The sequence below is a fragment of the Durio zibethinus genome, chromosome 15, assembly GCF_047325235.1.
Source record: "Durio zibethinus cultivar Kanyao isolate XHJ-2024 chromosome 15, ASM4732523v1, whole genome shotgun sequence".
Classification (NCBI taxonomy): domain Eukaryota; kingdom Viridiplantae; phylum Streptophyta; class Magnoliopsida; order Malvales; family Malvaceae; genus Durio; species Durio zibethinus.
The window spans coordinates 25161781-25233869 of record NC_143176.1 but is presented as its reverse complement, the minus strand read 5'-3'; the positions used below and the strand labels follow the sequence as shown (position 1 = coordinate 25233869).

General features: G+C 40.0%; 3 non-coding genes and 5 pseudogenes across 3 annotated transcripts; all 8 read left to right on the top strand.

Annotated features, from left to right (window-relative positions):
• LOC149514913 (25S ribosomal RNA) overlaps positions 1–800 on the top strand; it is a 1044-nt pseudogene extending 244 nt beyond the window's left edge.
• Positions 801–7124: 6324 nt separating this feature from the next.
• LOC149514912 (18S ribosomal RNA) lies at positions 7125–8723 on the top strand (annotated as a pseudogene).
• Positions 8724–9026: 303 nt separating this feature from the next.
• Positions 9027–9182, top strand: LOC149514911 (5.8S ribosomal RNA). The gene has a single exon (XR_016328416.1). It is a non-coding gene; the product is annotated as a 5.8S ribosomal RNA (ribosomal RNA).
• Positions 9183–43483: 34301 nt separating this feature from the next.
• On the top strand, positions 43484–43639 carry LOC149514910 (5.8S ribosomal RNA). Its single transcript, XR_016328414.1, has one exon. It is a non-coding gene; the product is annotated as a 5.8S ribosomal RNA (ribosomal RNA).
• Positions 43640–43867: 228 nt separating this feature from the next.
• On the top strand, positions 43868–47199 carry LOC149514909 (25S ribosomal RNA; annotated as a pseudogene).
• Positions 47200–54707: 7508 nt separating this feature from the next.
• On the top strand, positions 54708–56537 carry LOC149514908 (18S ribosomal RNA; annotated as a pseudogene).
• A 290-nt stretch (positions 56538–56827) lies between these two features.
• On the top strand, positions 56828–56982 carry LOC149514907 (5.8S ribosomal RNA; annotated as a pseudogene).
• Positions 56983–57210: 228 nt separating this feature from the next.
• On the top strand, positions 57211–60572 carry LOC149514906 (25S ribosomal RNA). The gene has a single exon (XR_016328428.1). It is a non-coding gene; the product is annotated as a 25S ribosomal RNA (ribosomal RNA).
• Positions 60573–72089: the final 11517 nt, after the last annotated feature.

The following is a 72089-nucleotide window of genomic DNA, read 5'->3' as shown; positions in this document are numbered from 1 at the left end:
AACATTGTTAGGTGGGGAGTTTGGCCGGGAAGGCAAATTTGTTAAAAGATAATGTAGGTGTCCTAAGATAAGCTCAATGAGAATAGAAAACATATGTGGAACAAAAGGGTAAACACTCATTTGATTCTGATTTCCAGTACGAATATGAATTATGAAAGCATGGCCTATCAATCCTTTATACCTTTGGAATTTGAAGCTAGGGGTGTCAAAAAAGTTACCATAGGGATAACTAGCTAGTGGTAGCTAAGCATGCATAGCAACATTGCTTTTTGATCCTTCGATGCCAACTTTTCCTATCATTGAGAAGCTGAATTCACCAAGTGTTGGATTGTTCACCCACTAATAGAAAACATGAGCTGGGTTTAGACCATCGTGAGATAGGTTAGTCTTACCTTATTGATGGCAATGTCACAATAGTAATTCAACCTAGTAGAGAGGAACTATTGATTCACACAATCGGTCATCATGTTTGGTTCAAAGGTCAATGGTGCAAAGCTACCACACGCTAGATTTTGACTAAACACCTCTAAGTTACAATCTAGGCTAGAAGTGACGCATGCGCTTGTGACCCGATTGTCAACCCACAGTAAAAACCTATGGCCCCCAAAGGTACATGTTATAGTTGCAGCCTCTAAGGTGAACAAATTATGCGGGCCTCCTTAGAGCTTAATTCCCACAAAATGATAAGTAGAATCCTTTGCAGATGACTTAATTATGTGATGGAGTACTATAAGTGGTAGAGTAGCTTGTGGCCACTTTGCCATGATCCACTAAGATTTAGCCCTTTGTTGCTTCGATTCGTCCTTTCCCTTTACACTAATTGAAGTCTATTCACTTTATTTTTTTACATCGTACCTCTTTGGGGTAGGGGATGAATGGTGTTCTCCATTGCAATCGATTAGGCTGGTGGATGACATCCCTACCTTAAGCATCCAAGTAAATGACAACCAAATGCCTTTGGTATTTATTATAGGAATAGGCTCACCCTTGGTGCGGCTAGCCCTTGGATTAGTTCTACCTGTACACCATTGACAGCACTTGGCCCTTGGGTGGGCAATCATATCCAACACTATTGGCAGATGTTGGCCTATTGTTTCCTTGAATACCATCAGCAAATACTGGCCCCTTAGTTCAGGATGCTACATCAGACACCATCGCTAGATGCTGGCACTTGTCAAAAATTGTCAACCAACGAAACTCAAGTGCTTAGCATAATTCTAGCTTGTCAAAGATTATGCTATAGTATTAGGCATTCTAGAAGCCCACAAATCTGATCATCCTAGGACTATGTTTAGGCAATCCCGTACATGGGTTTGATCATGCGCTCGCACCTTGATCATCAGTGCTTGCACCTGGGTCTGACTGTGTGACTGCACATTACTCACAAGTGAATGCACGTGGACCTAGCTCAATTTTACCAAACTTGAAAACCTTTCTTGTGTCTCTGGAGTCTTGATTACTGCCCATACCACTATTTTGGGTTAGTTCCCTATGACCTAGGACTTTAGTAAGCCTTATGGCTTGGTTTGCTTGGTAGTCGAACCTTGTCATACTAGAATTGAGACTGTTCCTCAACTTAGAGAGAACCCTTGGGCTTGGACTAGCTTGCAGACTGTGACACATACACATGCCTTAATTCATCTAAGTGCTCACCAACACCTACACTTGAGCCTGGCTCAATTCTATAAAACTTAAACACTGTGCCTAAGCTTCTAGAGTTTTGATCACTGCCATACCACTATTCTAGGCTAGTGCCCCATAACCTGGGCCTCCAGTAGGCTTTAAGGCTTGGTCCCCTTGGCAATCAGACCCTTTCCTATTAGAATTGGAATTACTCATCAACTCGGAGAGAACATTTGGGCCTGGACTAGCTTTTAGACCATGACACATGCACTTGCCTCGACCACTATTAAGACCTGTTGGCCCTTAGTCTTTTCACATGTTTTAACCTTTATCGACAATGCTAGCCTTTTGTATAAGTAGTTCCCTTGAACACTATTGGCATATGCTAGGCCACACACCGAGCATGGTATCCTAGGCCTAGATCACATACCATGCACACTACTATCAAGCAGTTGGTGGGTTTAAGCACATCTTCATAATTTTGCCATGCAAATGCCATTTTAATGGCTTGTTAATTCATCTAAGCGCTCACTAGCGCCTGCACCTAGGGCTGGCTCAATTTCATGGAACCCAAACACCGTGCTTGAGCCTTTAGAGTTTTGATCACTGCCCATACCACTATTCTTCTCTAGTGCTTCACAACCTGGGCCTCTAGTAGGTCTCAAGGCCTAGTCCCCTTAGTAGTCAGACCCTTTTCTGCTAGAATTGGAACCGTTCCTCAACTTAGAGAAAACCCTTGGGCCTGGACTAGCTTACAAACCATGACACAAGTACATGTCTCGACCACCATCAGGATATGTTGGCCCTTGGTCTTGGCACATACTTCGACCACCAATAGCACATGTTGGCCCTTTGTGCGAGCAATTCCCTTGAACACCATCGACATATGCTAGGTCGTACATCACACATGAGTATCTTGGGCACGAGCCTCACACAATGCATACCATGATTGGCCAGTCGGTGGGTTCTAGCACATCTTCACACTTCTGCCATGCCAATGCCATTTTTATAGCCTATAAACTCACATAAGCATTCACTAGTGCCTGCACTTAGGGCTGGCTCAATTTTGCCAAACTTGAACACTATGTTTAAGCCTCTAGAGTCTTGATCACTACTTTTACCATTATTTTAGGCTAGTTCCTTATGACCTGGGCCTCTAATAGGCTTCAAGGCCTAGTCCCCCTCGTAATCGAACCCTTTCCTATTAGAACTAGAATTGCTTCTTGACTCAAAAAGAACCCTAGGCTTAGATTGACTTATGAATTATGACACATGCATATGCCTTGTCCACCATTAAAAGATGTTGGCCCTTGGCCCTCGTGCATCTTTCAACCACTATTGGCACATGCTGGCCTTTTGTGCAAGCAGTTCCCTTGAACACCAATGACATATGCTAGGCCACACATCAAGCATAAGTATCCTGGGCTTAGGTCACATACTATGTGCACCACAATAGAGTAGTAGATGGGTTCAAGCACATCTTCATATTTTGCCTATGGTAATGCCATTGTCATGGCTTATAAATTCATATAATGCTTACTAGCTCCTGCACCTTGGCTTGGCTCATTTCCATTAAACTTGAACATCGTGCTTGAGCCGTTGGAGTTTTGATCACTGCCCTTACCACTATTTTGGGCTAGTTCCCTATGACCTAAACTTCTAGTATGCCTCAAGGCTTGGTCCCCCTGGCTATCAGACTTTATCTCGCTAGAATTAGAATTGTTGCTCAACTAAAAAAAATCCTCTAAGCCTGGACTAGCTTGCAAACCATGGCACATGCACATGCCTCGACTGCCATTGGGAAATGTTGGCCCTTGGTCTTAGCACATGCTTCAACCATCATTGGCACATACTGACCCTTTGTGCGAGCAGTTCCTTCGTACACTATCAGTACATTCTAGGCCGTGCGCCATGTGCACGACAACCAAGCAGTAGGTGGGTTCAAGTGTCATGGTTCATAAGCTAGTACAAGCCAAAGGGTTCTCTTCAAGTTGAATAGTAGTTCAAGTTCTAGTGAGATAAAGTTTGACATTTAAGAGGACCAGGCCCTAAGGTTCACTAGATGTCTAGGTCATGGGGAGCTAGCCTAAAATAATAGGACAGGTAGTGATAAAGACTCTAAAGGCCTAGGAAAGGTGTTTAGGTTTCGTAAGATTGAGCTAGGCCTAGGGGTAGGTGTTGGTGAGCATTGCACAAGCATCTAATCAAACCTAGGTGAAAACATTGATGGTTAAAGAGTAGGTACACAATCGAGCCCGGGTGTGGGCACACCTAAACACAATCTTAGGAGGATCAGTTTTTAGGGCTTCTAAAAGGCCCGATAATTAGCATAATTTTAGCAAGTCAAAGATTGTGCAGCAATACCAATCCTTTAAAATCAAGAATTGTATCTTATCTCCTAAAATCATAAGATTCAAGCCAGCGTAATCCCCAAAGTTTAGAAATGTATCTTGGTACTAATTGTAAGGGGGATTCAATTATAAATAGAGAGATTCTCACCCTCATTGTACACACACTAGAACCATTAAGTAATAACATCCTTATTTTTGCCTTAAACTTTATTTTATTCTTTTGTTAACCTTTTTGCAAGCATTTGTTATGGCTTTATTTCGTAACATACTAGGTGGCCAAGCCTTGTAGTCTAAAGTGTCTATGCACCATTTCTTATGTTAGGCTAATTTGGGATGTGAAAGAGTCCATTCTTGTGTCTTGAAGTTGTCCGAGCCTGAAGCTTGAGTCTCGACTAGTGACATAGGAACATCTTCATATTTTTACCATGCAAATGCCATTTTTATGGCTTGTAAATTCATAAAATGCTAACCAACACCCGCACCTAGGCTTGGCTCAATTCTGCCAAACTTGAACATCGAGCCTAATCCTCTAGAGTCTTGATCACTGCCTGTAAATTCATAAAATGCTAACCAACACACACACACACCCCTAGGCCTAGCTCAATTCTGTCAAACCCAAACACTAGGCCCAAGCCTTTAGAGTCTTGATCACTACCTATTCCTTTGTTCTAGGCTAGTTCCCCATGACTTGGACCTCTAGTACACCTCAAGGCTTGGTCCCTCTAGCTTTTAGACCTTGTCTTACTAGAATTGGAACTGTTTCTCTATTCGAAAAGAACTCTTAGGCTTGGATCAGCTTATAGATTGTGGCATATGCACATGCCTTAACTGCCATCGAGACATGTAGGCTCTTGGTCTTGGCACATGCTTTGATTAACATCGAAACATGCTGGCCCTTAGTGTAGTAGTTCCCCTAAATATTATTGGCACATGCTGGGCCATGCATCATGTAGACCATGACTGGGCAATAGTTGGGTTCAAGCACATTTTTATATTTTTGCCATGCCAATACCATTTTTATGGCTTGTAAATTCATATAACAGTCTCCTATGCCTCCATGTGAAGTTTCATGGCAAGATGACTCATTTTCTATTTTTCATAATTTTAAAAATTTTTCATGGTTTGGGATTTTTTAAAATTCATTTAAAAAGAGTTTTGGCCCTAAATTTAGTATACGTGATCCTTGTATTTTTATAGGCATCCGTAATAAAATTCAACTATGAACTCAAAGTGTAGAAGATCTTATGGCCATTCAAAAAAAGCATCACATTTTATACACTTGAATGGCTACTGATTGTAAACTTGTAAAAGCTCTTATGCTTTTTTAAGGGGTTGTTAGTTGTTTAGGTTCTTTGAGGGATAAGGGGCCAATATAAGGGCTAAGGACTAGCACCCATTATACATCATGTGCACACACCCTCTGCCCCATTCCCCAATCATTGAAACCCTCAATACCATTGACTAGGTTCTCCAACAATCTTTCGGTGATGGTGCCCTAGGTAAAAAATGCGACAGCAATACATGCCCAATCTTGGCATGTGCATCAGGGCCCAGAATCAAACTTTAGCCAAGGCCTCGACCATCATTAGCACATGCTGGCACATGGTGTGGGCATATGTCTTGACTATCATCAACATAAGCTGGCCTTTGGTAAAGACACCTACCTCGACCACCACTGGCACTAGTTGGCTTTGGTATGGGCAATTGCCTTGACCACCATTGGTACATGCTGGCCCTTGGTGAAGGCACATGCCTCGATTAGTATTGGTAGAAAATGACCTTTGGTGTAAGTAGTTACTTCAAACACTGTGACATATGCTAGCCTTTGCTACGGGCACTTACCTTGAACACCATCAGCACATGCTGGGCCTTGGTGCAGGCACATGCCTTAACAACCATCAACACCTACAAACCCTCATGCAAGATATGCCTATTTGAAAGAAGTTCCCCATTATAGACACTTTAATGTCTACTACTAACATATCTATAAAATCTATCATGCCTTTTAGGGGTAGTTGTCTGGTCCCCCTTTTTCCCCCATGAAAGAGTAGGTGTGCATGATAGGCTTGTTATTGTAAACATCCATGGCAATGTCCCTAGAGCAAGATTTAGGCCATGCATGCCTTCTGGTCATGTTGTCAAGCAACTAGTTGCTTTGGTGACTTGTAGGAGCTTATGGCCTTTACTGGTTGGTTAGTTGTGTCGAGCTCAAGCCCATGCCTATGATTGATGCTGCCCTAAACCCCAGACCAAGTGCCTAAATCGGCCAACAACTCCTTAAAATGGTGTAAGCAGAAGCTGCAATCACTAGCTTAGTCTAGCCAATTCTCTTGAGTATTTGTTAGTCCTATGGTCCTTTATCATTGACCATAAAAATAACTTGGATTGGCCAAGCCTATTAATATAGCCCATGCTACCAAAGACCCTAGGAACAAATCCTTAAATCAAGCAATATCCCCTTAGGGTGGTGGCTACGGAGGTTTCGTGTGTAGTCTCAGCCAGACCAAGCATTGGTGGTGTCATGCCATTTTTGCCTATTGGATGGCAAGGGTAGTTTTGTGGCCCTTGCTTGTGTTTTTCCCATGTCAAACGATTGTGGCATGGCCTCGTACATCATTTCTTTTTCTCGGTCATCGAGTAATTGATTGGGTGGGTTGTAGACTAATGTGCATGGATGCTACCACTTGTATGCAATAGGCATATTAGTGATGTTATGATTATGTATGTTGGTAGGCTCCATACTCAATGCATCAAATTGTCAACCCATCATCCTCTTCAATCTCTCCTTATGTGGTCATCGTACCTTAGAGGTGCAATCAGGATCCTATGCTACATACCTAAATTGATGGTAGCTAGATGTCTTGCAATCCATCATTCTTCTTATATCCTTAAGGGCTATGGGTCAAACCTCAATCATGTGTTGTGTCCTAAGTGTGCCACCCAAACCTCTATAGCCACATTGGTGCACTAGTGTTTGATCATGCTATTGGATGTGGAATGTTTTGTGGGTACAGGCTCTCGACCCTTGCATATCTGTTGCTATGTATTTTATAAGCTTGACATGTATGATGCTTGTGCTTCGTGTTGGCTATCTCTATCGCTAAGTCAGTGCATTGAGGCCCATACGATGTCAAAATTCTGAAAGAATGCTACTTGGTTGATCTTGCCAAGTAGTTATATACTTGTCTCAAAGATTAAGCCATGCTTAGGTAAGTTTGAACTAATTTAGACAGTGAAACTATGAATGGCTTATTAAATCAATTATAGGTTATTTGATGGTATCTACTACTCAGATAACTATAGTAATTCTAGAGCTAATATGTGTAACACCAAAGAGGGAGCCTAAAAAACATCTACCACTTTCAAGAAAGGTAGCAAGTGCATAAATTACCCAATCCTAACATAAGGAGGTAGTGAAAATAAATAATAATACCAAGCTTTATGAGTCTGGTAATTGGAATAAGTACAATCTAAATCCCTTAATGGGGATTCATTGGAAGGTAAATCTAGTGCTAGCAGTTGTGGCAATTCCAGCTCTAATAGCATATATTTAAGTTGTTGCAGTTAAAAAGCTTATAGTTGAAACTAGGATTAGGTCATCCGATCCACCTCATAGTGAGCACCAAGCTACTTTTCCCTACTACTAGTGAGGCACTCGTAGCCTTAATTGGCCAAGTCGTTCCTCTAACATTGTTACTTTGAAGAAATTAGAGTGCTCAAAGTAGGCTTGTGCTTGTATACATTAGCATGGGATAACATCATAAGATTTCAATCTTAATGTGTTGGCCTTCGAGATAGGAGTAATGATTAACAGGGACAATTAGGGGCATTCAAATTTCATAGATAGAGGTGAAATTTTTGGATTTATGAAAGATGAACAACTGTAAAAGCATTTACCAAGAATGTTTTCATTAATCAATAATGAAAGTTAGGGCTCAAAGATGATCAAATACCATCCTAGTCTCAACCATAAATGATGTTAACCAAGGATCAATGGATATTACTTTTAGAACTCCACCAGCACCTTATGAGAAATAAAAGTTTTTGGGTTTCGGGGGAGTATGGTCGTAAGGTTGAAACTTCAAAGAGTTGACAAAAGGGCATCACCAAGAATAGAGCCTATGGCTTAATTTAACTTAAGAAAGGGAAACTTACTAGGTCTAGACATAGTAAGGATTGACAGATTGAGAGCTCCTTTTTGATTCTATGGGTGGTGGTGCATGGTCGTTCTTAGTTGGTGAAGTGATTTGTCTAGTTAACTTTGTTAAAGAACAAGACCTTAGCCTACTAACTAGGTACGCGGAGGTGATCCTTCGTGGCTAGTTTCTTAGAGGGACTATGGCCATTTAGGCCAAAGAAGTTTGAGGTAATAATAGGTTTGTGATGCCCTTAGATGTTCTTGGCCACACACTTGCTACACTGATGTATTCAAAGAGTCTATAGCCTTGGCTGACAGGGTTAGGTAATCTTTGAAATTTCATTATGATAAGGATAGATCATTGTAATTGTTGGTCTTTAACAAGGAATTCCTAGTAAGCATAAGTCATCAACTCATGTTGAGTACGTCCCTACCCTTTGTACACCACCCATTACTCCTACCGATTGAATGGTTTGATAAAGTGTTTGAATCATGGTGACATGGACAATTCACTACTTATGACATTATGGGAAGTCTACTGAACCTTATCATTTAGAGGAAGGAGAAGTTGTAACAAGGTTTTAGTAGATGAACATACAGAAGGATTATTGTCCAAAAGATCATCATTAAAACCCACTTAATGAATGATTCATGAACACATTAATGAAACATTGCGAGGGTGAGGGTGTCTTCATGCCCTGAGCCCCTTTTAGCCTCAGGCGGGTGTGACATTTCATTCTACCTCTCGGAAGGGTGAAATGATTAGTATTACTGCCTATGGTTGAATAACAAAGCCATAGTGTGAATTGCGCCAAAGAACCAGAATGAAAAAGAATGCATGTGCCATCACCATCCTGTTTGCGATGTGCGCATAGTCGGCATTATGACTCTTTTTGTCATGAAAAACCAAAAATGACTCTCGACAATGGATATCTCAACTCTTACATTAAAGAAGAATGTAGTGAAATGCAATACTTGGAGTGAATTGCAAAATCTTGTGAACCATCGAGTCTTTGAATGCAAGTTATGCCCCAAGCCATTAGGCCGAGGGCATGCTTGCCTAGGTGTCATGCACTGTCACCCCCTCTAAACCCTCGCCCATTGAGCTATGGGTGAAAGGGGTGGAAGATGGCCTCCTATGATCTTATCGATCATGGTTGGCCCAAGAGTGAGTCCCTGACAATGATAGCGCTATGACAATCAGTGGTAAAGCTAGTAATGTGCCTCATCTTTGATGACATGTACTTATTGTCCAACTAGACCCTATTAGATCCCTTACATCACTTAGTCGATGCTTGCATCATGACCTCAGGTCAAGCGAGATTACCCATTAAGTTTAAGCATATTAATAAGTAAAGGAAATGAAATTTACCAAGATTCCTCTAGTAGTGGTGAGCAAACTGAGAGTAGCCCAGCTTCAGAATTGGACACCTTCGATGTCCAAATTGTAGTATGAAAAAACGTCTTCAATGGTAGACTGAGCCCAAGTACCTTAAAAAGGGGTGCCAAGAGGGTGAGAGCCTTGTTGTGCCTAGACCTTTTCATAGCACTAGGCATTGTCTATGAGTTGGGTTGTTTGGGAATATAGCCCTAATTGAGGGGTCAATTCTATCCAAGGTTAAATATGGGTGAAAGACTGATAGTAAACAAGTACCATGAGGGAAAGATGAAAAAGACTTTGAAGAAAGAGTCAAAAAGTGCTTAAAATTATTTAAAGAGAAGCAAATAAGGGTTGACAATGCAACTTGATCATATGTGGAATGGTAAGAGCCGATTCGTTGATCAACTCAAGGCATGGATCGACATAGGTCATGATGGTGGCCTAAGCCTAGGCTTTCAATATGCTTATGAAGATGTTATCACCATGTTCATGGAATACAGCACATATCATCTCAGTGTGCCTCGACATCGACATGCTCTAGGCATTAGCCTGAGGTCTCACCATCTGACACATTTTGAAACACAGACCAAGGAGTCTAACATGTGTGCCAATCAATGAGCTAAAAAACCTATAAAGTTCAAAGAAATTGATTGATGGGATCTCTCACGGGTGAACCACCGACTGACCTTAAACTTTTTTGAGAAGGTTTTGAGTGTGAGCTACCTGTTAGGACCCAAAAGATGGTGAACTATGCCTAAACAAGGCAAAGCCAAATGAAACTCTAGTGGAGGCCTATGGTGATAATGATGTACAAATCATTTGTATGACTTGGGTATAGGGGTTAAAGACTAATCGAACCATCTATAGCTTCCCTCTTTAAGTCAATTTTATGAGTAACCAGGGATCATGAGATGGTGTTTGTGTAGAGGGCACCATTAATCCTATGAGATGAGTGGGCTAGTAGGTAGGCACACTACTAGACCCTTAAGGCTAATTGATAAATGTGTGATGCAACTAAGATAGCACACCAGATTCTCTTAAAGTGGGATAAGCATGACGTAAGGTGTCTATCATATGGGCAAGCAACCTAGAATGAGGTTAAGGGCTAAGGCCTTAAGTTATGAGTTTTATGGGATGAGATGAGCTTAGTGTGGCTTTGAGCTGGCTGCTAACAAGCATTTATGTTGTACCTTTAGGGTCAAGGTATGAGAGCTTGTGTTCGATATAGGTTGGCATGGTGTTGGGTTTTTACCAAGCCATAATGAGATAAAATCATAAGAACAGGGTTGTGTGCCCTTATGAGCAAGGTAGGTCACTGCTCTGGATCTTGATCCATATAGGCAAAGATAGGTGCATGGGGCCACCCTAAAATTCATGGACTAAGAATTGTGATGGGAGTTAGGTTCTTCCCTATTAAGTTTAGGAATGTGCATGTGATCTTATGGGGCTTAAGGCAAGAAAGGTTCATAAGTATACAACTTGAAGGATTAAAAAATGATTTGTCCATAGAGAAGGGACTCATAAGAGGTTAACCTCAACTAAGAGTAGTCTTGGTGCCATATAGACATGTGGTTTCCATCTAAAGAACACATGGCCCATGACACATTGTATCAGTGCCTAGTTTGGCTCAACTATGGGACTAAAGTGGCCCCAGGTGCGAGCATGTTAATGATATATTAAAATGGTACAAAGCTCAAATAAAGCTGTCAGGTTGAAAATGTGATATAGTGGCTATATGGGCTCAAGAAAAAGCCATCAATGTGTCCTATAGGAAAATTGGCCTTAGCGTAAGGCCATCGAATAGGCTTTTGGATGCTAAGTGAAAGAGATGAGAGTTTAACCTCACCTAGTGAACGACGTTGGCTCATGCAAGCATGCAATGCCCATTAAGTGGTGGCAAATAGATGAGACCAAAATGTGAAAGACATATAGACCATGGAATGGTGTTAAGCAAGGCCATGTTCGTCAAGATATGTCTGGTCTTGAGGGATTTGAGATGAGCTTATTAAGATTAATCAATAAAATAAGTGCACTTGTTGTGTGGTCCAAGTGTCTTAGTAAGGGTACAAGCTAAGTATTTAGGTCCAAGAATGGAGCCATTCTATAAAGGTAGAGGAATTTAAGTTGGTTGAGGATTGAAGCCTTGAGTTTGTGATGGTTAGTGCACCATGCTTATGTTGGCCAAGGGAGAAAACTTTATGGGTGTAGTGGACAGCAAACCATGATTGTGTTTAGTTTGTGAAGCAAACTAGCAGGAGTCAGCCAGTTGACAAGGTTTTACGACTTGTCTAGGTTAGAAAACCCAATCAAGTTGAGTAAACTGATGGTACTGGCAATCAAGTTGCATTCGATTAGTAGATTGGATGAGTTTAAGCAAGTCAAAGGACTTGGTGTTTAGAGTAGTAAAGCGAATCTTGGAGTTTTGTGTGGGCTTTAAGTTGGCCTTTTAAGGATGAGTTATGGAACCGTCATAGAGACATGGTTGCATGTAGAGTTGAGCTGAGTTCAAATAAAAGTTAGGAAGATATGTGATTTTCTGCGAAACTGAGACAAGGTGGTGAAGCCTATAAGATATATGAGCATCAGTTTGAGTTTAAGATAACGAGCATTAAGGTGCCACCACAAAGATGGTTGGCTAGAGGGCCACACCTAAAGGGGTGACCATGGAAGGGCCAAAATGACTTAAGTTACGAGATGACCAAATTGTTTAAATGCCACCATGTTAAGGTCTATCATAGGTGGTGCTGTATGAGTGTGGTTGACCTAAACACCACATCTAGAGGGGTGCATCAAAGAATTGGTGCCATAGATATACAGTTGGTTTGATGGGTCACATCCAATAGGGCACACCGATGTGTGGCAAAATAGGTGGTCATTTATTCTACTAAGGGTTATATTTGACAAAGGTGCCTAGAGGTTAGAAAATGATGTGATCATGGGTAAAGTAGTATAGTGGAACCAATGACATGAAACAATTATAGGCTAGAGGTGGAATCAATACAAAGATGCATTGAAGCTATGATGATCCCTTTACAACGGCAATGGATGAGTACAGTAAGTGGTGCCTCATGTGATCTTAAACCAATCCTTAAGGGCATAAAGGAGGGACATGTGAGAAAATGTCAACTGTGTGCAACAAGAGAGTTAGGTATGGTTTTACCATCGATGAAGGCATCTATATAGTAAATGAGGGAGAGCATCATGGTCAAACCCTATTGTGGCTTGGTCCTACCATGATTAACCTTGAGTTGAGTAAAAGATGAAGCCTTATGGTCAGAGCAGTGGTCCTGGAGCTATGTGCAGGTAGTGTAAGCCTTAGAACATGTTGTGGATAGTGTGTGCAGGTAGTGTGAGCCCCAAGCCCTAAAATGCACGGGCAAGTGTGAGCCAATGGGCGGATGCCTTGGAGTTGGGTAGCCAATAGAATGCTATAGGTTGAAGCCATGCACGAGCACCCTCGAGTGGGTTGATGGAGCAACGAGTGGAATGCTAGAATTATGATGGCCAAGAGATAGGTTATTGGGCCCTGAATTGGTTGAAAAAAGGTCTTAAGGTGGCTAAGGAGAAAAGTGTCCCTAATTTAGACAGTCTTACAATTTTTAGTATGATGGCTAGGAAATCTCTTACGCTCTTAATAGGTAAGCGAGGGCCTAGCTAGTCTGAAATGAGCTATTCCTAGGCATATATGGTGTCTAGGTGGATGGGTATCATTGAGTCACGAGTACGGCATGATGTCTCTTTGAGTCATGGTAAAACTAGGGATGGTCAGGGCTGGCAGGCTTTGTATTGTGCCATTGCAATAAACTATAGGGATAGATGTTAGCATTCATTATTCCCTTTGATTTCCCCTCATTAAGGTGGTTTGATGAGCAACCAAGGATCATAAGATGGCGTTTATGTAAGAAAGGCACCATCAAGCTTGAGGGATGAGCAGGCTAGCAGGTAGGCACCCTACTAGACCCTTTTGGGGTAGCACACCTAAGTCCCTTGAGGTAGGATGGGCATAATGTAAGGGGTCCATCATGCATGCAGGTAGCCTAGAATGAGGCTAAGGGCTAAGGCCCAAAAATATGAGTTTCATAAGATAAGAGCCTAGTGTAGCTCTAGGCTCATTGCTAACCAACATTTGTGTTGTGCCTTTGGGTTCAAGGCACGAGAGCTTGCATACATATAGGCAAGCATGTATTGGGTTCTCACCATGCTAGAATGAGATAAAATCATAAGAACGGGGGCTATTCACTCTTATGAGCAATGAAGGTCACTGCTTGGGATCTTGATGCCTACAGGCAAAAATGGGTGCTTGGGGCCATCTTGAGATTCATGGACTAAGAATTATGATGGGAGTTGGGTTACTCCCTATAGAGTTTAGGAATGTGTATCTGACCCTGTAGGTTCAAGCCATGAAAGGCTCATGAGCATGTATCTTAAAAGAGTAGAAAATGATCTATCCATGGAGAATAAGACTTGCAAAAAGGCTAACCTAGACTAAGAGTAGTCTTGGTGCCACATAGACATATGGTTTCAGACTAAGGAATGTGCAATGTGTGACACCTCACCTGTGTCTGGTTATGTGCTTGCACATCACTCACTAGTGCCAATACGTGGGCTTGGTTCAATTATACCGAACCTAAACACCTTGCTTAAGCCTTTGGAGTCTTAATCACTGCCTATAACACTATTTTATGCTAGTTCCCCATGACCTAAGCCTCAAGTAGGCCTCAAGGCCTAGTTTTGTTGGCTATCAGCCCCGTCTCGCTAGAACTAAAATTGCTCCTTAACTCAGAGAGAACCCCTAGGCCAGGAGTAGTTTGTGGATCATGACACATGTACATGCCTTGACCACAATCGACACCAAATGACCCTCGATGCCTACACATGCCTTTACCACCATCAAAACATGTTGGCCTTTTGTCTTGGCACATGTTTCAACCAGTATTAGGACATGTTGACCCTTGGTATAGACAATTCCCTTGAACACCATAGGCACATGTTGGGCCATGCACCACAAACGGGTATTTTAGGCTTGAGCTGTACACCAAGCATTCTATGATCGAGCAGTAAGTGGGTTTAGGCACATCTTCATATTTTTGCCATGCCAATGCCATTTTTATCACTTGTAAATTCATATATTAGTCCCCAAAGCCTTTATGGAAAGTTTCATGGCAAGATGACTTGTTTTTTATTTTTCACAATTTTCATAATTTTTAGTAGTTAGGGATTTTTTGAATTTTTTTTAAAAGGTGTTTTGGCCTTAAATTTAGTATATGTGATCCTTGTATTTTTGTTGGCATCCATAAGAAAATTTAACTAAAAAAATTAAAGTGTAGAAGATTTTATAGCCATTTGAAAAAGGCATCCCTACTTTAAGCACTTAAATGGCTACTGGCTGCAAACTTGTAAAAGCTCTTATGCTCTTTAAAGGGATGCCAGTCATCGAGGTTCCTTGGAGGATAAAGGGCCACTATAAGGGCCAACGATGAACACCTATCACACATCATGTGCACACTGCCCCTGGCCCCCCACTTCCAATCATCGAAACCCTTAATGCCACCGGTCAGGTTCTTTATTAATGCTCCAACGATGGTACCCTAGGCAAAAAAATGTGACACCAGCACATGCTTGAGCCTAGCATGTCCACCATGGCCTAAAATCAAACTTTGATTGGCATGTCCACATACCTCAATCAGCAATAATAGAAGATGACCCTTGGTGTGGGAAGTTGCCTTGAACACCATCGGCACATGTTAGGCCTTGGTGTGGGCACATACCTCAACCACCATTAGCACTTGCAGACCCTTGATGCAGGATATGCCTGTTTGAAAAAAGTGTTCCCATTTTACATATTTTAATGTCTACTACTAGCATATCATAAACTGTTTCATGCTCTTTAGTGGGTGTTGTTCAAGCGCCCTTTTCACCCCTACTAGGGGAATAGGTGTGCGTGGTGGCCTGCCATTGTGTACATCCATGACAATGTACATAAAGCAAAATCCAGGCCGTGTATTCCTTTTGGCCATGTTATCTAGCGATTGGTTTCTTCGGTGACCCATAAGCACCCATGGCCTCAACTGATTGGCATGCATATGGAAAAGGGCTCAATTGTGCTGAGCTCTAACCCATGCAGATGGCTGATGTTGCCCCAAACCATAAACCAAATCCCTATGTCATAGGCCAAGACTCAAGCACCAAGCTTGTATGACTCCAATACATGGGGAATGGACTCTTCGACATCCCAGATTAGCCTAAGACAAGAAATAGTGCATAAACACTCTCGACTATAGGGCTTGGCTATCTAGTATACTGCAAAATGAAAGGACACAACAAGTGCCAGAAGAACGGCTAACAAAAAAACAAGAAAAAAGTTTAAGATAAGAGTGTACAATGAGGGTAGGGCACTTCTATTTATAACTGAATCCCCCTTACAATCCCTTGATTCTAGGAGCTAAGATACAATCCTTGATTCAAGGGGATTCAATGCTACTACACAATCCTTGACTTGTTAAAATCTTGCTGGGCACCAAGCTTTATAAAAGCCTTTAAATTTGATCCTCTCAAGATTGTGTTCAGGCTTACCTGCACTTGTACCCGATCTTGCACCCACACCTCGATCATTAGCACCCGTTGCTAAGCTTGGCTCAATTTTGCTAAACCTAAACACCTTTTTGGAGCTTTTAGAGTCTTGAACATTGCCTGCCCCATTATTCTTGGCTAGTTCCCTGTGACTTGGACCTCTAGTGCACTTTAAAGCTTGCTTCACTTGGCTGTCAAACTTTGTCCTATTAGAACTTGAACTGTCACTCGACTTGGTGAAAACGCCTAGGCTTAGACCATCTTGCAGACCATGACATTCTCTCCCACTCATTCCAACAATGCCCTTATTGTTAGGGGATGATGCACCCACCTTGCATGTCGATTTCGACTCTTACCCTGTGAACTAGTTTTCCAACATTTTGATCCCATACTCAAACATGTACTCTGCTAGCTTTCACTATTCTCAATCTTTTGTTCCTCAACACTCTACTATAATGGTCTTTTTCACATGCACTACCAATGTTTTTAGAGCTTACTCTAAGTTACTATGGCACACTCTTCTGTAAGGAATCAGGCTGCACTATAGCATTCATGCTATGGCACTCAACTACCACTGGTTTCCCTTTATCAACTTCTCTAGAGGTCCCAACCCCTCAGTAGTCTTGACTAGCACTTGGTCGCTCCTCCTTAGGCTCCTTCTAATGCTATTTACCATTACCACTCTTGCCTTTGGATAGCCTCTTTGCCCAATTGATTGTTGAAAGCTTCGGGCACTCATTGACCTAATGTGGACTAGCACAAAAATAGCAACTCAAGGGCCTCTTGCTCTTGCTGGTGGCTCTATTGGTCTTGAGAAATTTAGGCTTCGTTGTAGCCTTTTCCTCCCTTTAGGGACAAACATCGGTGTCTACCCCACTTTGGTCTTTTCCCTTCAGCCTTGGAGACTTGGTGCACTTAACCAAAGTAATCAATTTTGTAGCAATTCTAGCCTGACTCGACTCATGCACACCTTTTCATTGTAGCTTGGCCTTTACCCATGGCTTTACTCTATCAATAAAATCCTTAGACACCTCCACTCTAGGTCCTAAGCCCATATAAGCAACCATAGTAGCTCATAATACAGCATGGTCAACCTTAAGCTTGGCTAGCTCCTCTTGCAAGGTTGTCACCATAGACTCCAATGCCTTATTATGCTGCATAAGCTTCTTCATTACTTTATTTGAGGATCCCTTAATGGCCTTGAACCAATTTGTTTTTTGAAGAATGGCCTCTTCACACTTCACTAATTGAGTGCTTATCAGCACATATCTTGCTAACGCTTTCCTCCACTTGTCTGTAGGTGGGTGCTCTTTGAGCACCTTGCTTTGGCCTTTTGTTTGGCTTTCTCTAGCCATGCCATAGCCCAAAACACACAAACTATTAGACTATAAATGACAAACCAAAAGATTACCTTAACTCTAGTAGACACTCAAGCAATTTGGTTTTGGTTTTCATAAACTAGCACAGTAATCTATCAGCATGGTACATTAGCATAACACGCCTAGCACACCCACTGCAAATAGGAACAATTTATCGAGCACCTATCCTACACTCTAGCATGCATACACCTACCACACTAAAAGTGTTTTACTAGTACATGAGCATAATAACCCTTCTAGAATGCCTGCAGCAAGCAGTAAACTACCTAAACCACATAGTTAAATGTCCATACACACATTAGGATGCCTACACAACTCACCATAATGCCCACACACCATACCAGGATGCCCTCATACAAGTCCCCTAACAAGCACCGACACCAACTCTAGCTCCCCACACTCTAAACCAAGGCACTAGTCACCACATTTGGTTTGATCTAGGCTCTGATACACCCTAGTATTTGGTTCTACTACCTATTCTAAAAGCTCCCTCAAACTAGCCTTTAATACCACTTATCGTAGGCAAAGACCCAAGCTCTTGGCTCATGAGGCTCTAAGACATTGGAATAGACTATTTCACATCCCAAATTAGCCTAACACAAGAAACCATGCATGGACACTCTAGACTACGGGGCTTGGTTGCCCAATACATTGCATAACAAAAGGGCACAGCAAGTTCCAAAAGAAAGGCTAACAAAAGAACAATAAAAAGGTTTAAAGTAAAAGAAAAATGTTATTACTTAATGGTTCTAGTGTGTGTACAATGAAGGTAAATGACTCCATTTACATGAGTCCTTCTTACAATCAGTGCTTGAGATTTATTCATAAACTCTAAAGATTACAATGGTTTGAATCCCTTGATTTTGAAAGCTAAGTTACAATATTTGATTCTAAAAGATTTGGTGTTGCTACTTAATCTTTGACTTGCTAAAATCATGCTAAGCATCAAGCCTTCTAGAAGCCTCCAAATCAAATCCTCTTAGGATTGTGTTCAAGTGTGCCCACACCTAGGGCCAACCATGCACCGCACCTTGATCATCAATGCTTTTTTAAGTCTGATTGGGTGGCCATGCATTGCTCACCAGTGCTGCCCATGTGCCTGGCTCAATCTTGTCAAACTTTAACACTATCCCTAAGCCTCTGGAGTCTTGATCACTATCCGTCCTACTATTTTGGGCTAGTTCTCCATGACCTAGACCTCCAATGCACCTTATGGCCTAGTCACCTTAGCTGTTAGACTTTATCCCATTAGAACTTGAATTGTCACTTGACTTGGAAAGAACCTCTAGGCTTGGACTAGTTTACAGATCACGATACTTAAAATGGGCAATGACTCTTTGAGATGGTGCAAGTAGAAGCTATAGTTATGGGCTAGGTCTAGCCAAGTCTCTTAATTACTTGGCAATCTCAAGGTCCCTTTTCATTGACCCCAAAAAATGCCTTAGCTTGGCCAAGCTCATTTACATGTCATGGGTCGGGTGCTTAAGCCTAGCACCCATGTAGCCTTAGGCTGGAAACTACTATCCATGTGCCTAAGTCATCATTTTTTCTCACTCTATGCTAAACACTTGTGCTGTGCACTCCATTGACTTCCTATGAGCTTGAGAGAAAGCTAGGAAAGAGAGTTAAAGTAATTGTAACTTTTATTTACTCGATGCTATATACAATTGCTCAATGCCTAAGTTTATGACTTGGTTCTTCTTACTTGTGGTTACAATGAATGTAAGTGTATAGCCATTAAAGGCCTTCTAGACAATTCTAGGGTGTCTAGGCTCTAACAAGGTTAACTAAGGCCTTTCTAGAGATATGCTAGTTTCAAGCTTCTTATCAAGCCCCTAGGTTTGAAAGAGTCTGGGCATTCCTACTAAGTGCCCATGTCTAGCAGGTTCCAGAGCCTTCTCCATCTAGGTACCCATAGCTAGGGTCTTTTAGAAGCTTTTTCATATGAGCACTACTATGCCTATCACTATGCCTATGTCACAAGCTCCGAACTTAAGCTTGAATCCATGCAGCCTTAGGGCTTGGAATTAACTTTGTATGCCTAGGTTTAGCCTTAGCAACTAATGTGCAGGCAAACAAGAACAAGAAAGGGTGGAATATACAAGTTAGATAACATAACAAAGTGCTAGAATATGCTCTGTGTATTACTGATATAATGTGAAGATGTGTGTACAATTAAGGGTAGGGTGACCTTCTATTTATAATTGAGGCCCCCAACTCTACTTGTAGCTATCTCCTAATTAAAGGGATTTACAAGATTCCTAAAAATTAGGGATTACATAGATTACATAGATTACATGAGCTTCATCCTAATTTTCAGGGTCAACTAGATCCTCCTACTAAATACTGTTGATCTTGGATGCCTCTGAAAGATTTTGGATTAGCATAGTTCTCTTAGGTTCACTTGGGTGAGGTGTGGGCATGTTGTCAGCACGATCCTAGCTGTGCAGGTAGGCCTGCATGCTATCAGGTAGTCTAGACACTTCTTCCATGCTTATTATGCCAACCTCCATAACTATCCTTGGTGCTCGAGCCTTGGTCCTTAGTGCTCGGGCCTGTGTGCCCGCTCAAGGCGTAACATTTTCCCCCACCTGATTGTGTAATATACTCATCGTATCCTCTTTGTGGAACTGCTCGATCTAGTCCTAGAACTGTCATAAGTCCTCTATTGGCTCCCAGCTCACCTTACTATCTGAAAGTCCCTTTTGGCACACCAAGCACTCCTATCTTGGCTGGTAGGTTTTTTGTCTTACCTCTCAGTCAGTAATGAAGCTATAGACCTCCATCTCATACGAGACCTTGGCTCTTAATGGTGCATGCTTCAACTCTACTTGTCTTAGATCTCCCTCTTCTTCGTGGAATGGCTTGAGCATGATAACATGGAACACCAGGTGTACCCTCAACTTGGATGGCATATCTAGCTTGTAAATAACCTTGCCTACCCTCTGAAGAACTCTGAAAGGTCTTTTGTACCATCAAACTAAGCCTTTGTGTAACCTTTTGTGGTGCATAATGGGGTGTAGCTGCACCAAAACCAATTTCTCTACTTGGAACTGCACGTCCTGCCTGTTCTGGTCTGCCCATTTCTTTAACCTCTTTATGGCTTCGTGTAAATAGACTTTGGCCAAGTTGGCTTGTTCCTGCCAAGCCTTGGCAAACTTGTATGTTGCTAGATTAGACCTTGTATAACCTGTAAAAATTGAATTAGGTGTTCACATTTGTTGACCTGTCACAATTTCAAATGGACTCTGGTTCATTGCTTCATTCCTTTGCAAGTTGTAAGAAAATTAGGTGACATTTAATAGCTTTGGCCAATCCTTTTACATGGCACTCACATAGTGCATGAGGTAAACCTCCAACAGTCTATTCACTTGCTTAATCTACACGTCGGTCTATAGATGCATGCTAGTGGAAAAGGTCAAGTTTGACCCCAAGAGCTTGAACAACGTAGTCTAGAACTACCCTGAAAAATGTCAGTCTCTATCACTAACAATGGTCCTTGGTACTCCCCAATACTTCACAACATTTTTCAAGAACAAATAGGCTGCCTCCTCAGTTGGGCACTCCTTGGTTGCTAGAATGAAAGTCCTATACTTGAAAAACCTATCCACCACTACCATGATGCTTTGAAACCCCTTTGCTTTTGGTAGACTGACTATGAAGTCTACAGTGATGCTCTCCCATGGTCACTTTGGTATCGACAATGGCTCTAAAAGATCACCTAGTTTTTTTAGCTCCACTTTGTCCTATTGGCACACAAGACAAGTCTTCACATAGGCCTCCACATCATCCTTCATGTGTGGCCAGTTGTATCAGCCCTCTAGCAAGGCTAAGGTGTAGCTCATTCCTAGGTGACCAGCCCACTTTGAATCATGGCACTCCTGTAAAGCCTCTCTATAAAGCTTACCATGTTATGACACAAACAACCTACTACCCTTGGTGTACAACAAATCATCTTGCAACCAAACCTACCTAGTCTTACCTTGCTAGGCATAATTAATGAGAGCCTTGGGCATAGGATCATGCACAAGCCCCTCTTTGATGCGTAACACCAAAGACCCCTCTGTTTGGTGAATGGCAACAAGGTTTGTTTTCTTACTTAGGGCATCAGCCACTATATTCACCTACCCTAGCTTGTACTCCAACTTGAAATCAAATTTTGCAAGAAAATCCTACCAATAGGCGTACTTAGGGGATAGCTTATTTTGCATCTGGAAGTAGCTAGTTGCCATGTTGTCTATTCTGACCATGAACCTTGACCCTAATAGGTAATGCCACCGAGTGTGCAAATAGTGCACCATTATTGTCATCTCTTTCTTCTGGACCATGTACTTATGCTCAGTTTTATTGAGCTTATGGCTTTCAAACATAAGTGAATGGTTCTCCTACATCAGCACTCCCCCTATCACAAAGTTTGATGAGTTCATATACACCTCATACGGCTTGGCATGGTCTAGCAAAGCCAACACTGGCTTCTTAGTCACTGTCCATTTCAACTTATCAAAGGCATCTTGGCACTCAGTGCTCTACTCCCATGCTCTTTTTCTTAAACAAATCTATCAATGATATGGCTATGGTTCATTGGCCTTTAATGAAGCATCTAGTTAACCAACCTAAGGAATGACCTCAATTTAGTAACCTTGGCTGGAGGCTCCCACCTTAAAATGGCACAAATTTTGCCTGCATCCATGTGTATCTTGCCACTTGCCATTATGTGGCCTAGAAACGGTACCTCTCACTAAGCAAATGAGCACTTCTCCTTCTTGACATATAGTTGATGCACTCATAACACCTTGAACACCTATCTCAATTAGTCTACATGCTCTCCCAATGTTTTGCAATAGATCACAATATCATTAAGATAAACCACAATAAAATGATCAAAGAACAATTGACGTACCTTGTTCATGAGTGTATAAAATGTTGTTGAGGCATTGGTGAGTCTGACCAAGAACTCATATAAACTATACCAAGTGACACACACTATCTTGGGCTCATCTGCCACTACGATGTTGACCTAGTAGTAACTTAACCTCAAATCCAACTTGGTGAACCACCTTGTGCTTCCAAGTTGGTTGAACAAGTCTGCAATGAGTGGGATAGGATACTTGTTCTTGATAGTCAGCTTGTTCAATGCCCTATAATCTTTACACAACTACAAGGGCCCATCATGGTTATGTTGGAACAACACTGGGGTACCATACGGGCTCTTTGAAGGCCTGATATAGCCCACATCAATCAACTCTCTAAGTTGCTTCCTTAGTTCCTTTAACTTTGGGGATGAAATACTGTAAAGGGCCTTGGCTGGTGGCTTGGCCTTGGGCACCAGCTTGATCTTGTGGTCCACCTCTCTTTTTAGTGCCAGCTTGTTTGGTAGTTGTGCAGGCATCACATCGCTAAAGGTCTCCAGCACCTCTAGCACTTCCAAAGGGGTGTTGGTCTCCTTTCCCCTTAATTTCTTATACTTTAGAGTAGCCAAGAACATGTCTTCATTCTTGCTCACTGCATTGGCAAATTAAATGGCTCACAACACCTTGGACCTAACCTGGACCCTTGCCTTAATGGTACAATGCATTGGCACCATGCATCCAAAATACATATATAATTGGCAAATGGCACAATGAGGGCATTAATTTAAACAGGGAAATCTAACCCAATCACAAACTCATAATCATCAAAGGGTATTACCTCAATGGTTACCTTGCCCTTTCAAGCTCCAAACTATATCTCCACTCCTCATGCTACTTCAAAGGTTGGAACCTCCTTGGAGTTCACTATCTTGATGGTACTAGTCCCCTTTTGCACCTTCAGGTTAAGTTCCTGGGCTCTATCACTTGAAATAAATAAAATGTGAGGCACTTGTGTCCACTAGTGCACTTAGTTTCTTGCCCACAACCATCAGATCTACAAACATCAAGCCCTTTGGCTTGCGGTTCCCTTTAATATGGACATCATTAAGCAATAGTGACCCAAGCTATGCTATCCCAACCTCTAGCTCTTCATCTGACTCCTTGTCTATGGTAGCCAGCTTGCCCTTCTAGAGGTAGTTTCATGCTATATGGCCTCTTCCATTTAGGTAGCTTAAGATCAACTCTTGGTCACTTTTAGCTTTTCATTTCTTTGTTAGTGGTTTACCTTGGATGCCCTTGTCCAAATGTTCTTAGTCTCCATCCTTGGACTACTGGTCATGGTCTTTTCCCTTAGACAATTTCTTCTGGTCCCTCTTGTCCCTACCTTTTCCATTGGTCTTGGTAGACTTTGACTTGCTCTACAGCTTGAAATCCACTAAGGACTCAACGATGGTCATGGCCTTAGCCAACTCACAAACTCCCTTCCTTTATAACTCGTGCTTCACCCATGGCTTGAGCCTATCCATGAAAGCAAACAAACCTTTGGTCTCACTCAGATTGAAATCTAAAGCATCAATTCAGAGAACTTCTAGACATACTCCTTTATGTCCCTTTACTGAGTAAGTCAGCTTAACTTCGCTCACATCTCATCATTACGGTACTCCACGTAAAACTGCTCTTTAAACTCTTTTTGGAATGCATCTTAGGTTCCAATCATGGTGCCCCAATGCCTTACATCATCACACCTATGCCTCTACCACAATAAGGCAACATCAGTAAGATACATGAAAGTAGTGTTTACCTTACAAGCATCATCCTACATGCCTGTGGCTCAAAATTACTACTCCATCCCCTATAAAAAGTTATCCACTTCCTTTATAGCTCTAGTCCCCTTGAATTCTTTGGGCTTAGGGATCTCCATATAAGACTTAGACATTTTAATGAACATGCCATTCCTAATGGCAGTCTTGTAAGCAATGAACTGCTATTCAAACTCTTTGCACATGGTCTCTATCGTGGCCTCCAAGGTTTTATTTCTCTAGGTGAGCATGTCAATTATCTCAATTAAGGTAGCCTGTATCTCACCTTTGAGCTCCTTCTCCTTGGAGTCCATATCCTTAAAGCGAGCCTCTATCACTTTAAACTTGTCCCTCACATCAACTACTATACCTCCACCTTGGCCAACCTCCCATCCATGGTAGACTAAATGTCTTTCAAACTAGCCTTCTTCCCTTTTCCATGACCTTGCTCCTAGGCCTCTAGTTGTTGGTTAGCAACATTACTTTGGGATGCCATCTCCTCGACTGTGATCTAGCAACCTACACACAAAACACGCAAGCAAAACCTGCCTGATACCAACTATCATGGGCTCTAGACTTAAGCCTAAATTTGTGCGATCTTAGGGCTTGGAATTAACTCCAAATGCCTAAGTTCAGCCTTTGCAACTAGCATGTGGGTAAATAAGAACAAGAAATGGTGGAATATGCAAGTTAATGAACATAACAGAATGCTAAAATATGCTATATGTATTACTGAAATAGAATGTGAAGATGTGTGTACAACTAAAGGTAGGGTGACCTTCTATTTATAGCTGAAGCCCTCAGCTCTACTTTTGGCCATCTTCTAAAATAATGGGATTTACAAGTAAAAATATTAGATTACATAGATTGCACAGATTACATGAGGCTTCTCTTGATTTTTGAGGTCAACTAGATTTTCCTACTAAATGTTACCGATCTTAGATGCCTCTAGAAGATTTTAGATTGGCCTAGCTCTTTGAGGTCCACTTGGGTACAGTGCGAGCATGTTGTGGGCTTGGTCTTGGCTATGCGGGCAGGCCTACATGCTATGCAGGTGGTCTGGACACTTCTCCTATGATTATTGCACCAACCTTTACAACTATCCCTAGTGCTCGAGTCTTGGTCCTTGGTGCTTGGGCCTGTGCACCTAGCGTGCCTACCCAAGGTGTGACATCTGTAATTGACCCTTCTAGAACCTTCGGTGCTTGCAAACCTAGCTTGCCTCTAGGCACCTCTACACCCTTTTGTGCCTGCCCATCTAACCTATCTCTAGGCTGATCTAGAAGCTTCTATGCCAATGTGTTTGGCTTGTGTCTAGGTAGTTCTAGTCTTTTTTATGCTTGACTACCCATGCCACATCCTAGGGCTTTTTAGAGCCTTCCAATGAGCAGTCTTCATCCCTGGCATTATGTAGCTCACTTTAAGTGTACTCTTGAACTCTAGCCTTAGCCTTTGCCCCCATACTTGGGTAAAGTATGTGCCTTTAGGACCTTGGTTTCAATCCTTCCTAGTGCTTCACTTGCACTATCTTAAGCAAGTCTCATCATACCCTCTTGGTCTATGACTCATGCATAGTCCATAACATTCTCTCCACTCGTTCTAGCAATGCCCGTACATGCATGTTGGATCGATGTGCCATTGTCATCCCATCATCCTTTTCAATCACCCTTATGTGGTCATGGTACCTTAGGGGCACAATTGAGATCCTCTGCTGTATACCTAAATTGATGAAAACTAGATGTCTTACCATCCTTCATCTATCTTGTGCCCTTAGGGGCTATAGGTTCAACCTCAATTATGCCCTATGTCCCAAGTGTGCCACCCAAACCTTTATGGCCACATTGGTGCACTAGTGTTTGATCATGCTTTTGGATGCGAAATGTTTTGTGGGCATAGTCTCTCGGCCCTTGTTCATCGGATGTTATGCATTTTACGTGCTTGATATACATGACGCTTATGCTCCATGTTGGCTCTCTCTATTGCTCAATTAGTGCATTGAGGCCCATGGAATGCTAAGGTCTTGCTAGTAGTTATATGCTTGTCTCAAATATTATGCCATGCATGTGTAAGTATGAACTAATTTAGACTATGAAATTGCCAATGGCTCATTAAATCAGTTATTGTTTATTTGATGGTATCTACTACTTGAATAATCATAGTAATTCTAAAGCTAATATGTGCAACAAACCTTGATTTCTGAAAGGGATGCTTTTGTTAGATAAAAGGTCGATGTGGACTTTGCCAATTACTTTGATGATTCATGATAACTTGACGGATTACATAACGTTTGTGCTTATGATGCATCATTCAAATTTTTACCCTATCAACTTTCGATGTTAGGATAGTGGCCTACTATGGTGGTAACTGGTGACAGAGAATTAAGGTTCAATTCTGAAGAAGAAGCTAGAGAAATAGCTACCACATCCAAGAAAGGTAGTAGGCATGCAAATTACTGAATCCTGACACAATGAGGTAGTGACAATAAATAACAATATCAAGCTTTATAAGTTTAGTAATTAGACTAAGTACAATCTAAATCCCTTAACAAGAATCCATTGGAAGGCAAGTTTAGGGCCAGTAGTTGCAGTAATTCTAGCTCAAATAGCATTTATTTAAGTTGTTGCAGTTAAAAAGCTCATAGTTAGAACTAGGTTTAGGTTGTCTAATCTGCTTATGCTAAGCATTGATCTACTAGTTCTTACTACCAGCAATGCACTCATAGCTTTAACTGGCTAGGTCATTCCTCTGACACTATTACTTTGAAGAAATTAGAGTGCTCAAAGTAGGCCTACGCTTGTAGACATTAGCATGGGATAACATTATAGGATTTTGATCCTATTTTGTTGGCCTTTGGGATTGGAGTAATGATTAATAAGGGCTATCATAACAATTTTTCATTCGAGGGGACTCAATCGCTAGACTTGGTGAAAATTTTTGAATCCAGCACCAATCTTTTTATAGGGTGTGATTGGCCACCCAAAATATCATCTTTTAGTAAAAAAATTTTAAAATTAATTAAAACTTACTAAAAGAAATTTAGGTCATGAAATCAGGACTAGGTCCGGGAGTACGGTTATGAGTGAGGAAGGTATTAGCACCCTCATGTCGGTCGTTCAAAGAACAGTATCATTTAAACATGCGTAATCCTATAATTTTGATAACGGGATCTTTCTTATTTAAGTTTAATTTCTTAAAATTTATTTTAAAACATTTTTCTCTGTTTCGAAATTAACATTATTATTATTATTTCGTATTCAATAAATTCTCCGACGCTTTGGTGGAATTTATAAAAAATCACTATTTACAAAATATTTTGAGAAAATTGACCATTCAAAAAATTCTTGAAACTTCATCATAAGATATTTTAATTATTTATTTAAAAAGGATTTTAAGAACATCTCGACTCTTTGGTGAGTTTCCAAAATTTTGAACAAATTTTAAGATTATTCTGACTCTTTGGTGAAATCTAAATATTATGGTTATTTTAAAATTTTGTATTATTTATTCTCTAATTATTTTTTATAAGAAAAAATTTAGATTATCTCGACTCATGGTGAAATCTAAATATTAATCTCTTGTTTGTTGTGAAGAAAATCAAACTCTTTCAATTTTCTATATTTTTAAATATTCAAAATATCAATTATTATTGATTTCATTTTTTATTATTTTTAATTATTGTTTTACATTGTTTAAATCAATTTTTATTTTAGTAAAAATAATTTTGGATTATCCGAACTCTATGGTGAAATTCAAAAAATTATTTTTACTTGCAATAATTAAAGAAAACTAAACTCTTTTAGCTTTCTCTAAAAATTATATTTAAAAGATTCATTTAAAAAAAATATTTTTTTATTTATCAATTTTTATTTATTTTTTGGAAAAAGTTATTTTTTAAAATTATCCCAACACTTTGGTGAAATTTAAATAATATTTTTGCTTGTAATAAAATTTATTTCCTTTAAGTAGTTATTATTATTAAATTTTTTATTTATATTTTTTTAGGTCATTATTTTATTTCAGTTTCATTTTTTATTCTATTTATTTATTTGTTTTTTAAAAAATTATTACCAGTAATAATATAAAATAACAATAATAAAAAAAACATAAAAAGTAACATAAAAAATCAAAATCAAAATGAAAAATAAAAAGAAAAAGAAAAGGAAAAACCAGCGAAACTGGTCAAGTTGGCGCGAGGATCCTGTAAAGAAAAACCCCCAATGATCTTTTTTGCTTTCTAAACACCTTTCCAAGCCTAGATTTTTCAAAAAAAATCTACAACTTCCTGGACCGATAATTTCATTCTCAAAATTTTTTTTTTTGTGTGTTTGCTATTTTTTTTATTGTATGTGTTCCCTTTTATTGTTTTTTTTTTTATCTGTTCCTTACAGAGATTAGCTCTATTTATAGAGCTTTTGAGATTCAAGATCCCAGATCTTCCGAGATCCTTTTGTGGAAATTTTGAGTGTCTATCCGGTGACTTTTGGTCATCGAATTTCATGCTGCCATGTTAGGTAATGTCAGGAAGAAATTTGGACCACTCTGGCAGCTTGATTTCGATTGCTAGAGTTGAAATCAAAGACTTTTTTTTTACCTTTTTTTCCTTTTGTTTTAAAGACTAATAATATTAATAATAATAATAAACAAAATTATATAATAATAAAAAAAAACAAAATTATATAATAATAATAAAAAAAGAAGAACAAAATTGATGCCTACAGCTACCCCTCTTTGCTTATTTCTAAGAATCAGGAATAAAGCAAAGACAAAAAGACACCAATTTTGTTTAGATAAACACATACAAAAAATGAAACATTGAACATAAAGTTTTTTTTTTTTAAAGAAAATTTGTAAGGCTCCTCTAAATAGAGGCTATAAAACTTTAAATTCGAAAAGCTCCTCTCACCAGAGGCAATGAACTTTAAATTCAAAAGGCTCTTCTCATTAGAGGCAACAAACTTTAAATTCAAAAGGCTCATCTCACCAGAGGCAACAAACTTTAAATCCAAAAGCTCCTTTAACCAAAGGCAATAAACTTTAAATGTTAAAAGGCTCCTTTCATCAGAGACAACAAACTTCAAATTCAAAAGCTCCTTTAACCAAAGGCAATAAACTTTAAATTACCAAGCTCCTTTAACCAAAGGCAACAAACTTTAAATGTTAAAAGGCTCCTCTGACCAGAGGCAACGAACTTTAAATGGCTCTTTTAACCAAAGGCAACAAACTTTAAATTAAAGATCTAAGAGGCAATGGTATTTGAAAGATTTCTCTAAACAGAGGGTTCATATCTTTCCTACTTTTGACTTTTTTTTTATTGGTCTTGGATTGTCCTAGACCCATACATCTGTCATGTCACATGAATGAGTGAATGACATTTTCATGTTTTTGCAATGCCATGCAATAAATGATGATCATGATGCAAATGCACTTATTAAGCAAATGAAAAGACCATTTTCTTTCTCTTTTTTTTGTTGTCATTTTCCTTTAATCCTCAAAATTTCTCAAAGTTTGTTTCCTTTCTTCTTTTCTTGAATCCTAAGCATTCCAGTAGTTGATTAAGCTCAGATAAAAAAAGATTTCTTTTCATATCCCATATTCCATGTCAACCACTTTATGACCTATAGGACATTTTTCTCAGTAACCTTTGTTCCCTACTATTTTGCTTATCATTTTAAATCTCCTTCAAAATAATGTATGTGTCTTTTATGGTCATTGTTATTCCTTCATCATCTTTTGAATTCAAAACAATTATAACACATTACAAATTTCTCTTTTTAATGAGAGGGATAAAAGGAAGGATAAATAAAGTGATATTTTATTTTCATAAAAGGGAGAAGTGTTTCATGCGTTATAAAAAAAGATAGAACAAGGACAACAAATATTCAGATCATCATGAACTAATTCATCATGGATTCTTTTTTGAAGACTCTTAATTAATGCCCTTGACTTTTCAAAAATGTAGCAAACTAAACTAGCCCAAAACCATTGAGATCTTCTAGCACATATTGAAAATTGAGCCACTCCATTCACTATCCCCTTTTATTTTTATCTAAGCTACCCTTTCAGGTTTTCAACTCAGATATCTTTTACATTCATTTTGCTTTTTTTATTTTTTTAAGCATAATACTTTTTTAATCCATTGGCGTTGACTGGATTTGGTAGATCATCTCCATGCATTCTTGCCATGATTAGTGCCCCACTAGAAAAAGCTTTTTTCACCATATATGGGCCTTCCTAATTAGGAGTCCATTTTTCTCAAGGATCCTGTTGGTTAGGAAAAATCTTCTTCACTACTAATTTTCCCTCTCGAAATTGTCATGGGTGAACTTTCTTGTCATTAGCTCGCATCATTCTTCTTTAATACAGTTGGCCATGGCAATATGCAGTTAATCTCTTTTCTTCAATGAGTTTCAATTGTTCATATCGAGCGTGAATGCACTCAGATTCTTCTAACTTAACCTCCATGAGAATACGCAAGAAAGGAATTTTAACTTCGATGGGTAACACTACCTCCATCCTATATACCGATGAAAATGGTGTAGCTCCCGTAGATGTGTGTATCAAAGTTTGATAAGCATGTAATGCAAATGGTAGCTTTTCATGCCAATCTTTATACATATCTATCATCTTTTCAATAATTCTCTTTATTTTTTTATTGGCCACTTCAACTGCCCTATTCATCTTTGAATGATAAGGTGTTAATTTATGGTGTTTGATTTTAAACTGAGCACAAACCTCAGTCATCATTTTATTATTCAAATTAAGAGCATTATCCAAAATGATCATTTCTAGAAGGCCATATCGATATATGATCTCTTTCTTGATGAACTTGCAAACCATCATTTTTGCCACATTAGCATATGAAGCTGCCTCTACCCATTTTATGAAGTAATCAATTACCACTAAAATGAATTGATGTCCATTGGAGGCTTTTGGTGTAATGGGCCTTATCATATCCATTCCCACATAGAGAAAGGCCAAGGTGTTGACATAACATGCAAGGACGTTGGAGGAACTTGAATCTTATCTGCATAAATTTGACATTTGTGGCATTTTCTAACATACTCAATGCAATTTTTTTCCATTTTCAACCAATAGTATACTACTCTTATTATTTGTTTAGTTATCATATGACCATTTGCATGAGTTCCACAAACACCTCCATGAATTTCTTCTAGTAACTTTTTGGCTTTAGTAGCATTCACACATCTCAATAGTGTTTGGTGTTGACTTCTCTTATATAAAATTTCTTCATCTTGAAAGAAACTCATTGCCAACCTTCTCAACGTTTTCTTATCATTCTCTAATATGTGCTTTGGGTACTATTGATATTTAAAATATTGTAATATGTCAAAATACCATGGTTTTCCATCAACTCCTTTCTTAACATTTGAATAGTGAGCTGGTTTCTCTCACAAGAATCTGATGGGTTAGATTTCAGCATTTTCATTTAATTTGAACATTGCTACCAATGTAGCCAATGCATCAACTATCTGATTCTCTTCTCAAGGTAAATGATGAAACCAAATATTTTTAAATTTTTTGATCAAATATGATATGTACTTTTGGTATAAAATCACATTTGAGTCTCTAGTTTCCCATTCTCTTTGCAATTAGTACATGACTAAGGCAAAGTCTCTATAAACTTTTAAAGCATGGGCTTTTTCTTTCAAGAGCAGCTTGAAAACCCAGAATACATGCTTTATATTCTGCCACATTATTGGTGCAATCAAAATTTAGTTTTGCAGTGATTGGGTAGTAATCTCTTTCTAGAGATATCAAAACTACTTCAATACCATGCCCTAAAGCATTTGATACACCATCAAAATACATTTTCCATATATCTTCATTATGCTCTTCTTTATCTATGTGCAGTACAGACATTAAGTCTTTATTTGAAAAATCAAATGTCACAGGCACATAATCTTCATGAGTGCATTCTATAAGAAATTTAGCAATAGCGCTTCCTTTGATTACCTTTTGGGAGACATATATAATGTCATATTCAGAAAGTAACACTTTCCATCTTGCTATTTTTCCTGACAATGAAGGTTTTTCAAAGATGTACTTTATTGGGTCTAATTTTGTAATGAGCCAAGTAGTATGATACAACATGTATTGTCTGAGCCGACGAGCTGTCTAAGCTAATGCACAACACATCTTTTCCAACAGTGAATATTTTGACTCATAATCAGTAAACTTTTTGCTTAGGTAATAAATGGCTTGTTCTTTCCTTCCTGTCTCATCATGTTGCCCCAAAACACATCCCATTGATTTTTCATACACTACTAAATACTGGATAAGAGGTCTTCCAGGGACAGATGGCATTAATAATTGTGGGTTTGATAAGTATTCTTTAACTTTTCCAAACACCATTTGAAAATCTTTATCCCATTCTCTTGATCCATGTTTTCAAAGAATCTTTAAATATAGGATCACATTTAGCTATAAGTTGGGAAATGAAACGAGCAATATAATTCAATCTCCCTAAAAATCCCCTTACTTCTTTTTGTGTGTGTAGAGGTGGTAGTTCTTGGATGTCATGTATCTTATCTGGATCCACCTCTATTTCTTTTTTACTAACAATAAATCCCAGTAATTTTCTTGAGGTTGCACTAAAAGTGCATTTAGCTGGATTGAGCTTGAGCTAAAACTTTCTTAATCTCTTAAATAACTTTATGAGATTAGTCACATGATTTTCTTCTTCATGGGATTTGGCAATCATGTCATCCACATACACCTCTATTTCTTTGTGCATCATATCATAGAATAGAGTTACCATGGCTTTTTGCTAAGTTGCCCCAGCATTTTTCAAATCGAAGAGCATGACTTTATAGCAAAATGTTCCCTATACTATTACAAAAGTAATCTTTTCATTATCTTTTTGTGCCATTTTAATTTGATTATAGCTTGAAATCCATCCATGAATGAAAATAGAGAATGCCTAGTGGTATTGTCCACTAGAGTGTCAATATGAGGCAATAGAAAATTATCCTTTGGACTTGCTTTATTCAAATCCTGATAATCAACACACATTCTCACTTTACCATCTTTCTTGGGTACTGGGACTATATTCGCCACCCATTCGGGATATTTGGCCACTTTTAAGAATCCTACATCAAATTGCTTTTTCACTTATTCTTTTATTTTCAACAACATTTTAGGTTTCATCCTTCTCAGCTTCTATTTCATTGGTTTGCACTCAGGCTTCAACGGTAGCTTATGCACTATAGTTTTAGTATCCAGCCCTAGCATATCTTGATATGATCAAGCAAATACATCTACATATTCATGTAGTAACTTTATCAACTTCTGCTTTATTGGTGATGACATCGAAGTACCAATCTTAACTTCCATTTTAGTTTCTTCATCCCCTAAATTAACAACTTCAGTGGCTTCTTGATGAGGCATGATTTGCTTCTCTTCTTGTTCCACTAATCTCAATAATTCGAGGATATTGCATGGTTTTCCACATTCTCTTCATCATCGAGTTCACCAATATAAACAAAATTTTCAAAATCAAATCCTAGAATATTGTCATGATGATTTTCATATTCATTATTGAGATACCTAAAAATAAGTGAAATGGATAAAATGTAGATGGATGTATAGTAATGCAAGGGATTGAAATCAAAGAGGTAAAAAAAATGGACAAATGTGCTACACTTATCATTTATTCAATTGAAAATGAGGAAACAAACACATATAAGACATTTATTTAGATTTAGTTCAACACATTACTTTGGAGAAAATTTAAAAATAATAGGTAGCTCCTCAACATGCTAATTTTTCAATTATGCACCATGAGGAGTAAGATAAACCCATGGACAACCTGGATCTTCGCTCTCATTTTTTTTACCCACCATTTGTATTAAAACTTTAGCGAAGATATTTTTCAATGATGGTGTAAACTCTTTTTTTATGTTTCTTGCTGCATCTAGATAGATATAGCCAGTTAAGATGAAAGTCTCATAAAAGGGAAAAAAGATAGGCCTTCAATCTCTACTTCTTGCCCAAGAAAATGAGCCAACCTTTTTTCTCTTTTTTCTTCTATGAACTTCATTCGTCTTTTTTGAGTTGGCTTATACCCTAGCCCAAACTGATCATCCTTCTTAGGCATCATCCATGATCATTGTATTCCCTACAAGTCAGCCCACACTTGTTGTCCTTTCCCTACCATTTCTTTAAGTGCCATTTTGGAAGCTTTGGATAGACATGGAAAAGCATTTTTGATCCTTCACCCATATAGGTTGCATTAACAAATTCAAAGGATCTGAAAGAACATTCTGGAGCTTTCTCAGCTACTTCAATATATAATATGGTAAAAGGTTTAGTCACCAATAGGTTTTCTTCACCAGTAACAATGATCATCTTTTCATCAATTATGAATTTTACTTTCTGATGTAGATGGAAGTAATAGCTCTTGCCATGTGAATCCATGGTCTTCCCAAAAGACAACTATAGGAAAGAGCGATATCCATGACTTGAAAGACTACATCAAAAGTACATGGTCTAATTTGGATTGGTAGCTCAATATCGCCTATCACTTCATGATAAGTCCCATCAAAAGACCTCACTATCATATGACTCATTTTCATGTAAGACATGTCAATTGGCAATCTAGATAATGTAGTCATAAGCATGACATTCAAAGAAGATCCATTATCATGAGCACATTTGCCAATGTATGATCCTTGTATCTTGTAGAAATATGTAAGGCCTTAGCATCACCTCTACCACCGATGGAATTTCATCATTACTAAATGATATATAATTTCCCACTATGATATTTCCCACTATGCAATCAAGTTTCTCCATAGATATATTATGAGCTACATAAGCCTTGTTGAGTACTTTGAGCAAAGCACTTCTATGAGGCTCAAAATTTAACAATAATGAGAGCATAGAAATTCGAGCTGATAAGCGATTTAATTGCTCCACCACACTATATTCATTATGCTTAAGAAGCTTAAAAAACTCACAAGCCTCTTTTTTTATAACTGAATTTTTACATTATTGATCTAAGACTAGGGTTAGGTGAATCTCTTGATTGTTGGGTGATTTATCTTTTTTTCTAAGCTCGTTTCCCTTTCTTTTGCTTTTTCTTTCATGCTTACTCAAGTGCTTCTGAGGTATAGCATCGTCCACTTCGACTTATGCCTCTAATGCTAGTTATATTTGTTGTACTTGCATCACATAAGCCATATTCAAGAGAACCATTATCCAAACCTTGTGATATGATATTACAATCATATTTCCAAGGGACTGCCTTATATGATTTGTACGGGAATGGGCTACGGACCTCAATTGTCACTTTTGGCATAGTTGTACAAACTGGTTCGTTAATCTTAGCATTCAATTTTTCATCATAAAAGATCGTGATAGGCTCAAAATTCATATGAACTGGCTTATTAAACTTAACACTTGGTTTTTCTTCATAGAAGATGGTAATAGGCTCAAAATTCATTTGGTAAGGCCTATTTTTAGATGAGTCTTTTGTCATAACATTCATTGAACTTTTCACATATTCTTCATAAAATTCAACTAAGAAAGAATCCATCATTCTTTGTAACTCCTATCGAAATGCTTTACAATCTTGAAGCGAATGACCAACCATCCCCATATGGAATTCATAAGTGTGATTTGAATTATATGAGAAATTTCCATCATTTGAGTTTTCAAGTATTGGATGAATCATATTTGCTTTCACAAAGGTAGTAAATATTTCATCCATAGGGTTCTGATCTCACTTACTTCTCTTTTAATATTCTGAGTTATCTTACTATTTAAAGCATTTATTGATCCTCCACCATGATTAGGTAATAGATTGGCCTCCACACTTAGTCCGGCCTTAGTTATGAAATTTAAAATTCTGTTATCAATCAAGCTTTGCATCCTATATTTGAAAGCTATACAATTTTCTAGGGAGTGGCCCTGAATTCCATAATGGTAGTCACAGGAAGTTTCAAGATCATACCACTTCGGATATGGAGGTTTCAAAGGCTCTATGGGCTGTCGAGCCACCAATTGTTTTTAGAATAACTAAGGGAACAATTTCATGTATGTCATAGGAATCAGATAAAATCATTATTGTTTTTGATTATTTTGAGGTTCGCTTCGATTAAAATCTATGGTATTTACCTAAGGGGAAAGTCATGGTGAAAGTGCTCGGGGGTGAACATTAGCTTGGAAAGTAGGTGTCTAGGTTTGCATTGGTTGGTAATGGTATGGGTTTTGGGAAATATTAGAAATGATTAGGTGAGAAGGTTGGTATATAGTATATGAATGTTATAGGATAAAAGGTCTTGGTTTTAGCTTTTCAGTGGTGACAGCTTGCACTTTTGCTTCTTTTTTCTTGGATGGTCCTTCTTTCTTTGATCCAAAAACATCACCTCTATCAATCTTTCCATTTTTAATGGCATTTTCTATTATCTCTCCCATAATCACCATATCAGCAAAGTTTTTTATGGTATGACTAATGAGCCTATCATAGTGTGGTGCTTGAAGAGTATTGATGAACATAATAGTTGTTTCTTTCTCGGTGAAAGGAGGTTGAACCTGAGTGGCAACATCTCACCATCTCTGGGCATATTCTTTTAAATTTTCATTAACTTTTTTTTTCATGTTTTGTAAGGACAATCTATCTGGAGCCAAGTCTGTGACATGCTTGTATTGAGTAACAAATATTTTGACCAGATCTTTCCATGAATGAATACAACTCCTGTCTAATTGAATATACCATCTGACAGTAGATCCAATAAGACTATCCTGAAAAAAATGAATAAGCAACTTGTCATTGTTTGTATGCCCAGTCATTTTTTTATAGAACATAGTGATATGTCCCTGAAGGCATTTGGTTCCATCATATTTTTCGATAGAACATAGTGATATGTGCCTGAGTTCACTGGCATTAATTGTACCCAAAATATTTACACTTTTAATAGCTTGTAGCCTTTCTTCCAAGAGATCTAACTTTTGTTGTGCCTTTGTATTCTCAGATTGTTCGAGCATGCCTTTCTTTAGTTTTTCCTATTCTTTGGGTCATCTAAATCTGGGACCATAATGGGTTCAACATGACTTGCCCTAATATTTAAACCAACATGTCCTTGACTACATGGTTGAATCGTAAAGAGAGGTAAATTAAATTGAACATATGGCTGCCTTTCAGGTTGTGTCATTTGTGGATGCATTTAATGAGAGGTTTGAGTATAAGGTAGAGTCAACCCTGGTGGATACAATGGATCTTCCTTATCTCTGGTTTTTTCTTGGGCTTGAGGCTCTTTCTTAGTAGTTACTTCTTCAGCAACCCCTTTTCTTTTGGTCATTTTCCTCATTATGTCCATCATTGTAGCCATTTTTTTTTTTAGTCTCATCTTAAGTCCTAGTCATTTGTTCCATCAATTCTTGTTGATACCTAATCATTTGCTCCTACATATCAAATTGAGCTTTTTTTATCCTTTCTATTCTAGATGCTTGCTCACTTTCCATGATTCTAACTTGTGAGCAAGTGTTGTAACGATGACGAGTGTTTTGATTTATGTTTTTTTTATGGCCTAACTATCTTTGCACCTAATTGAGTTAAAGGAAACTTTTTGAGATTTGTTATTTTGAGGTTTTTTTCTTTTAGTCACGATGCTTTTTTTTTTTTTAAATGGAACACACATATGATGCATGAATACAAAGGATATGCTTATTATATATCCAATATTTGCAAAAGATTTTAAGTCTAAACTTGAACCACCATATCATAACTTCACATTATCCTTACTAAATACTGTTTTCATTACAATATTAAAATTTTCAAACGAAGCACCCTACATACTTGTACTGCTCATAAGCATTCTCTAGAAAATTGGTCAAGCATTGGCTATGCTATCTTGGGTAAACCTCTTCTTTCATTTGTTTAGCTTCTTGGGCCATGCCTCTTACTTTGAACCTGACTTCTCTTATCTGTTCCACTAGACGAGTGGCTTGAAATTCTTTCAATTGATATTCTTCTTTTCAATACTGTGCTCTATGTTCAAATTGATCTTATTCCTCTCTCAAAACTTGAAGGGCTTCATGTCGATAATGCATTTGCTGTTTCAAGTCATCTATGAGACCTTGTAGTACCTTTTTTCTTCCACAGATTGACTAAGCTCTTCTTCCTTAGATAATAAGTTGGACTGAAGCTATTCTGCATTTTTCTTGGATCTTTCAAGCTTTATAGTCATTGTGGTTATGGACGTATGCTAGCTTTTAGAGATCTTTTCTTGTTCTCTTTCAAGCCTTTAAAATTTTGCTTCACTCTTATCAGTCTTGTTTTTCCACTCATTAATCTTATGCTGAAGCCACTTCTTTTCAAGCTCCTATATTTCTTTTTCTTCTTCAAATATGCCCTTCATAATCTTCATATCCTCATAAATCTTTTCATAATAGGTGTCTTTTTGGTGGCATGGTCTATTTTCTTTAGGACCAACTTTGTTTGTGACCCGTTGACTTCTCCATATCAAATATTCAAATATGGCTTTATCTATATATCCCTCACAATCTACTCTCCAAGTTTGCTTCCACTCTTTGATAATCTCTTTTATCTTTTCCAGAAATCCTAATTCCTTAAAAGAGAATTCCAATTCTTGAAGCCTATAAGTCATTGGGACAAATTTCTCTAACCCTAATTGTCGATGAACTAGTGTCGGACCATAGCCTATACCTCCCCATGGTCCTAAGAGTGGAACCCATGGCTTGTCACCACACCTGTATAACATGGCTTCTCGTGGCATCCATGAAGCTCTCCATATAACTTGAGCACTAGTGAGATCTTGCAAAATCAATACCCACTCTTCCTTGGTCTTTGATTCTGGCCACTCAACATTATAGCATTCTTCAATTGGCCTACTTTTATTGCTATAAGTAGGATGAAATTTACCCATAGGATATTGAAGATGACCTTTTGCCCAAATGTAGAGTAACTATACACACCTTATGAAGTGTCCTCCTCTTTTTTGGCAATGATTCAATGATCTAAAGGTTTCTACCAGTATAGAAGGAACATGATTGATTTTATTGTCCTCCTGCTCAAGAAAGTCAATCATTGATATCTCAATGTGCCCCAAGACCTTTAGAAAAATGATCAAGCCATAAATTGCCAAAGCTATCATTCTTATGTCTTATTCATCCTCTAAGTGTTTGATGTTGTAATCACGTAAGATTTTCCACAGGATGCAATCAATTTTTCCTTTTGTTTAGATATACGAGTTCACATTCTAAGTGGGGACCTCCATCATATAGGCGAGTTTCTTTTGAGATCCAAGTTTTTGGCCTTGCCAATAGATTTTGTAGTATTGGGAAGATGCAACCATAATAATGTAGTATACTCTTTGATCGTCGAGGTCATATCTATTTCATTGAATATGAAACATCTGTATGCAGGATCCTAAAACTGAACTAAAGCTCTTATCAATTGCTTTTTCGTAGGCACCTCAAGCAGTAAAGCAATATGATCATAATTTTCCTCAAAAGCTATCTTCCTAGAAGTTGTTACACAGTGCCAGATTTCAACCAACTTAAAAATGTCATTTTATTGAAGTCCCAACTTGGTTTCTTGAGGTAAAATTTCTTGTTCAGATTCTTTCAAACAATTTCCCATTGTACTTTGGGCTTTTAATGATAAAGTTATTAGCACATTGGTCTCTTCACACACGATGAGCGTCGAAGTTGAGAACATCATGATGGTGTTTTCGAAGCAAGATCAAAAATCTTCTTATTGATATTGGCATATTGATAAGCACATCCCATATGCAAGTGTTTATGATGATGCATGATCATGAAACAAAAGGAGATCAAAACAAAATAGAGTTAGTAATCACATTAAAATAAATATTCCCTCATGTGTCCTAATTTATGGTATAGTAAAAAAAGGTATGGCCCTATCTAAGGTTGATTTCTTAAGGTTCATTATATGCATGGTTGGGTAATTAACATAGGCTAAAAAGGTTCCCGAATTGATCATCACTGTCATCCACTTTGGATTAGTAAGGCCCCCGATCCTCACCCATAATGGGTTACCGACGGAAAGGGTTCAACTTGAGTGGAAGTATTTCGCTCGCTCAAGCGGAGGCATTATAACCTCATGAAAGCGTAGGTACTCTACTCCGTCCTAAAAAGGGATAGATTTGGGAGCCTAGGTATAGAGTTTATGCATGAATGCAAATATGCACGTGTGTGAGGGAATGTAACAAATAAAATTAACAATATAATTAGCAATAATATAAAATAATAACATATCAAAACCTAATGAAAGAAAAAAAAATTAATATTCGGAGATAAGAAATTAAAATTAAATATCGAAAAGACCATAAAGTCAAATTTTGGATGACCCATGTTTTATTTTTTGCTTGACTCTCATTTGTCCCTTGTGGAGTCACCAAGCTGTTACAATGATTTTTCATCCGGGGGGACTCAATCACTAGACTTGGTGAAAATTTTTAGAGCTACCACCAATCTTTTTATAGGGTGTGATTGGCCACCCAAAATATCATCTTTTAGTAAAAAAATTTTAAAATTAATTAAAACTTACTAAAAGAAATTTAGGTCTGTGAAATCAGGACTAGGTCCGGGAGTACGATTACGAGTGAGGAAGGTATTAGCACCCTCACGTCGCCCGTTCGAAGAACGATACCATTTAAACATGCGTAATCCTATAATTTTAATAACAGGGTCTTTTTTATTTAAGTTGAATTTCCTAAAATTTATTTTAAAACATTTTTCTCTATTTCAAAATTAACATTATTATTATTATTTCATATTCTATAAAATTTTCAACGCTTTGATGGAATTTATAAAAAATCACTATTTAGAAAATATTTCGAGAAAATTGACCATTCACAAAATTCTCGAAACTTCATCATAAAATATTTTAATTATTTATTTAAAAAGGATTTTAAGAATATCCCGACTCTTTGGTGAGTTCCCAAAATTTTCAACAAATTTTAAGATTATCCTGACTCTTCGGTGAAATCTAAATATTATGGTTATTTTAAAATTTTGTATTATTTATTCTTTAATTATTTTTTATAAGAAGAAATTTAGATTATCCTAACTCTCTGATAAAATTCAAATATTAATCTCTTGTTTGTATTGAAGAAAATCAAACTCTTTCAATTTTTTATATTTTAAATATTCGAAATATCAATTATTATTATTTTCATTTTTTATTATTGTTTTGCATTGTTTAAATCAATTTTTATTTTAGTGAAAATAATTTTGGATTCTCCCAACTTTATGGTGAAATTCAAAAAATTATTTTTGCTTGCAATAATTAAAGAAAGCTAAACTCTTTTAGCTTTCTCTAAAATTACATTTAAAATATTCATTTAAACAATTTATTTTTTTATTTATCAATTTTTATTTATTTTTTAACAAAAATTATTTTTTTAAATTATCCCAACACTTTGGTGAAATTTAAATAATATTTTTACTTGTAATAAAATTTATTTCCTTTAAGTAGTTATTATTATTAAATTTTTTATTTATATTTTTTAGGTCTTTATTTTATTTCAAATTTATTTTTTTAAAAAAAAATTATTACCAGTAATAATATAAAATAACAATAATAATAAAAAAACATAAAAATCAACATAAAAAATCAAAATCAAAATCAAAACGGAAAATAAAAAGAAAAAGAAAAGAAAAAACCTACAAAATGGGTAGGGTTGGCGTGCGGATCCTGCACTGGTTGAGTTTGGTCTAGATGTCCAAAACGACGTCGTTTTGAAGGGCCTAGAAAAGGCCTATTTTTTGTTTTTTTCTTTATTTTCTCCTTTCCCCTTTCTCTCTCTACCTAGAGCTATTCTCTCTAGAAAATCTAGCCCCTATGTTGGCCGTCATGGAGCCCAATTTTCAATCGATTGCCGCCATGCACTGATGGCCGAAAAGTTCAACGACGCCAAAAAATTCAAAGATCCCCAGATTTCGGTGGTTGAAAAATTCAACAGTAACCAAAAAATTTAAACTTTTCTAGATTTCGGTGCTGAAAAATTAAACGGTCATAAAAAAATTCAAACTTTTCTAGTTTCTGGCGACCCAAAAATTTTTTCAAAAATTCCCCCAATAATCCTTTTTGCTTTCTAAACACCTTTCCAAGCCCAGATTGAGAATTTCATTCTTGGAATTTTTTTTTGTGTTTGCTGTTGTTTTTTTTTTAATTGTGTGTGTTTTCTCTTATTGTTCTTTTTTTTTTTTTATCCTTTCCTTGCAAAGATTAGCTCTATTTATAAAGCTTTTGAGATTCAAGATCCCAAATATTCTAGGATCCTTTTATGGAAAATTTGCTTGTCTATCCAGTGACTATTGGTCATCGGATTTCATGCTGCCATGTTAGGCAGTGTCAGGAAGAAATTTGGATCACTCTGGCAGCTTGATTTCGGTTGCTAGAGTTGAAATCAAAGATTTTTTTGTCCTTTTATTTTAAAGATTAACAATAATAATAATAATAATAATAAACAAAATTATATAATAATAAAAAAAGAAGAACAAAATTGGTGCCTACAAGGACAATTATGGGCATTCATATTTCATAGTCAGTGGTGAAATTCATGGATTTATGAAAGATGAACAATTGCGAAAGCTTTTGCCAAGGATGTTTTCATTAATCAAGAATGAAAGTTGGGGGCTCAAAGACAATTAAATACCATCCTAGTTTCAACCATTAATGATGCCAACCAGGGATCAATGGATGTTACTTTTAGGATGCCATCGACACCTTATGAGAAATCAAAGTCTTTAGGTTTCGGGTGAGTATGGTCTCAAGGCTGAAACTTAAAAGAATTGATAGAAGGGCACCACCAAGAGTGGAGCTTGCGGCTTAATTTGACTTAACATGAGGAAACTTACTAAGTCCAGACATAGTAAGGATTCATAGACTTAGAGCTCATTCTTGATTCTATGGGTGATGGTGCATGGCTAATCTGAGTTGGTAGAGTGATTTGTCTGGTTAATTTCATTAATGAATAAGAGCTCAGCCTGTGATGTCACAAGAAGTCCACTAAACCTTATCATTTAGAAGAAGGGGAAGTCATAAAAAGGTTTTCATAGGTGAACCTACGAAAGGATCATTGTTGAAACCCGCTTAACAAAGGACCCATAAATGTTTTAATAAAACACTGAGAGGGCAAGGATACCTCCATGCCCTGAGCCTTATGCCACTTCTGGCCTTAGACATGCATGACGGTCGCTTCATTCTGGCTCTTGAGCATGAGAAATGATTGGTATCATCACCCTGGGCTAAATAACAAACCCCCAACACAAATCCCACCAAGAAACTGGAATGAAAAAGAGTGTGTGTGCTGTCACCATCCCATTTGTAATGTATGCATGGATGGCACCATGACTCCTTTTGTCATGAAAAACCAAAATGAGTCTCGACAATGGATATCTCAACTCTCACATCGATGAAGAATGCAACAAAGTATGATACTTGGTGTGAATTGCAGAATCCTATGAACCATCAATTCTTTGAATGCAAGTTGCACCTTTAGCCATTATGCCAAGGGCATGACTGTCTGGCTATCATGCATCATCACCCTTTCTAACCTTTTGCCCATCAGGCTCCTGGTAAAAGGGCAAAAGATGGCCTTCAATGATCTCATCTATTATGGTTCACCCAAAAACTAGTCCCTAGCAATCAAAGCCCTGTGACCATTAGTGCTAATGTTCCTAGTGTGAATTATCTCCAGTGACATGCACTCATCCAACTGAACCCATTGGACCTTCCACATCACTCAGTCGATGCTCACATCGTGACCCTAGGTCAGGTAGGATTACTTGTTAAATTTAAGCATATGAATAAGCAAAGGAAAAGAAACTTACCAGGATTCTGCTAGTCACAACAAACGAACCAAAAAAAGCCCAGCTTGAGAATCGGGAACCCTTGGAGTCCAAATTGTAGTTTGGTGAAGCGTTCTCAGTGGTGGACTACACCTAAGTCCCATAGAAAGGGGTGTTAGAGAGGGTGAGAGTCCTATTGTGCTGGATCCTATCGCACCATAAGACTCTATCTACGAGTCAGGTTGTTTGGGACTGTAGCCCTAATCGGGTGGTAAATTTTATCCAAGGCTAAATATGAGTGAGAGACCAATAGTGAAGAAGTATCACGAGGGAAAGATGGAATGGACTTTGGAAAGAGAGTCAAATAGTGCTTGAAATTATCGAAAGGAAAATGGATGAGCGACGATGATGTGCCCAGTTAGATGTGGAATGGTCAGAGCCAGTCCATTGATTGGCGTAAGGCATTGACTGACATGTGTTGCAGTGGCTGCACAACTCTGGGCTTTCGATATGCCCATGGAGACATTGTCACTATGATCATGGAACACAACACACATCGTCTCAACATGCCTCGACACTCACGTGCTCTTGGCATCAGCCTGCGAGCTCTTGAAATGTAGACCAAGGAGTGTGACATGTGTGCAAGTTAACATCCCAGATAACCTATAAGGTGCAAGCAAGCTTATTGGTGGGATCCTTCATAGCTGCACCACCGACCGACCTTGATCTTCTGAGAAAGGTTTGAGTGTGAGCTTACCTGTTGAGGTGAACTATGCCTGAGTGGGGCTAAGCTAGGGGAAACTCTAGTGGAAGCCAATAATGATATTGATGTGTAAATCATTCATTTAACTTGGGTATAAGGGTGAAAGACTAATTGAACCATCTAGTAACTAGTTCCCTCTAAAGTTTCCTTTAGAATAGATGGAGCCCTTTGCGAGTTCTATAGGGTAAAACCATGGTTAGAGGCATTGGGGCACAATGCCCTTAACCTATTCTCAAACTTTAAATAAGTATGATGATGTAGCTATTTCATTGAGATGCTCTATGGAATCAAGACCTCCAAGTGAGAAATTTTTTGTAAGTAGAACTGACGACACAAGATGAACTAAAAGTTGGGTTATAGTGCCTAATTGTGCGCTAAACTAGAACCCTCAAAGGTGTTGGTCGATTAAGACAGTAAGACGGTGATCATGGAAGTCAAAATCCTCTAAAGAGTGTGTAACAACCCACCTATCAAATCAACTAGCCTAAAAAATAAATGGCGCTTAAGCATGTGACCTATACTAGATCATCGAGGCAAAGGCCAAGCCCCAAAAAGTAGGAGGGTATGATGGTTGTTGTAAAACTCAGTGTGCAAGCTTATGCAAAGAGACTGTTAGTGTAGATCTTAGTGGTAGTAGCAAATATTCAAATGAGAACTTTGAAGGCCAAAGAAGGGAAAGGTTTCATGTGAACACCACTTGCACATAGGTTAGCCAATCCTTAGAGATGGGTCCAACATGAGCTTTGAAAGGAAATTGAGTTAAAATTCCTAAACTAGGACACAATGTCTAATAGCAACATTAGGGATTCCAAAGACATCGATGAGGGCCTCAGGAAGAGTTATCTTTTCTATTTAATGACCTGCCTACACTAGAAACAACTCAATTGGAGGTAGGTTCCATTGGCCAAAAAAGTAACGTATGTCACATTATGTCATGTTTACCTTAGCAGCCCTTGAAAATATGGAAGAGTGAGTGCTATTCATGCCCGGTTGTACTCATAATTGAATGGGTTTCCAAATTGAACAAGCTCTAGTCGATGGAACAATGTAGGTAAAAGAAGTCAGCAAAATGGATCTCTAACCTTGGGAAAAAGATTGGCTCTAAGGGTTGGGCATAAGGGTCCCAGTCTTGAACCTTTTGGCTACCAATGCATTACTTGAGCTGCCCCCATGGCAAAAGCAATTCGATGCACGTAAGCTAGGGGATGGACTAGGAATGGCTCCCTCAGGGGCTTTTCCCATGTGATGAATAGTCAACTCAAAATTGGTACGAACTAGGGGAATTCGACTGTTTAATTAAAACAAAGCATCACTATGGTCCCTAGGGATGCTCACTCAATGTGATTTTTGCCTAGTGCTCTAAATGTCAAAGTGAAGAAATTCAACCAATCGTGGGTAAATGATAGGAGTAATGTGACTATTTTGAGGTAGCCAAATGCCTCTACATCTAATTAGTGACACACATGAATGGATTAACAAGATTCCCATTGTCATTATCGACTATCCAGCAAAACCACAACCAAGGGAACAGGCTTAGCAGAACCAGTAGGAAAGAAGACCTAATTGAGCTTGACTCTAGTCTAACTTTGTGAAATGACTTGAAAGGTGTAGGATAAGTGGGAGCCCTCTGATTAAATTGAAATACCATTTCTTTTAATGTTATTTTACTTATTTCACGAATCGGAGGTGGGGCACAACCTTTTCTTTTGGACATAAGGCTAGCCTCGATCGATCAATCCAAGCAGAAGACATTGTCAGGTGGGGAGTTTGCGGGGGCAGCACATCTATTAAAAGATAACGCAAGTGGCCTATGATAATCTCAATGAAAACAAGAATCTCATGTGGAATAAAAGGGAAAAGGCTCATTTCATTTTGATTTCTAGTACAAATATGAAACTTGAAAGCATGGCCTATCGATCTTTTAGACCTTTGAAATTTAAAGCTAGAGGCATTAGAAAAGTTACCATAGGGACAATTAGCTTATGGCAATGAAGTATTCATTAGCGACATTGCTTGTTGATCTTTCGATGTCAGCTCTTCCCATCATTATGAAGCAAAATTCTTTAAGTGTTGTATTGGTCACCGCCCAATATGAAATGTGAGCTAGGTTTAGACCATTGTGAGATAGGTTAGTTTTACCCTACTAATAGCAATGTTACAATAGTAATTCAACCTAGAATGAGAAGAACTATTGATTCACATAATTGGTCATCGTACTTAGTTGAAAAGCTAGGGGCAAGAAGCTATCATGCGCTGGATTATGATTAAATGCCTCTAAGTCAAAATCTAGGCTAGAAGTGATACATGTGCCCATCATCCAATTACGGACCTATAGCATGGATGCATGGCCCCTAAGGGCAGTGTCATAGGTGTAACCCATGCTACAGACAAGCTACACAAGCCTCATTAGAGCGTAATTCCTACTAAGCGATGAGTAGAATCCTTTGAAGATGACTTAAATATGCAATGGGGTATTGTAAATGGCAGAGTAGCCTTGCTGCCATGATCCATTAAGATTCAATCCTTTGTCACTTCGATTCATCCCTCCCCCCACACACCCACCAAAGTCCTCTTACTTCATTTTTTACACTACATCCCTCTGGGGTTGGGGATGAATGATGTTTTCCATTACAGCTGATTCAGTTGGGTGATGAAATCCTTCCTTCGAGCGTCCAAGTAAATGAGGACCGAATGCCCTTGGTATTTGTTATAGGGATGGGCTTGCCCTTGGTGAGGGCACTTGCCTTAAATTCCATCAACACACACTGTCCCTTAGTGTAGGTTCTTACCTTGAACACCATTAATAGCATCCCGCCCTTGGTTGGTGTGGCCTATCGCATCCAACACCATCGATAGATGTAAGCAAATTATTGCCTTAGGCACCATCAATAGATGTTGGCCTTTTGGTATGGGATGTTGCCTAGGACACCATTACTAGATGCTAGCACTTGGCACAGGTACTTACCTCCACCACTATCTATGTAAGTGGCCCTTAGTGTAAGTTGTTACCTTGAACACCTCTTTGCCAGATGTTGGCACTTGGTGTGGCATGTGTACCGTAACCCCCCCATCCAAGGCACTTGTTTGCCTCTCAATCACTATTGGCATTAAATGATGCTCGGTGCATGTGTCATGAGCTCTGGTCTTAAACTAAACTCTGTGTGGCCTTAAACAAGGAATTGACTCCATTTGTCTAAGTTAGCGTACAAAATTCAAGTGCTTAGCATAATTCTAGCTCATCAAAGATTGTGTTATAGTATTGGGCCTTCTAGAATCCCATATATACTGCTCCTCCTATGACTGTATTCAGGTATGCTCACACTTAGGTTTGGCCATGTGCTCACACCTTGGTCATTAGTGCTTGCACCTGGGTCTGACTATGTGTTAGTGCATCACTCACCAATGCCAGTACCTAGGCCTAGCTCAATCCTACTAAACTTGGACACCATGCTTGAGCTTCTAGAGTCTTGATCACTGCTCATACCACTATTTCGGGCTAGTTCCCGATGATCTAGGTCTCTAGTAAGCTTTAAGGCCTGGTCCCCCTTGCTGTTAGACCTTGTCTCACTAGAACTAGAATTATTCCTTGACTTAGAGAGAACCTCTAGGCTAGTACCAGCTTGTGGACTGTGACACATGCACGTGCCTTGACCACTATCAAGACATGTTGGCCTTTGGACTCAACACATGCTATGACCACTATTAACACATGTTGGCCCTTTGAATGGGTAGTTCCCTCAAATACCACTGGCACATGTTGGGCCGTGCATCATGTGCAGGTATCTTGGCATCAACCATGCACCATACGCACCATGACCAAGTAATAGGTGGGCTCAGGCACATCTTTATATTTCTTCCATGCCAATACGATTTTAATGGCTTGCAAATTCATATAAGTGCTCACTAGTGCCTGCACGTAGGCCTGGCTTAATTTTGATGAACCTAAACACTGTGCTTAAGCCTCAGAGTCTTGATCACTTCCAATACCACTATTTTGGGCTAGTTCCCCATGACCTAGGCCTCCAATATGCTTCAAGGCTTGGTCCCCCTGGTTGTCAGACCCTATCCTACTAGAACTATAACTGCACCTTATCTTGGAAACTCCTATGCTTGACTAGCTTGCGAACCAGACACATGCACATGTCTTGACCCCCATTGGGACATGTTAGCCCTTGGTCTTGGCACATGCTTCAACCATCATCAGCATATGCTAGGCCATGCACCATGCATATGTATCCTCGGCCTGGGCCATGCACCATGTACACCACGATCGAGTAGTAGGTGGATTTAGGCACATCTTATTTCTGCAAAGCCAATGCCATTTTCATGGCTTGTAAAATCATATAAGCACTCTCTAATGCCTATACCTAGGATTGTTTCAATTTTTCCAAACATGAACACCATGTCCTAGCCTTTAAAGTCTTGATCATTACCCATACCACTATTTTAGGCTAGTTCCCTATGACTTGGGCCTCTAGTAGGCCTTAAGAATAAGTTTTCATGACTGTTGGACCCTATCTTGCTAGAACTAGAATTGTCCTTCAACTCAGAGAGAACCCCTAAGCTTAGACCAGCTTGCAGACCATTACACATGCACATGCCTTGACCACTATCGAGACATGTTGGGCCTTGGTCTTAGCATATGCTTCGACCATCATCAGCATATACTAGCTCATTGTGTGGGCAGTTTTTTTGAACACCATCAGCATATGCTGGGTCATGCTATCTTGGGCTCGGGCCACGAACCATGGGAACCACAATTGAATGGTAGGTGGGTTTAAGTAACTTGTACGTTTTTGCTAAGCCAATGCCATTTTTATGGCTTGTAAATTCATATAAGTGCTCACCAACACTCGCACTTGGTCTTAGCTCAATTTTGCCAAACTCAAAAATCATGCCTGAGCCTCTGGAGTATTGATCACTACTCATACCACCATTCTAGGCTAGTTCCCCGTGACCTAGGCCTCTAGTACACCTCAAGGTTTGGCCTTTTAGTTGTCAGACCCTATCCTGCTAATTACTCATTGACTTAAAAAGAACCCCTGGGCTTGGGCTAGCTTGTAGATCTTAACACATGTGCATGCCTCAACCACCATCATTACCCAATGACCCTCAACACATGTGTCATGGTCTACAAGCTGGTTCAAGCCGAAGAGTTCTTTTCAAGTTGAGTAGCAGTACAAGTTCTAATGGGATAAAGTCTAATAGCTTAAAAGACCAGGCCATAAGGTACATTAAAGGTTCAAGTCACATGGAACTAGCCTAGAACAATAGGGTGAGTACTGATCGAGATTCTAGAGGCTTAGGAAAGGGGATAAGGTTAGGCAAGATTGAGCTAGGCCTAAGGACAGGTATAGTGAACAATGGGTGGGCACCTAGTTAGACCCAAGTAGGAGCACTAATGATCGAGGTGTGGGTGCATAGTTAGGCCCAAGTCTAGGCATGCATGAACATAGTCCTAGAAGGATTATATTTAGGGGCTTCTAGATGGCTTGGTGTTTAGCATGATTTTAGCAAGTCAAAGATCGTGCAATAGCACCAAATCCCCTAAAATCAAGGATTGTAATCTCTAGAGTTTAAGAATGTATTTTAGGCTCTGATTATAAGAGGGACTCAGCTATAAAGAGAGAGTCCCCCATCGTCATTATGCATACACTAGAACCATTGAGTAATAACATCTTTACTCTTACCCTAAACTTTCTATTGTTCTTTTAGCCTTTCTTCAAACACTTATTGTGCTCTTTTGTTTTGCAATGTATTGGGTAGCCAACCCCATAGTCTAAAGTGATCATGCATTGCTTTTTATGTTAGATTGATCTAGGACGTAAAAGATTCATTCCCCAGTTATGGAGGTATGCGATCCTGGAGCTTGAGTCTCAGCCTATGACAAGTTATATCAAAGTCTAGTTTGAAGGAGCTAGGAGTAGGAAGCAAAACCAAATACTAGGGGATATCAAAGCCTAGATCAAACCAAAGGTGGTGCCTAGAGCCTTGGTTCAGAGTGTGTAACAGATCCCTACTCATGACAAGAGGAGCTAGAGTTATCGTAAAAGCTAAAGTTGGTGTGAAGAGCCAGAGTTGGCATTGGTGCAAGTTAGGGGACTTGCATGCAGGCATCCTAGTGTGGTATGCATGCACTGTGGTAAGTTGTGCAAGCATGTTTTGGGCTATAGCATGTTTAGGGAAAACCAAACAAAAGGCCAAAAAAAGGTACTTGAGTAGCGCCAACCTACAAATAAGTAGGGGAAAGCTTTAGAAAGATATGTGCCAACAAGCACTCGATTAGTGAAGTGTGAGAGGCTATTTTGCAAATAATAGATTGGTTTAAAGATGTTGAGGGACCCTTGAATAAGGCACTAGAGATGCTTATGCAATGTATTGAGGCATTGGAATCCATGGTGACAATCTTGTGATAAGAGCTATATAGGCTCAAGGTTGACCATGCTACATTACGAGCTACTATGACTGCTCATACAAGCTTATGACTGAGAGTGGAGGTGCCTAAGCATTTCATTAATAGTCTAATTCCATGGGTCAAGGTCAAGCTACAATGAAAAGGTGTTAAAGAGTTGAGTTGGGCTAGAGTTGCTACAAAATCATTGACTCAAGTTGAGTGCACCAAGTTTCCAAGGCCAAAGGAAATAAAAAAGAGTAGGGGAGACACCGATGGTAATTCTTTAAGAGAGGAAAAGGCTATGGGGAGGTCTAGATTTAGCAAGATCAACAAATTATTAGCAAAGGCATGAGGCCCATGAGTTGCTATTTTTGTGCTAGTTCACATTGGGTTAGGGAATGCCCAAAGCTTTCAACCATCAAATGGGAAGAAAAGTTGTCCAAAGGCAAAGTGGCAATGGTAAACAACCCTAAAAGAGGCCCAACGAGGAGCAACTAGGTGCTAGTCAAGACTGCTAAGGGATTGGGACCTCTTAAAAAGATGATAAAGTGAAACTAATGACAACAGATGCCACAGCATGAGTTTCACAGTACAACCAAATTCCTCATAAGAGAGGGTGCCGTAGGTAACTTAAAAGAAGCACCGAAAGTGTTGACAGCATGGGTTAAAGGGACCAACACCTATACCTAGGCCTAGTTCACTTTTACTAAACTTGAACACTATCCTTGAGCCTTTAAAGTCTTGATCACTACCCAACCACTATTCTATGCTAGTTCCCCATGACTTGGGCCTCAAAGCCTAGTCCCTCTAATTGTTAGACCTAGTACCACTAGAACTGGAACTGCTCCTTGACTCAAAGAGAACCCTTGGGCCTAGACTAGCTTGTGGATCATGACACATGCACATGCCTCGACCACCATTAACATAAAATGACCCTCAGTGCATGCATATGCCTCGACCTCTATCAAGACTTGTTAGCCATTTGTCTTGGCACATGTTTCGATTAGCATTGGCATAAGCTAGCCCTTGTGCAGGTAGTTCCCTCAAACACCATTAGCACATGCTAGGCCATGCACTATATGTGAGTATCCTAGGCCTAGGCCACACACCATGCACACCATAATTGAGTAGTAGGTGCGTTCAGGCACATTCTAGTATTTTTGCCTTGCCAATGCCATTTTTATGGCTTGTAAATTCATATAATGGTCCCTTAAGCTTTAATGTTAAGTTTCATGGCAAGATGACTTATTTTTTATTTTTCATGATGTTTGAAAATTTTCACGATTCAAGATTTTTTAAAATTTTTTTAGGAGTTTTGGCCCTAAATTTGGTGCGTGATGCTTGCATTTTTATTGGCATTCACAAAAAATTTGGCTAAAAAATTGAAATGTAGAAGATTTTGTGGCCATTTAGAAAAAACATCCCCATTTCAGACACTTGAATGGTTACTGCCTATAAACTTGATGCTCTTTAAGGAGGTATGAGTTGTTAAGGTTCCTTGGGGGATAAGGGACCAATATAAGGGCCAAGGACCAGCACCCATCACACATCATGTGCACACACCCCTAGCGCTCCACCTTCAATCGTCAGAACCCTTAATGCCACCAATCAGGTTATTCGATGATGCTTCGAAGATTGTTCCTTAGGCAAAAACACCTGTTCGAGGCTAGCATGTGTACCGTGGCCTAGAATCAAACTTTAGCCAAGGCCTTGACCATCAACAGCACATGTTGACATATGGTACGGCATATGCCTTACCTATCATTGGCATAAGCTGGCCTTTGGTACGGGCACTTGCATCAACGACCATCAACACAAGCTGGCCTTTGGTATGGACACTTGCCTTGACCATCATTGGCACATGCTAACCCTTGGTACGGGCACATGCTAGCCCTTGTTGCGAGCACATGCCAACCCTTGGTGCAAGCATATGCATCGATTAGCATTGGCATAATTTGGACCTAGTACGAGCATATCTTTAATTAGCATCGACAGAAGATGGCCCTTAGTATAAGCAGTTACCTCGAACACCATCGACACATGTTGGCCGTCGCTACTGGCACTTGCCTCAAATACCATCAGCACATGCTAGGCCTTGGTGAGGGCATATACCTTGACCACCATTGGCACATACAAACCCTTAGTGTGGGATATGCCTGTTTGAAAAAAGTGCCCCCATTTTAGACCCTTTAATGTTTACTACTAGTACATCTATAAAATCTTTCATGCTCTTTAGGTGTTCATGATGGGCCTGTCATTATGTACATTCACGGCAACATCCTTAGAGCAAAATCTAGGCCATACATGCCTTTTGGCCATGTTGTTCGATGACTGGTTGCCTTGGTGACTCGTAGGCATCCATGGTCTTGACCGGTTGGCATGCATACGTAAAAAGGGCTTGGCTATGCCAAGCTCAAGTTGATGCCTACAGTTGATGCTACCCCAAACCCCAAACTAAGTCTTTGAATCAGGTAATGGCTCTTTGGGTTGGTGTAAGCAAAAGCTACAGTTACAGGCTTATTCTAGCCTAGTCTATCAGGTATTTGGTAATATCATGGTCCTTTCTCATTGACCACAAAAATGCCTATGCCTAATCGAGCTCGTGCATGCAGCTGATCTACCTAAGGCCCTAGAAACAAGTTTTTGAATCGGCCAATGTCTTTTTCGGATGGTGACAACAGAGTTTGTGTGTACAGTTCTGGCCAGACTAAGCATTGGTAGTGTATGCCATTGTTGCCTATTGGATGGCAGGGGCAGTCTTATGGACATTGCTTGTGTTTCTCCCATGCCAAGTAGTTATGGCATGGCCTCGTACGTTGTTTTATCTGCTTGCTTGTCAAATAATTGATTGGGTGGGTTATAGACCAGTGTGCGTGGATGCTACCACTTGTAGTAATAAGCATAGAAGTGGTGCTATGGTTGTGCATATTGGCAGGCTCTAAGCTTGATGTATCAAAGTGTTGACTGATCATCCATTTCAATCTACCCCTATGTGGTCATCATACCTTAAGGGTGTAATTAAGATCCTCCGCATACTGAAATCAATGGAAATTGGATATCTTGCCATCCCTTATCAATATTATGTCCTTAGGGCCTACGAGTTAGACGTCAATCATGCCTCATGACCCAATTATGCCATTGTTGCCTATTGGATGGCAGGGGCAATCTCATGGACATTACTTTTATTTTTCCCATGCCAAGCAGTTATGGCCTGGCCTCGTACATTATTTCATCTGCTTGCTCATCGAATAATCGATTGGGTGGGTTATAGACCAGTGTGTGTGGATGCTACCACTTGTAGTAATAGGCATAGGAGTGGTGCTATGGTTGTGTATGTTGGCAGGCTCCAAGCTTGATGCATCAAAGTATTGACCCATCATCCATTTTAATCTACCCCGATGTAGTCATCATACCTTGAGGGTGCAATTAGGATCCTATGCCGTATACCAAAATCAATGGAAATAGGATTTCTTGCCAACCCTTATCAATCTTATGTCTTTAGGGCTAGAGTCAAAACTCAATCATGCTTCGTGACGCAATTATGCCACCCAAACCTCCATGGCTACATTGGTGCACTGGTGTTTGATAGTGCTCTTAGATTTGGAACATTTTGTGGGCATGGGCTCTTGACCTTGTTCATCTAATGCTATGCATTTTATGTGCTTGACATGCAAGACGTTTGTGCTCCATATTGGCTCTCTCCATTGCTTAGTTGGTGTGTTGAGGCCTATGTGGTGTTATAAACTAATTCAAATTATGAAACTATGAATGGCTTATTAAATTAGTTATAGTTTATTTGATGGTATCTACTACTTAGATAACCATAGTAATACCAAAGCTAATACGTACAGAAACCCCAACTTCTAAAAGGGATGCATTTATTAGATAAAAGGTCGATGCGAGCTTTGCTCGTTGTTTTAATGATTCATGATAACTTGATGGATTGCATGGCCTTTGTGCTGTGCTAGCAATGCATCATTCAAATTTTTTCCCTATGAAGTTTCGATGCTAGGATAGTGGCCTACTATGGTGGTGATGAGTGATGGAAAGTTAGGGTTCGATTCTGGAGAGAGAGCTTGAGAAATAGCTACCACATCTAAGGAAGGCAGTAGGAGCAAAAATTACCCAATCTTGACACAGAAAGTTAGTGACAATAAATAACAATAGTGAGCTTTATGAGTCTAACAACTAGAATGAGTACAATCTAAATCCCTTAACGAATATCCATTGGAAGGCAAGTTTGGTGCCAGTAGCCATAGTAATTCTAGCTCCAATAGCACAAATTTAAGTTGTTGAAATTAAAAAGCTCATAGTTAGAGCTAAGGTTAAGTCCTTTGGTGTGCCTCACAATAAGCATCGGTTTACTTGTCCTTACTATTAGCAATGTGCCTTTGGCCTTAACTGGCTGGGTTATTCCTCCGACACTGTTACTTTGAAGAAATTAAAGTGCTTAAAGTAAGCCCTTGCTTGTATGCATTAGCATGAGATAACATCATAGGTTTTGGTCCTATTGCGTTGGCCTTCGAGATTAGAGTAATGATTAATAGAGACAATCAGGGGGATTTGTATTTCATAGTCAAAGGTGAAATTCTTGGATTTATAAGAGACGAACAACTACAAAAGCATTTACCAAGGATATTTTAATTAATCAAGAATGAAAGTTAGGGGCTAGAACATGATCAGATACTGTCCTAGTCTCTACCATAAATGATGTTGACTAAGGATCAATGGATGTTACTTTTAGGACTCTGTTGGTACCTTATGAGAAATCAAAGTCTTTGGGTTTCAAGGGGAATATGGTCGTAGGGCTAAAACTTAAAGGAATTCATAGAAGGGCACCACCAGGAGTGGAGCCTATAGCTTAATTTCACCCAACGCGAGGAAACTTACTCGGTCAACACATAGTAAGGATTGATAGATTGTGAGCTTTTTCTTGATTTTATGGGTGGTGGTGCATGGCCATTCTTAGTTTGTGGAGTGATTTGTCTAGTTAATTCTGTTAATGAATAAGATTTTAACCTACTAACTAGCTACATGGAGGTGATTCTTCATGGTTAGCTTCTTAGAGGGACTATGGCCATTTATGCCAAAGAAGTTTGAGGGAATAATAGGTCTATGACACCCATAGATGTTCTAGGCTGCTCATACACAACACTAATGTATTGAACAAGTCTATAGCCTTGGCTGATAGGCTCGGGTAATCTTTGAAATTTCATCATGATGGGGATAGATCATTGTAATTATTAGTCTTCAATGAGGAATTCCTAGTAAATGTGAGTCTCCAGCTCATATTGACTATGTCCTTACCCTTTGTACACATCACCTATCACTCTTACTAATTGAATGGTCTGATGAAGTGTTTGGATCATGGTGATGTGGATGGTTCATTGCCAGAGATGTTGTAAAAAGTCCATTGAACCTTATCATTTAGAGGAAGAAAAAGTTGCAACAAGGTTTTCATAGGTGAAACTATAAAAGGATCATTGTCGAAACCTACTTAATGAATGTCCCGCAAACACATTAATGAAACACCTAGGGATGAGGGTGCCTTTATGCCTTAAGCCCCTTTCAGCCTCGTGCATGTACAACGGTTGATTCATTTTGCCTTCTAAGTGGGTGACATGATTGGTATCATTGCCTGTGGCTGAATAATGAACCCTTGACATGAATCACACTAAGGAACCCTAATGAAAAGGAACGTCTGTGCCATTGCCATCCCATTTACGATGTGTGTGAGGGTGACACCATGACTCTTTCTATCATGAAAAACCAAAATGACTATTTGTAATAGATATCTTAGCTCTCTCATTAATGAAGAATGTAGTAAAATGTGATATTTGGTGTGAATTGTAGAATCCCATGAATCATTGAACTTTGAATGCAAGTTGTTTCCCATTCCATTAGGCCAAGGGCACATCTACCTGGGTGCCATGCGTTGTCCCCCTTCCACCCCATTACCCGTTGGGCTTTTGGTGAAGGGGTAAAAGATGGCCTTCTATGATCTCGTTGATCATGGTTGCCCAAAAGTGAGTCCTTGGCAATTATAGCACCAACCATCAATGGTAAAGCTCTTAATGTGCCTCATCTCCTGTGACATGCACTCATTGTCTATCTAGACACCATTAGGCCCCTTGCATCGGTCGATCAATGCTTGCATCACCATCCCAGGTTAGGTGAGATTACCCGTTGAGGTTAAGCATATCAATAAGTGATGGAAACGAAACTTACTAGGATTCCCCTAGTAATGGCAAGCAAACTAAGAAGAGCTTAGTTTGAGAATCGGGCACCCCTAGCATCCGAATTGTAGTCTAAAGAAGCATCTTTAATGGTGGACCAGGCCTAGGTCCCCTAGAAAAGGGCACCAAAAAAGGTAAGAGCCCTATTATGCCTAGACCTTGTCCCATAATAAGGTGTAGTCTGTGAGTCAGGTTGTTTGGGAATGCAACCCAAATCGAGCAGTAAATTCTATCCAAGGCTAAATGCAAGTGAGTGACCAATAGCAAAAAAGTACCACAAGGGAAAGATGAAAAGGTCTTTGAAAAGAGATTCAAATAGTGCTTGAAATTGTTATGAGGGAAGTAAATGGGGGCTGGCTATACACCTTGGTCAGACATGGAATGGCGAGAGCCGATCTCATGGACCGATGCGGGTCATGGTGGCGGCCTAAGCTTGGGCTTTGGATATGCCTATAGAGATGTCATTTTTGTAATTTTGGAATGCAACACAAGTAATCTCAGTGTGCCTTGGCACTCGCATGCTCTCGACATTGGCTTGTAGGCTCCCCATCTGACCTATCTTGAAACATGAACTAAAGAGTCTGACATGTGTACAAGTCAATAAGCTAGAAAACCCATAAGGTGCAAGGAAGCTAATTGGTGAGATCCCTCATGGGTGCACCACTGACTGACCTTGATCTTCTAAAAAGGGTTTGAATGTAAGCATGCCTGTTGGGACCGAAAGGATGGTGAATTATGCTTGAGTAGGGTAAAGCTAGAGAAAACTCTGATGGAGGCCTACAATGATATTAACGTGTAAATCATTCCTCTGACTTAGGTTTAGGGGTGAAAGACTAATCAAACCATCTAGTAGCTAGTTCCCTCTGAAGTTTCCCTCAAGATAACAGGAGCCCTTAGCAAGTTCTATCGGATAAAGCCAATGATTAGAGGCATCAAGTGTGCAATGCCTTCAACCTACTCTTAAACTTTAAATAGGTAGGATGGTGTAGCTACTTCATTGAGTCGTGCTACAGAATTGAGAGCTCTAAATGGGCCATTTTTGGTAAGCAAAATTAGCAACAAGGGATGAACTGGAAACTAAGTTATGGTGCCTAACTGTGTGCTAACCTAAAACCCATAAAGGGTGTTAGTTGATTAAGATAGTAGGATAGGGGTCATGAAAGTTGAAATCTGCTGAGTGTGTAACAACTTACCTATCGAATCAACTAGCCTAAAAAATGGATGGCATTTAAACATGCGACCTATACACAACTATCAGCGCAAGGGCAAAAGCCAGGCCCCAATGAGTAGAAGGGCATAGTGGTCACTGTAAAACTTAGGGCATGACCCCATAGAGTAGCCTCGGTGCTGATCTTGATGGTAGTAGCAAATATTCAAATGAGAACATTGAATGCTAAAAAGGGGAAAGGTTCTATGTGAATTGCACTTGCACATGGGTTTGTTAATCCTAAGAGATGGGGGAAGGCCATTCGATAGTGTGTCCAATGTGAGCTTTAAAAGGGAATTGAGTTAAAATTCCTGAACCAGGATACGTAGGCTGATGGCAATATTAGGTAGTCTAAAAGTGTTGGAGAGGACCTTGGGAAGAGTTATCTTTTCTATTTATGGCCTGCCCACCCTAGAAATGGCTTAGCTAGAGGTAGGATCCAGCAATTGAAAGAGCATCACACGTCACATGGTGTTTGGTGTGCCTTCAGTGACCCTTGAAAATCTGAAGGATCGAGTGCTCTCCATGCTCGGTCATATTCATAATCGCATCACTCTCCAAGGAGAACAACTTCTACTCAATGGAATAATGTAGGTAAGGGAAGTCGACAAAATGGATCCATAGCCTCAAGAAAAAGATTGGCTTTGAGGGCCAGGCACGGGGTCCTAATCCTAAACTCATCAGCTGTCGATGCACTACTCAAGCTAGTCTCATGGCAATAGTGGGTCGTTGTGTGCCAATCAAGGATGGACTTGGAAAGGCTTCCTTGAGAGCTTTCCTCGAGCAATGAATAGTCAACTCAAAATTGATACAAATAAGGGGAATCTAACTATTTAATTAAAACAAAGCATTACAATGGTCTCTACGAATACTCATGCAATGTGATTTATGCCCAGTGCTCTAAATGTCAAAGTGAAGAACGCAACCAAGTGAGGGTAAATGATAGGACTAACTATGACTCTCTTATGGTACCCAAATGCCTCATCATCTAATTAGTGAGCACATGAATGGATTAACACAATTCCCATTATCCTTATCCACTATCCAATGAAACCACAATCAAAGGAATGGGCTTGGCAAAATCAGCAGGGAAAGAAGACCTTATTCAGCTTGACTCTAGTCCAACCTTTGGAATGAATTGAGAGGTGTAGGATAAGTGGAAGCCCTAAGTCAAAATTGAAATATCAAAACTTTTAACATTATTTTACTTATTCCATGAATCGGAGGCAAGGCAGAACCCCTTCTACTTGGCCTAAGGCCAACCTTGTTCAATCGATTAGGGTAAAAGACATTGTCAGGTGGGGAGTTTGGCTGGGGTAGCACATCTGTTAAAAGATAATGTAGGTGTCCTAAGATGAGCTCAACGAGAATAGAAATCTTATATGGAACAAAACGATAAAAGCTCATTTGATTTTGATTTTTGATACGAATAAACTATGAAAGAATGGCCTATTAATCCTGTAGACCTTTAGAATTTGAAGCTAGAGATGTCAGAAAAGTTAACAGAAAGATAACTGGCTTATGGTAGACAAGTGTTCATAGTGATGTTGCTTTTTAATCCTTCAATGTTGGCTCTTCCTATCATTGTGAAGCAAAATTCACCAAGTGTTGGATTGTTCACCCCCCAATAAGGAATGTGAGCTAGGTTTACACCGTCATGAGATAGGTTAGTTTTACTATAATGGCAGCATCACAATAATAATTCAACCTAATATGAGATGAATCATTGATTTGTGCATTTGGTTATCCCACTTGGTTGAAAAGCTAGTGGCATGAAGCTACCATGCGCTTGATTATGACTGAATGCCTTTACATTAGAATCTAGGTTAGAAGGGACACATGCATCTATCGCCCAACTGTGGATTAGTAGTAAGGGCCTATGCCTTGAAGGCCACATGTCATAGGTGTAACACCCATAGCAAACAAGCCATACTGGCCTCCTTGGAGCTCAATTCCCATCGAGTGGTGGGAAAAATCCTTTGTAGATGACTTAAATACATGATAGGGTATTGTAAGTGGCAGAGTGGCCTTGTTACCATGATCCACTAAGATTCAACCTTTTTGTTGCTTTGATTCACCCCTCCCCCCACCATAGCCACTGAAGTCCTCTCACTTTATTTTTTTTTTCACCACACTTCACTAGGGTTGGGGATGAATGGTGTTCTCCATTGCAATTGATTTAGTCGGATGATGATGTCCCTTCCTTAAGCATACAAGTAAACAACAATTGAATGCTCTTGGTATTTGTTATAGTGATGGGCTCACTTTTGGTGTAGGCACTTGCCTCGAACTCCATCGGCACATGCTGGCCCCAATCTAGGTTGTTGCATCGAGCACTATCGATAGCATTTGGCCCTTGGTTGGTGCAGGCAATCGCATCCAACACCATCTGCAGATGCTGGCCCCTTAGTGTGAGATGTTACCTTAGACACCAAAGCCAGATGCTGGCACTTGCCTTGACCATCATTGATATAAGTGGGCCCTTATTATGGGTTGTTACCTCAAACACCTCTTTGGTAAATACTGACACTTGGTATAGCATGTGTACCATGAACCTTCCATCCAAGGCACTTGTCTACCCTTTAATTAGCATTGACACTAAATGATGCTCAGTGCATGGGTTATAGGCTCCAATCTTAAGCCAAACTTCATGCAGATTGACCCCATCTACCTAAGTTAGCCTACAAAACTCAAGTACTTAGCATAATTCTAGCTTGTCAAAGATTGTGTTGCTGTGTTAGGCCTTCTAAAAGCCCCTAAATATGATCCTCCTAGGACTGTGTTCAAGTGGACTTAGGAATGACCATGAACTCCCACCTAGGCCTGACCATGCACTCACACCTCGATCATCAATGCCCGTACCTAGTTCCGACTATGTGCCTATGCATTGCTCATCAATGCTCGCACCTGGGCATGGCTTAATTTTACCAAATTTGAACACTGTGTATGAGCCTTTGGAGTCTTGATCACTGGTCATACCACTGTTCTATGCTACTTCCTCGTGACCTAGGCCTCCTATAGGCCTGAAGGCTTAGTCCCCCTGATTGTTGTATCTTATCTCGTTAGAACTCAAATTGCTCCTTGACTTGGAGATGACCCTTGGGCTAGGGCTAGCTTGTAGATTATGACACATGCACATAACTCAACCATTATCGAGACAAGTTTGCCCTTGGTCTTAGTGCATGCTTTAACCATCATCGACAAATGTTGGCCCTTTGTGCAGGTAGTTCCCTTAAACACCATTGCAACATGCTAGGCCATGCACTATGCAAGGGTATCCTATGCCCAGGCCATGCACCATGCGCACCACTACTGGGCAATAGGTAGGGTCAAGCACATCTTCAAATTTCTACTATCCTCATGGTAATTTTATGGCTTGTAAATTCATATAAGCACTCACCAATGGCCACACCAAGGCCAAGCTCAGTTTTACTAAACATGAACACCATGCTTGAGCCTCCAGAGTCTTGATCACTACCCACACCACTGTTTTGGGTTGGTTCCCTATGACTTGTTCCTCCTATAGACCTTAAGGCTTGGTCCCCTTAATTGTTGAAACCTATCCCGCTAGAACTAGAATTGCTCCATGACTTAGAAAAATCCCTAAACCTGGACCAGCTTGCAGACTGTGACACATGCACATACCTCGACCATCATTGGGACGTGTTAGCCATTGGTCTCGACACATGTTTTTACCACCATCATTGGGTTACGCACCACGCACGAGTATCCTAGACCCAAGCCATGCACCTTTCGTACCACGATCAAGCAATAGGTGGGTTCAAGCACATCTTTATATTTCTACTATGCCAATGCCATTTTTATGGCTTGTAAATTCATATAAGCACTCATTAGCAACCACACTTAGGCCTAGCTCAATTTTGCCAAACATGAACACTATGCCTAAGCCTCTAGAGTCTTGAACACTACCCATACCATTGTTTTGTGCTAGTTCCTTGTGACTTGGGCCTCATTAAGCCTCAAGGCCTGGTCCCCATGGCTATTAGACCCTATCTCATAAGAATAGGGACTGTTCCTCTACTCAAAGAGAACTCTTGGGCCTAGACTACCTTGGAAACCATGACACATGCACATAACTCAACCACCATTAGACAAGTTGGCCCTTGGTTTCGGTATATGCTTTGACCACCATTGGCACATGCTAGACTTTTGTGTGGAAAATGTTCTTGAGCACCAATAACACATGCTGCATCATACATCACATGTAGGTATCTTGGGCTTGGGCCATGCAGCAAGTGCACCACGATCAGGTAGTAGGTGGGTTTAGGAGCATCTTCATATTTTTGTTATGCCAATGTCATTGTTATTGCTTGTAAATTCATATAAGCTCTCACCAACTTTCACACTTGGGCTTGGCTCAATTTTGCTAAACATGAACACCATGCTTGAGCCTCTGAAGTTTTGATCACTACCCATACCATTGTTCTAGGTTAGTTCCTTATGTCTTGGGCCTCTAGTTGGCTTTAAGGCCTGGTCCCTCTGGCTATTGGACCCTATGTCACTAGAACAGAAACTTTTCCTTGACTTGGAAAAAACCCTTTGGCCTAGACTAGCTTGCGAACTGTGACACATGTACATGGCTCGACCAATATTAGAACATGTTGACCCTTGGTCTCGGTATATGCTTTGACCATGTGCACCATATGCTAGTGTCTTGGGCCTAGACCATGCACTATGTGCACCATAACTAGGTGGTAGGTGGGTTCAGGCACATCTTTATATTTCTACCATGCCAATGCCATTTTTATGGCTCGTAAATTCATATCGACACTCACTAATGCCCACACCTAGGCTTCGCTTAATTCTACCAAATAAGAACACCGTGTATGAGCCTCTAGAGTCTTAATCACTGCCCATACCACTATTTTAGGCTAGTTCCCCGTAACCTACACCTTTTGTAGGCCTCAAGACTTGGTCTTCTGGCTATCGGACCTTATCCCACTAAAACTAAAACTACTCGACTTGGAGAGAACCTTTGGGCTAGACCAACTTATGGACTATGACACATGTGCATGCCTCGACCACTATTTGGGCATGTTCACCCTCGGTCTTGGCACATGCTTTGACCACTATCAGCACATGCAGGGCTATGTACCACACGTAGGTATCCTAGGCCTGAGCCATGCACCATGCATACCACAACTGAGCAATAGGTAGGTTTATGCACATCTTCATATTTCTGGCATGCTAATGCCATTTTTATGGCTTGTAAATTCATATAAGCACTTATTGATGCCTGCATCTGGGAGTGGTTTAATTTGACCAAACATGAACACTATGCTTGAGTCTTTAGAGTCTTGATCACTGCCCATACCATTATTCTGGGCTAGCTCCTCGTGACTTAGGCCTTAAGGCCTTGTCTCCCTAGCTATTGGACCCTATCCCACTAGAACTAGAGCTACTCCTCAGCTTGAAAGGAACCCCTAGGCTTGGACCAGCTTATGGATTATGACACATGCACATGCCTCGACTACCATCAGGACATGTTAGCCTTTGGTCTTAGCATATGCTTCGATCACCATCGAGACATGCTGACTCATTGTGTAGGTAGTCCCCTCGAACACCATCAGCACATGCTGGGCCATGCACCATGCATGGGTATCGTAAGCCTAGGCTGTGCACCATAAATACCATGGTCGTGCAACAGGTGGTTTAGGCACATCTTCATATTTTTACCATGCCAATGCTATTTTTATTGATTGTAAACTTATATAAGCACTCACCAGTGCTCGCACCTGGGCTTGGCTCAATTTTATCAAACATGAATACTGTGCCTGAGCTTTTGGAGTCGTGATCACAACCTATTCCTTTGTTCTACTCATCACCTAGGCCTTTAGTAGGCCTCAAGGCCTAGTCCCTTCGACTGTCAGCCCTTATCCCACCAGAATTGGAACTACTTCTCGACTTAGAGAAAATCCTTGGGCCTAGACCAATTTACAGACTGTGACACATACATATGCCTTGACCACCATCAGGGCATGTTGGCCTTTGATCTTGGCACATGCTTCAACCACCATTGGCACATGTTGGCCCTTTATGCAAATGGTTCCCTTAAACACTGCAGTACATACTAGGTTACACAGTACACGTAGGTATCCTCAGCTCAAGTAGCACACCATGTGCACCATGATCGATCAATATGTGGGTTCAGGTACATCTTCATATTTCTACGAAGCCAATGCCATTTTTTATTTTGTAAATTCATATAAGCACTCACTAGTGCTCATACTTGGGCCTGGCTAAATTTTCCTATACCTGAACATCATGCCTAAGCCTCTGGAGTCTTGATCAATCCTTGTACCACTATTTGGGGCTAGTTCCTAGTGATCTGGGCTTTTAGTATGCCACAAGGCCTAGTCCCCCTGGCTGTCAAACCCTATCCCACTAGAACTGGAACTGCTTTTTGACCTGGAGAGAACCCTTAAGCTTAGACCAGCTTGCAAACCATGACACATGCACATTCTTTGACCACCATTGGCACCCAATGACCCTCAGTGCATGCACATGCCTCAACCACCATCAAGACATGTTGGCCCTTAGTCTCGGCCCATGTGTTAACCACCATTGGCCATGTTGGCCCTTGATAGGGGTTGTTGCCTTGACACTATCGCCAAATGTTGCCACTTGGTGCAACATAGATACTTAACCTTTACACCACTCTTCTATCCCTCCTAGGGCACTTGTTTGCCCTTAGAGTGCCTTAGACACAAAATGATGCTTGGTGCATGTGTGGTAGGCTCGATCTTAACCCGAACTTCATGTGGCCTTAGATAGGGAATTAACTTCGTACACCTAAGTCAACCTATGGAACTCAAGTGCTCAGCATAATTCTAGCTTATCAAAGATTGTGCTATAGTATTGGGCCTTCTAAAAGCCCCTAAATTTGATTTACCTAGGACTACATTTAGGCGTGCTTGCACCTAGGTCTGACCTACACCCGTACCTTGATATTAGTGCCCTTGCCTGGGTTAAACTGTGTGCCCACACATCACTTACTAGTACTTGCACTTAGGTTTATCCCAATTTTACCAAACCTGAATACCATGCTTGAACCTCTGGAGCCTTGATCACTACCCATACCACTGTTCTATGCTAGTTTCCCATGACCTAAACTTCCAGTATACCTCAAGGCTTGGTCCCCCTGGCTAACAGACCCTATTGCATTAGAATTGGAATTGCTCCTTGACTCAGAGAGAACTTTTGGCTTGGATAGCTTGCAGACTGTGACACAAGAACATGGCTCGACCACCATTAGTGCATGTGTTACACCTTACATAAGCACTATTAGAACCAAGGCCCCAGCATTGGTGCATGGAGGCCAGACCATCGCTCAAGCAACAATCCATGAGAATAAGTTCCTATGAGAGTTACCTGATGTTGAGCTTGAGGACCATTTAAGAGAAGCTTCTAGAAAGGCACAAAAAGATGGTGCAGGCACTATAGGTGCAAAGGCTATAGATAAGCTTGGACACAGGCTAGGTGCATGGGTGTAAAACCTTTTAGAAGAGTTAGATACAAAATTTGGTATGGTTACTATAGCACCAAGTAGGGAAGCTTTTGGAAGGCCTGAGCCATAGGCACTCTACGAGAGAGCTTGGAACCTTTTCGACCTAGTGTGCCACAAAGTGTTTGGAACTACTCTTTTCTAAAAATTCCCTAACAGACCTTGTATGTGTCTAGAGGCCTTGGAACCTTTTAGAATGTATATAAGATTCACACACTTGGCTCCTTAGTAACCAGATAGGCCATTGAGGATCAAGTATAAACAGAGATGGCCCTTTCTTTATAGTACCAACTCATGAGCTAGTGAACTTGTGAACCAACAAAGCTTTTCAAGCACATTTGTACATAAGCCACATTGTTACAGCAATAGAAAGGTTCTTGGGTTCTTTCACTAGTGCCTTCTTAGTGTGCTATAGTGTTTGATTATCTTTAGGGTCCAATTAATCATTGGTGAATGGCACACTCACTCAACCCGATTAAAGGTTAACTTAGGCATACATGGATGGTAGGTTTTTACCTAAGGCCACATTATTACAAGGCTTAAGATCAAAGCCTGTGACAATTGGTATTAGAGCACAGTTTGGTGTGTGACCTTGATCTAAGACATTGTCTACTTCCAAGATAAGCCACTAACATGCTGAGAGGTAAAAGGCTTACAAGACACACACTATTGGAAAGGGCAAGAAAGGTATTAGTAGGGACATGATCTCAACCTCTAATGCTCAGTTGGCCACGATAGAGTTAGTTGTGGCTGAAATTCAAGACAAGTACGAAAACCAAATGGAGGAATTAGTCTTAGCTAGAAAGGAGATCATGGAAGAGTTAAGGCAAACTTTTTTCAAAGTGATCAAAAGCCTCACCCATAAGAACTCTACCCTAGAGGCCCTGGTCAAGGCCATAAGGAAAGAGATAGAGTAGCTTAAGAAGAGGCTCACCATATGTGAGGTAGCTATAAGAGAGGCATATTCACAATAGCTCCTAGGACTAGGGTTGAAGTTCCCAACCCAAACAAGTTTAAAGGCACATGGTCTACAAATGACGTAGACAACTTCTTATAGGGCATGAAGAGTATTTACATGCAAGGGGCATTAAGAAAGATGCTACTAAGGTAACCAGTACCTCTATGTATGTTGTAGATATCACATTTCTATGGTGGTGTCATTGGTCTAAGGAGGCCAAGTGCAGGGTTGCTGCCATTGAAACCTAGGAGGAGCACCAAAGGGAGTTTAGGCAATAGTTTTACCCACGATAGGCTGTGGAGGAGGTGTGCATGAAGCTATAGTGGCTTACCCAATGTGGAAAGGTGTGGGACTATGTTTGAGAGTTTTCAAAACTCATGCCCTAATTTCCTAACCATAGGGAAGATGGGCCCCTTTTCGTATTTATGGATGGGCTCAAGCCATGGGCTAAGTAAGCGCTAAGGAAGATGGGTGTCCAAGACCTCACTTAAGCCATGACAGCCATTAAATCCTTAGTGAAATTCAAGAAAAAGGACAAGTCTAAGTTTTCCATGCCCAAGGGTAAAGGCAAAGTGAAGGAGACAAGAAGAAGGATAAATGACCAATGACCAAGGATGAACCCATGACCTATTTTCTTTGTGATGGTCAATACTGAGCCAAGTACAATCTTAATAGAGCCAAACTCATAGCCATTGTCAAGGGTTATGAGAAGTAACTCGAAAAGGAGGGACTGAAGCTTGGTTTGATCATGCTAAGTTCTATCTTGGCAAATAAGAGGCACATAAGAAAGGGGCTCATGTTCACCAAAACCTCAATTATGGGCAAGTGCTTAAATGCCCTGGTAGACACAGGTGCATCTAATCTCTTTATGTTTGAAAAGGTGGAAAAAAGATTGGGGCTCAAGGTTAAGAAAAGAGCTAGATAGATCAAGACCATTAACTCCAAAGAGGTTTTGAACGTGGGCATGGCACAAGGAGTCGCTATCAAACCATGTCTTGCTAGAACTAGAACCACACCTTGACTCAAAGAGAACAATTGGGCCAGGCCCAACGTGTGGACCATGACACAAGCACATGCCTGAACCACCATTGAAACATATTGGCCCTTAGTCTCTGCACATGCTTTAACCACCATCACCCATGTTAGCCCTTTTTATGGGTAGTTTCCTCAAACACCATCGGCACATGCTAGGTTGCACACCATGCACTAATTTTCTAGGCTTGGGCCATAAACCAAGCACACCATGACTAGGTAGTAGGTGGGCTCTTGCACATCTTCATATTTTTGCTATTCCAATGCCATTTTTATGGCTTGTAAATTCATATAAGCCCTTAAAAATGCCTGCACCTAAGCTTGGCTTAATTCTACTGAACATAAATATCATGCCTGAGCCTCCGAAGTCTTAATCACTACCCGTACCACTATTCTAGGCTAGTTGCTAGCAACCTAAGCCTCCAATAGGTCGTAAGGTCTGGTCTCCTAGCTATTGGACCCTATCTCTTTAGAACTAGAAGCGTTCCTCAATTTAGAGAGAACACCTAGACCTGGAATAGCTTGTGAACTATAACACATGTATATGCCTTGACCACCTTTGGGATACGTTAACCCTTGGTCTCGCACATGTTTCAACCACCATCAGCACATGCTGATCCGCACACCCCATGCGAGTATCCTAACCTTAAACCGTATACCATGATTAGGTAGTAGGTGGGTTTAAACACATTTATATATTTTTACCATGTTGATCCTATTTTTATGGCATGTAAATTCATATAAGCAGTTAATAGTGGCTACACCTAAGCCTAGCTAAATTCTATCGAGCATAAACACTGTGCTTGAGCCTATGGAGTCTTGATCACTACAAAGACCATTGTTCTAGCTAATTCCTCATGACTTGGGCCTCTAGCAGGCTTCAAGGCTTGGTCCCCTTGGCTATTGAACATGTCCTACTAGAACTGGAGCTGTTCTTTAACTCGAAGAGAACCCTCGAGCCAAGGCTAGCTTACGGACCATAACATATTCACATGCCCTTGGTCTTGACACAAGCTTTAACCACTATTTACAGATGCTGGCCCTTTTTATAGGAAGTTCACTTAAACACCATTAGCATATGTTAGGCCTTGCACCATATACGGGTATCCTTGGCCCGAGCCACATACCATGTGCACCACGATTGGGTAGTAGATGGGTTCAGGCACATCTTCAAATTTATGTTGTGCCAATGCCATTTTTATGGCTTATAAATTCATTTAAGCGCTCACTAGCACCCGTACCGAGGCTTGATTCAATTTTGCCAAACATAAACACCATGCTTGAGCCTCTTTAGTCTTGATCATTGCCCATACCATTATTTTGTGCTAGTTCCCCATGACCTAGGCCTTTAGTAGGACTAAAAGCTTTGTCCCCTTAGCTGTCAGACCCTATACTACTAAAACTGGAACTACTCCTCTCGAAAAAACCTTTAAGCTTGGACTAGCTTATGGATGGTGACACTTGCAAATGCTTAGACCAGCAGTGGGATAAGTTGGCCCTTGGTCTCGACATAGGCTTTGACCACCATCGGTACATGCTAGCCCTTTGTATAGGTAGTTCCCTTAAACACCATCGGCACATGCTTGGCCACTCACCACATGCCAAAATCCTGGGCATGGGCTGCACACCATGCACACCATGACCAGGTAGTAGGTGGTTTCAAGCACATCTTCATATTTATTTTGTGCCAACGCCATTTTTATGGCACATAAATTCATATAAGCACTCTCTAGTGCTTGTGTCATAGGTTTTGACCTTAGACTCAAAATCCGTGTGGCCTTAGGCTTGGAATCACCTCATTGTAGCCTAAGTTAACCTAAAACACCAACATGCGAGCACTAGAACAATAGGAAGGGCTAAATGCACAAGTTTGAGAGAAACAGAAAAACAAGATAGTATGCTGGAATATGCTTTGTATTCACTGAAACAGAAGTGTATGTGGTGTACAAATAAGGGTGGAACAGCCCTCTATTTATAGTTGAGGCTCTCAGCTACACTTATAGCTAAATCCCTAGAATCAAGTCTAAAATCAAGGAATTACAAATATTACAATCAATCAAGATTCTATCTCTTGATTCTAAAGGTCAACCAGATCTGCCAAAAGGCTCTTGTTGATCTTGTGATCTTCCAAAAGATCCCCTCACGTATCTCCCATCTTGGGTCCTATTGGATGTGGTGTGGGCATCATATAGGTCAGACCTTGGCCTTGCGAGCTAGCTTGTAGGTTATGTGGGCATTCTGGCCTTGCCTTTAAGGCCTTGCCTGCTAACTCCCGCCAGTGCACCTAGTGTGCAAGCCTTAACCTCAGGCGCACGTACTGGTGCGCCCACCCAGGATGTCACACTTGCACTTGAGCCTAGTTCAATTCTATCAAACAGGAACAATGTACTTAAGCCTTTAGTTCGGCCTATACTACTGTTATAGGCTAGTTCCCCTCGACCTAGGCCTTTAGTAGGCCTTAAGACTTGGTCTTCCTAGTTGTCAGACCTTGTCCCACTAAAACAAGAGTTGCTTTTCAATATGGAGATAACCTCTAGGCTTGGACCAACTTATAGACCATGACACATGCACATGCCTCGACCACTATCAGGACATGTTGGCCCTTAGTCTTGGTGCATGCTTTGACCACTATTAGCACATGTTAGCCCTTTGTGTGTGTATTTCCTTGGAACAACATCGACACATGCTAGGCTGCTTGTCATGTGCGGGTATCATATGCTTGGGCAGTGCACCATACATGCCATAACTAGGCAATAGGTGGGTTTAGGCACATTTTCATATTTTTTCCAAGCCAATGCCATTGGCTTTTAAATTCATATAAGCACTCACTGATGCCTCACACCTGAGCTTAACTCAATTCTACCAAACTTGAACACCTTGCCTGAGCCTTTAGAGTCCTGATCAATACCCGTATCACTATTTTAGGCTAGTTCCCTATGACCTAAGCCTTCAGTGTGCTTTAAGGCTTGGTCCCCATGGCTATCGAATGTTCTCCCACTAGAACTAGAACTATTTCTTGACTCGGAGAGAACTTTTAGGCCTAGACTAGCATGTAGACTGTAACACATGCACATGCCTTGACCACCATCAAGACATGTTGGTCCTTGGTGTGAGTTGTTACCTTTGACACCATCCCTAGATGCTAACATTTGGTATAACATATGTACCATGACCCTTCCACCACTCTTTCATCCTTCCTAATGCACTTGTCTGCCCCTCGAGTGCCATCGACTCCCAATAACACTCAGTGCACATATCACAAGCCCCAATCTTAAGCCAAACCCCAAGTAGCCTTAGACAAGAAATTAACTCCATGTGCTTAAGTCAGCCTACGAAATCAAGTCCTTAACATAATTTTAGCTTGTCAAAGATTATGCTATAGTGTTGGGTCTTCTAGAAGCCCCCAAATCTAATTTTTCTAGGACTATGTTTATGTGTGCTTGTACCTAGGTCTGACTATCTGCCCACACCACTATCATTAGTGCCTTCACCTAGGTTTACCTGTGTGCTTGTACATCACTCACCAGTGCCTGCACCTGGGCTTGGCTCAATTCTACCAAACCTAAACATTATGTCTGAGCCTCTAAAGTCTTGATCACTACCCAAAACTATTCTAGGCTAGTTCCCTATGACTTGGGCCTCTAGTAGGCCTTAAGAATTGATCCCTTTAGCTATCAGACCCTGTCCTGCTAGAACTAGAACTGCTCTTCGATTTAGAGAGAACCCCTAGGTCAAAACTAGCTTGTGGACCATGACACATGCACATGCCTCGATCGTCACTGAGACATGTTGGCCATTGGTCTCAGCACATGCTTCAACCACCATTGGCATATGCTGGTACTTTGTGCAGGCAGTTCCTTTGAACACCATTGACACATGCTAGGTTGTGCACTATGTACGAGTATTTTGGGCCTTGGCCACACACCATGCACACCATAACTAGGTTATAGGTGGGGTCAGGTACATCTTTATGTTTTTGTCATGCCAATGCCATTTTTATGGCTAGTAAATTCATACAAGCACTCACCATTGTTTGCATTTAGGCTTGGTTTAATTTTGCCAAATGTGAACACCGTGCCT